The sequence below is a fragment of the Kogia breviceps genome, chromosome 4, assembly GCF_026419965.1.
Source record: "Kogia breviceps isolate mKogBre1 chromosome 4, mKogBre1 haplotype 1, whole genome shotgun sequence".
NCBI lineage: Eukaryota > Metazoa > Chordata > Mammalia > Artiodactyla > Physeteridae > Kogia > Kogia breviceps.
In genome coordinates, this window is record NC_081313.1 from 124,463,415 (window position 1) to 124,535,503 (window position 72,089).

A 72,089-nucleotide genomic window follows, 5' to 3' on the forward strand; every position below is an offset into this window, starting at 1 on the left:
TTGCAGATAACATGATACTATAAATAGAGAATCCTAAAGATACTACCAGAAAACTACTAGAGCTAATCAATGAATTTGGTAAAGTAGCAGGATACAAAGTTAATGCACAGAAATCTTTTGCATTCTTATACATTAATGATGAAAAATCTGAAAGAGAAATTAAGGAAGCATGGACCTGAAGATATGAGGAGGGAGAAGGGTAAGCTGTGACTAAGTGAGAGAGTGGCATGGACATATATACACTACCAACTGTAAAATAGATAGCTAGTGGGAAGCAGCCGCATAGCACAGGGAGATCAGCTTAGTGCTCTGTGACCACCTAGAGGGGTGGGATAGGGAGGGTGGGAGGGAGGGAGATGCAAGAGGGAAGAGATATGGGAACATATGTATATGTATAACTGATTCACTTTGTTGTAAAGCAGAAACTAACACAGCATTGTAAAACAGTTATACTCCAATAAAGATGTTAAAAAAAAAAGAAATTAAGGAAACACTCCCATTTACCATTGCCAGAAAAAGAATAAAATACCTAGGAATAAACCTACTTAAGGAGACAAAACAATTTTATGCAGAAAACCATAAGACACTGATGAAAGAAATTAAAGATGATACAAACAGATGGAGAGATACACCATGTTCTTGGATTGGAAGAAGTAACATTGTGAAAATGACTATAGTACCCAAAGCAATCTACAGATTCAATGTAATCCCTATGAAACTACCAATCGCATTTTTCAGAGAACTAGAACAAAAAATTTCACAATTTGTATGGAAACACAAAAGACCCCCAATAGCCAAAGCAATCTTGAGAAAGAAAAACGGAGCTGGAGGAATCAGGTTCCTGGACTTCAGACTATACTACAAACCTACAGTAATCAAGACAGTATGGTACTAGCACCAAAACAGAAATATAGATCAATGGAACAGGATAGAAAGCCCAGACATAAACCCATGTACATATGGTCACCTTAACTTTGATAAAGGAGGCAAGAATATACAATGGAAAAAAGACAACCTCTTAATAAATGGTGCTGGGAACACTGGACAGCTACATGTAAAAGAATGAGGTGCTGGGAACACTGGACAGCTACATGTAAAAGAACGAAATTAGAACAGTCCCTAACACCATACACAAAAATAAACTCAAAATGTATTAAAGACCTAAATGTAAGGCCAGACACTATAAAACTCTTAGGGGAAAACATAGGCAGAACATCTATGACATAAATCACAGCAAGATCCTTTTTGCCCCACCTCTTGGAGAAATGGAAATAAAAACAAAAATAAACAAATGGGACCTAATGAAACTTAAAAGCTTTTGCAGACCAGAGGAAACCATAACCAAGACAAAAAGACAGCCCTCAGAATGGGAGAATATAGTTGCAAATGAAGCAACTGACAAAGGATTAAGCTCCAAAATATACAAGCAGCTCATGCAGCTCAATATCAAAAAGACAAATAACCCAATCCAAATATGGGCAGAAGACCTAAACAGACATTTCTCCAAAGAAGATATACAGATTACCAACAAACACATGAAAGAATGCTCAACATCACTAATCATCAGAGAAATGCAAATCAAAACTACAATGAGCTATCACCTCACACCAGTCAGAATGGCCATCATCAAAAAATCTGCAAACAATAAAGGTGTGGAGAAAAGGGAACCCTCTTGCACTGTAGGTGGAATGTAAATTTATACAGCCACTATGGAGAACAGTATGGAGGTTCCTTAAAAAAATAAAAGTAGAACTACCATACGACTCAGCAATTGCACTATTGGGCATATACCCTGAGAAAACCATAATTCAAAAAGAGTCATGTACCACAATGTTCATTGCACCTCTATTTACAATAGCCAGGACGTGGAAGCAACCTATGTGTCCATCAACAGATGAATGGGTAAAGAAGATGTGGCACATATATACAATGGAATATTACTCAGCCATAAAAAGAAATGAAACTGAGTTATTTGTCGTGAGGTGGATGGACCTAGAGTCTGTCACACAGAGTGAAGTAAGTCAGAAAGAGAAAAACAAATACCGTATGCTAACACATATATATGGGATCTAAAAAAAAAAAGGTTTTGAATAACCTAGGGTCAGGACAAGAATAAAGTCTAAAGATGAAGACGTAGAGAATGGACTTGAGGACACCGGGAAGGGGAAAGGTAAGCTGGGATGAAGTGAGAAAGTGGCATGGACATATATACACTACCAAATGTAAAATAGATAGCTAGTGGGAAGCAGCCACATAGCACAGGGAGATCAGATCGGTGCTTTGTGACCACTTAGAGGGGTGGGACAGGGTGGGGGCTAGGGAGATGCAAGAGGGAGGAGATATGGGGATATATGTATATGTACAGCTGATTCACTTTGTTATAAAGCAGAAACTAACACACCACTGTACAGCAATTATACTCTGATAAACATGTTTAAAAAAGAAAGGTTTAATGAAAATACACTGGAATTGCTTTCAGAGTCAAAGTGCTTGGTAAGAACAGGAATCCAGGACAGAAGCACATAGATTTTTTAAAAAAATATCTTTATTTTAGTGTAATTACTTTACAATGTTGTGTTAGTTTCTGTGTACAACAAAGTGAATCAGCTCTAAGTATACATATTCCCCATATCCCTCCCTCTTGAGCTTCCCTCCTATCTAGACTAGAGTGCTGCCATAATTGTCCTTGTGCTTTATGATTTCAGTCTTGTCTTACTGTCCACATTAAATAATTCTGGGAGAATCTTCTTGGCTCAGTTGGGTCAGGTTTGACAATGGTTCAATCCTTTATGACCAAGTGGGCAAGAACCACACCAATTGCCACTGAGGATGCACATCTGTGTAACAAGTGGTAGAAGAAATGAAAGAACTGCATTAGACTTGTCAAGGACTCTTCCATCCACAATTTTCATATGTCTTCAAGGGCACTCTGCTATTCTATGAGAATAATAAAAACTGTGGAACAGCATTAACCTTGTTAATTCTTTTTTAAGGGTCAGTTTTTAGTTTACTAGCCCAGGAGTGTAATCTCAGATTTTATGAAAGACTTTTCTGAAAAGGATTTATGAAACTTTTAAGTTTGAAACCTCATGCATTTTTAGGGGTTAAGGGTTTTTTCTTTGGAGTCAGGTTCAAATCTTCTTTCTGTTGTTTACTGGTTCTGTGACTTTGGCCTTATGTTATCTGAAATTTAGTTTACTTAATTTGAAGTGTTCTTCAGTTATTCTGGATAATAATAATTTTTATATATTTCATATTTTTTGTATCATTAAAAACTTTAAACATGCTTCAGGAAAAATTACTTCCACCAACAAAAATCTTAATGAAGTAGGATATGTGTTCCCAAAGAGGACACATTTATTTTGACTTCTAGAGGAAAAAAATGCAAAGTCAGGATGTTCAAAAGAAGCTGCCTTTGGTTAAAACCAGGACCTGAGTCCTGAAAACTTGCTGGGAGCTGTTTTGAGGCCTATGTCCTTAGAAACATAAACCAGAGACAGGGAAACAATTATCAGCTAAAGAGGGCTTAAAGACTTAAGAAAAATACAAAGATATTTTAATTTTTTCTTTAACATTTTTATGTCTCTGCCCTTTAGCACTTGAGATGATTTATAATGAAATCAACTATAATATATATTTGAAGAAACAAGCAACAACAACAAAAATGAAAAGGCAAGAATCAACAACAGGGATGAAAGGAGAATGCACATATGTTTACTGGGGTAAATTGAGTCATCAGTTTCTCTTTGAGTTTCTGGATAGACAGGAAAAGTAAATAAATGAAATAAACCAAGCTATATAAATCTTTTTTTTTTTTTTTTGTGGTACGCGGGCCTCTCACTGTTGTGGCTTCTCCCGTTGCGGAGCACAGGCTCCGGACGCACAGGCTCAGCGGCCATGGCTCACGGGCCCAGCCACTCCGCGGCACGTGGGATCTTCACGGACCGGGGCATGAACCCTTATCCCCTGCATTGGCAGGCGGACTCTCAACCACTGTGCCACCCGGGAAGCCCTATATAAATCTTATAACCAGAAATGAGGAAGCAGTAGTGAGTGAAGGAAATTTTTTTTTCTTGCTCTAAATTCTAAAAGAAATATTTCCCATCAAACTTCATGAGGTGGATATTGAGTGATGTCATGCCCATCTGCAATTTGACTCATTAGTTACTTGAGGATTTCCTATTAAATTTATTTATTCCTAGCTCCCTCCCTAGGAAGTTCTGACTCAGCAGGTCGAAACATGTCATCTAGTGTGTCCAAGTATATTATGTTCTTAATTTTAAAAATGTACATAGATATTAAGAATTCACAAAGTGCTTTCCCATCTTTTACTTCTTTCATAATCTTGGTGAGGTTCATTGGATTCCTATTTTAACACAAGAAAGGTAATTTATACTTTAAGATGTCAAATGACTTAAGACACTGGGAGACTTGAATCCCCATGATTTCAAGTTATGCAGGACATTAGGAGTTAAGATTGTAGTTTATTAACATAAGGAAATCATGTCAATGTGATTGAGCTGAGGTTGGGAGAATCTCAGATTAATTAGGTGTCCAATTATTAGATGATTAATTTTTGAGAACTTGCCCTTTTCTGCTCATCATCTGAGATTGCATGCGGAAATTCACCTTCTTTGTAAAGCCCTCTTAATGCCCACCCTTTCCTCCAGGGCTTCCTTTTTATATTCTTTCTCCAAGGCATGTCCACGGCACTTGTACATAGAACTTCATTGTTTTCCTGCACAATCCTGGGGTGCACTGTGCTATATGATAGTCCAAACCATAAACTTGTTAATGATGAGACAGTGTTATTCATCTTGGTAGCATTGGCAGAATCTGACACATAGTAGGCGTGGGTTAAATAAGCATTAAAGGACTATGTAAGAAAGAGGCATATGTCATAGGAGAAAAATGGGATATCTATATATGTATCTATTTATCTACCTATCTTAATTTAGGAAATACCTAAAACTTTGGCCAAATTTTCTATACTGGAGAAATAGGCATTGCTGTGAATCACTAATTCTAAAGTCATGATTTGCTTTTGATTTGATGAGGCACTTATCATACAAATGCAACTTTTAAAACTATTTATTAAATGAACAGTCACTGGAGTTTGGAGAGACAGCCTTGATCAAACCATCCAAAATTTAATCTCTGCCTTAGAGGCTTCTTTCTCTCTAGTCCATTTGGTTTATATCCCTAGACAGAGCCATTCCTCTCTGCCCATTAGGGCATCTACAGTTGGTTCGTGAATCCACTCAAAGTTTTTTTATATGCAGTTAAAAAATTTCCAACATTAAGGTCTGAAACAATTAAGTTCCAAACATTTTAAATATTAATAAGGAGTGAAGTGAGACTCAAGGAGACCAACTGACCTCCCCATGGTCACACAACCAATAAGAGGCCAAGATAGAAGCTGAACTTACATCTTCTCTATGGCTTTTGCTCTTTCTAAAATTTCATGTTGCCTTGCTTATTGGACTGTCTCATACATTGAGCCTCTAGGGTGGCACTCCAGAGATTCAGGGTGTGAGCACCAATGAGCCTGAATGAAGGCAAAGGGTTAGGAAACCTGCAACAAGAGGTAGGCTGTTCCATGAGAAGATGGGAATGGGAAGATGCAAACATAAGTGAGTGTTTTTAGAAGCTTAGCTGTCTTTGGGGTGAGATTCAGGCATGTCTGCATTGGGCACATCTTGATTCCAATGTGCAAGTCTGATTTCCATCCTTAGAAGCTTAAGGAAAAGGGTGGGCTAAGTTCCAGGGTAATATGATAGTAGCTTTCTAAGCTCATGCCAATCACTCCCTTGTTATGAAATGAAGCCAGTAGGGAAAAAGTTGGGAAAGACCATGATTCCTGGAGATGCATATAAGGTAATTCAACTAACCAAAGGGTTAGGGTTTTATTTCTATGGGCACCTCGAGGTATGTCTAAGATCACACAGCTTAATCACTATTCTCTACTGCCTTTTCCTATACTATTCGCTGTTCAGTAGCTCTATTACTGAGTGACAGAGCACAGACTGGAATCAGGCTGTTTGAATTCAGATCCACCCCTCCTCCCTTATTAACTTGGCCACATTAATTAAGCTCCCTGATACTTGGTTTCATTATTTATAAAATTTAAGAATAACAATACATATTTTTCATAGGGAATGTTAGATAGAATTAAATTAGGTACTACATATACAGCATTTAGCTTACTGCCTAAAACAAAAGTACTAAGTTCATGCTAGTTACTTACAGAATTACTTTCTCAAGTCTATCATTTCTGTATTTATATTTCTATATCCATTCTCAGGAGAGAACTGGATAAGGAAACAGCAGGTATCTCTGAGGACTCAAACCAGACTATTTGCACATAAATCTAACTGCAGGATTAAAGAGTTTACTAGTCCTTTCTCCTGGAATTAGGTTCAGTAAATCTCACTCTTCTCATGAGTAACTAATTGTCTGTTTACCTGGGTCTTCAGATTTTAATGCATATAAGCCCCTCCTTTCATAGGCGGAACTTGCACAAGTCAAGTTCCAAGCAGAGTTGTGACAGGACCAGATCTCCTCACTTCCAGTGCTTACTTGTTTCACCCCACAACTGTGCTTCTTCTCTTAAGAGAATCTTATTAAGTCAGTGACTTTGAGATGATAAAAATACATCTACTTAAAATAAATTTTAAAAAAACAACTGCAAGAATAAAGCAAAAACACACACATAAAATACCCCTTTTCTGCTTATGGGTAAATATGGGTGCCCAAATTTATTAAGTAAATCAGACACACCCTTTTTCCTTTGTTCAATATACTATTTTTTGGTTGTAAGTTTTTAGGTTAAAATCACCTGGTTGAAGTCACTTTGATGAATGTTCTTCTTGTTTATCATCACATTCCATATATCCTCTTAAAAAAAAGAGAAAAAAATGAATTATGATTTAGACTGATTAGGAATGTTAGAATCATCACTAAGGTATCTTATAATATTTGAGCAATACTTCTCTTCTCCAAGTTTTCCTGTCATAAAGTAGTAAGGTCTAAGATTTCCATAATAGTTCAAATTTGACAAGCCATTATGCATAATTATCTCTTTAAATCTGCCTACAAATCTATCAGTTTGGTGTCTATTCCTATATAAACTCTATAAAGACAGATATTTTGATATATTTGTTTCATAATATATCCCCAGCACCTAGAACAGTGCCTAACATATAGTAAGAATTAATAAATATTTGTTGAACGGATAAGTGAATGAATTATAATCCTTTTACATATGAAAAAAAACCTCTGAAGCTCAAAGAGATTAAAAACCTGTCCAAGTCACATGGCTGGTAAATTGCAAAGCAAAGTCTAAAACTTAGGTCTCCAGAAGCATGAATTAATGCCAGAGGCCATTCCACTGTTTAAGGATTGGGTGTGGGGTAGCTGCTGAGAAGGTAAGAGATGAGTAAATTATGGTCCAGCATTTATTATGTGCTTGACACAGTATTTAGGCATTGGATGCATAGGACTAAATAAAGCAAATTTTCTATCTTTATGAAGTTCCATATTTTTGTAATTCTCTCTTTCTAATGAAATCTCATTGAGTCCTTTACAACCCAAATTTCTTCTCACCTTTGCCATAAACTCTCCCCTAAGCATCCTGGCCCCAGTGACAGCTCCTTTCCTTAGACATTAACTGTGATGTTTGGCTGACATTTACCTTATTCAGCATTTTAGTTATCATTGTATTTGCTCATGCCATCTTATACAATAAGAATGGCAAATTCTTTGAGGAGAAGGGGCCTACAGTCTAGACTTTTTTCCTTCACAATTCCTGCCCCTACTTTCCTAAGCATGTATTAAGTTCTTAGGAATACTTCTTGCTGGTCTCTTCCTATTTCCCATCCCCTGTTATATTTATGGTCTTTTCTTGGACAGAGTGAGGACAGTTAGATTTGTTCCTTTGAGCAAGGACTGCTGTATCTTTCAACAAAGATCCTTCAAAATGTCTCAGTCAAATTGGGGTATGTGGGCTTTAGATCTGATCTCTAAGATTCCTTTCCTTATTTAATTAATTCAACAATTATTTACTAAGTGCCCAATATGACTTATAGGGTACTGTGCTATAGCAATGAGCTGGAGAGATCTGATCTCTACTTTCATATAGTTACATGATTAAAAATAAATGAATCATTTGAGATGGTGATATGCTATAATGACATAATGACAAGGTAAAGTGATAGAGAATAACCAGGGAATAAAAGAAGTTGTATTAATAAGAGTGGTTATAGAATCGTTTTTGGAGGAGGTGACTTTTAGATGAGAGGCAGGACAAAGCACTAGCTAGGAGGGAAAAAAGAGCATTTTAGGCAGAAATTAAAGCAAGAGCAGAGAGCCTGAGACAGTTGTAAGTTCCAAGAACAGAAAGAATATCATATACCCAGAATAAAATGAGGGAAAAAGAAAATGGTAGAAGAGGTGCCATTTCTGAACCCAGAGCTAACAATTCTTTAGTATTTCAGATAGTCAACTTTCAGAGTTAACAGAGAAAACAAGTGCTATTTTATATCTAGGGAATTCCCCAGGGAAGGAATAAAAAGAATTATTATTCTAATTCTTTTCCTTGCTATTGTGATTTATAACAATATGAATTCAACTGGAGTCTAAGCTCTACTTTGTACATAATAGGTGTTATTCAGTTTTTTCCTTGTTTACACTAACAGTCATGGGAACTCAACAGTTGCAAAGCAACCACAATATGAAAAATAAAAACAAAATAAACATCTGTGTTTTAACATTTTGTTCATGATGATTGTATGCAGAATCATGCCCATTCACATGATAGTAATATATGGATTTAAGTGGATCAAGGGATACAAAATGGCCCCTGATCACTTCTATATAGAAGTGGCTCTTAATCTGTTACTGGTAATAGACCTTTTTGAGAATTTTATAAAGTCAGAAGCACTTTCCCTAGAAAAATACAAAGATTCACATCTACACAAAAGATTAATACAAATTTAAAGGCTGTGTGGACCTTTAAGGCTCAGCCATGTAGCCCAGAGCATCCAATCAAGGGCTCTCAAAATTTGTTGTATATAAGAATCACCTGAAAGCTTGTTATAAAGCTTGTTATAAAGGCTTGTTATATAGCCTTGCCCCAGGAAGGTGCAAGATGGGATGAAGGGACCTGCATTTTGGATAAGATCTCCAGGCAATTCTGAAGCAGGTAATAGACTGCACTTTGTTAAACTCTGCTTAGGGGGCTGTGAAGGAGAGAATTAGAGAGCAGAGCCTCAGAGGGGTGGAGATTGAAAGCACCTAGAAATTCAAAAGAACAAAATAGACCCTGGAGAGCTGAACTTGGGGAGATTAATGTCGGAAGAATGAAGAAAGGGTAAAGTAGATGTAAAAATCAGAGCTATGTGAACTTGGGTAGGATGTATTAGGAGTTAGGCACAGGAGCTTGGAAGCAGGTTGAAAATAATGGGAAGATTCTGGGTTGTGGAATTTGCCATCAAGGCAATATCTTGTGATCAAAACCAACTCTCATAAGAGAGGTTCTTCAGATTGCCTCTGAGGAGAGATTAGCTACTGTGTCTGCTAACGCTCTTGAATTACTCAAACCAGAAAATAAAGACGGGACTCATCATACCTCTCACTCATGAGCACACCTCTACCTACCACCTTCATCAGCAAATTACTGTGTCTGCACTGGGTGGGTCCTCTATTCCTTTAACTTTATAGATTAGCAAACTGAGGCACTCAGGGAGGGAAAGCCTAACTCCAGATCACCCAGTAAATAACACCTGTGTCAAGACCAGAACCTGGCTTTCCGTCCCTTGGTCCGTTGCTCTTCTTCTCCCTACTTGGTCCTGAAATAAGAAATATTTTATGGAACCCCTTGTTCCATAAATTCCTTGGGAATGTGTTCACCTCAAAAGAGTTCAGGGAAATTCACGCAGATGCAAATATATCTTAAGGTAGGAAACAAGTTTCAATTAAAACAATATATTGGCATGCATGCAATTTTGTTTCTCGTTCATTTTAGTGCAATGCAGTCATTACCAACGGCGAACTGGACAAGAGCAAGGTTTGTCTCATTGCTTACTTGCTCCTCATCATGGAGCAGATGATGAACTCCACTGCATTCTCAATGATATCCGAGCCCAAGAGGTTTAGGAATTTTGGAAAGGCTGATTCTAGGCTTTTGCTTGAGACGTCTGGCTTGTCATCTGGCTTGCTATCTGGTTTGTCATCTGAAAAACAGAATGAAATCTCGGGGTGATTCTCAGCAAGAAGAAAGGGAAGTCTCTTTCATTGTAAGGAACCCTAGAGCTCTTTATACTCCCTCTCACTAATTATATAGCCTCATATAGTTATATTTATTGCATATCTAGTGCCTGCCTGGTTATTGTCTTCACGTGCATTATGTCATTTATTCCTGAAACCAAACAGAGCACAGATATTGATGCTTAGGCAGACATTGGTTCTCTTCCAGATGAGAAAACTGAAGCTCATGGAGGTTAAGTAACTTGTTCAGAATTAAAGCAGCTAGTAAATGCCGGGGCTGGGACTGAAATACAGATTGCTTGGTTTTAATGTATTTTTCTCAGTAATCCCTGGACCTATGGAAATGATAATAAGGAGGATGATAAAATAATAGGTAGCGTTTTCTGAGCACATACCTATGACAGGCAATCTACATGCATTATCTCATTTTATTCTCACAGCAACACTATGAGGGAGGCAAAGTTATTATCTGAAGTTAAAGGTAAAGAAGTGGAAGCTGAGAGAGGTTTAGAAGGGGGTCAAGGTCACAGAGATGGTAAGTGGCAGGATCAGAATTCAATCCCATGTTTTCCTGGTATTAAAATCCAGGTTCTTAAGCACTCTGTGATGAACTGCATAGTCTTTGACAGAAAAGGTATGATCTAACTACAAGTGTGTTATAAGGTTGAAAGTAGTATAATAATGATGACAAGGAGAAATTCTATCACTTGTACAGCATGTGATAGTTCTGTAAATAATGATTTTACATCTACTGTGTAAGTTTAAGCTTGACCAATCTTGTGGAGTATGCAGAGCTCACTGGACTCAGAAATTGAGAACATTAAGTGACTTGCAGAAGATCTTACAAATAGCAAGAAAAGATGGTACTGTAACTGCAGGTCTCTTACTTTTGATATTTAGTCAAGTGCCTTTTGGAATGAAGCCAAATGTCCAGAGTGAAGTTGGTGACATGCAAGGTCCCTTGGTGGTGGTGGGGGGGTTGGCTTTGCTTAGTGGTCTAAGTGGTTTGGGAGATTAAAAGCAATGCAAGAGGGCTTCCCTTCCCTGGTGGCGCAGTGGTTGAGATTCCGCCTGCCGATGCAGGGGACACAGGTTCGTGCCCTGGTCCGGGAGGATCCCACATGCCGCGCAGTGGCTGGGCCCGTGAGCCATGGCCGCTGAGCCTGCGAGTCCGGAGCCTGTGCTCCTCAACGGGAGAGGCCATAACGGTGAGAGGCACGCGTACTGCCGGAAAAAAAAAAAAAAAGCAATGCAAGAGCGGCAATTAAAGATACGAACAGCCTCCCCTTTGCACCCTGGTGCCAGGAAGAAGTAGGACCTTTATCTTTTAGTTTTACTGTAGCCTCACAAGTAGTGTTGGCAGATTTGGTAAATAAAATTACAGGATGCCCAGTTAAAGTTGAATTTCAGATAAATAACAATACTTTTTTTAGTGTAAGAATGACCCATGAAATATTTACTACATAATTAAACGAAAAAATTATTGTTTATCTGAAATTCAACTTTAACTGGGTGCCCTGTATTTTTTTTTTTTTTTTTTTTTTTTCGGTACGCGGGCCTCTCACAGTTGTGGCCTCTCCCGTTGCGGAGCACAGGCTCCGCACGCGCAGGCTCGGCGGCCATGGCTCACGGACCCATCCGCTCCGCGGCATGTGGGATCTTCCCGGACCGGGGCACGAACCCGCGTCCCCTGCATCAGCAGGCGGACTCTCAACCACTGGGCCACCAGGGAAGCCCAAAGGTGCCCTGTGTTTTATCTGTCAGTCCCACCACAAATTTTGACTCAAGAAGTCCCAACTTCTATACAATGTATCCCATTACTCTGAATGAAGGAGATGTAACTAGATTTTGGTGTGGAGGCTGTCAAATTAGTAAGAAGAGTTGCATTTATATTATATCCTAAAATAGAAAGTCTTAGTAAAAAAATATGGCTTTCAATTCTGCAAACATTTATTGTTTACTATGATTCAATAGGAGCATTTACTAAGATTCAATAGGAGCATTACCAGTCTGGGACCTATAACCAAGATCAATATACTAACCACCAAGTATTCATTTATTCAGCTGTTGGTGTTTTTTATTCAACAAGTGTTTTTGAGCCTACTATTATGTACATAGCATATGCTGCTAAGAGTTAAGGCAAAAATGGACATATATGGACATGAACCTTAAATAAAGTACAGGGCAACCACGGTGACCAGAACTGCTTTGTTTTCATTACATGAAGGGGAAGGAAAGAGAAGGTATATTTGTGATGCTCAGGTACTAGGATGTGCTTTCATCACATGCCTAATCCCTATTCAGTTCAGTGATAGGATTACAGGAGAGAAAACAGATGCTCAGAGAAATTCTTAAAGTCACATATATAGAAAGTGGCTGAGCCAGGGTTTGAACTTTTATTATTTTTTAATTTCACAGAGCATGTTTCTTATATGATATAATACTGCCTTCAAGTAACTGTCCCCTGGAGACATTTACCAGCTGCAAACCAGATATTCCTTGCATGAAAAGTGAGTTCCTTTTTTCTGTGTTCCTATCTGCCTACTTGCATAACAATTTAATTTTATTATTTTTACTTTAACTTTTTATTTTAATATGATGCTAAATGCTAACTTTTCAAAATGCAAGGAGCCCTGGATTGCAGTGTGTGTGAAGATCAAATCCTTGGCTCCAGCCTTTGGATCGCATATATAATGAGAGGTATGAGACTATGGTGGGTGATGTTTTGGAGTCCTATATACCTGAGTTTGATTCTGTCTTCAGCAAAACGTTCACTGTGTAACCGTGTAAACAGTATTTAATTACTCTCTCAGTTTCTTATTGTCAAGATGGAAAGATACTTTATTTATTTGTGATGTATATCATATATATGTATGTATATATATATATATGCATATCTATGTATCTCTATACCTATATTATATAAATCACTTATTGCAGTACCAGGTCTAAGGTGAGCCCACCATAAATGCTCACTGTATTATTATTACTATTGTTAATAATAGTAGCAACAGAATGATTCATAGTAGCTTTCACCACTAGTGCTTAAAGATACAAAAATTTTAAAATGCTGCTAAAATATTAAGAACTTTGAAAATGTTGAAAAATAATAAAAATTAAGAAATTTGACATACCAGAAACAAATTGTTAAAGCCAATAGTTGACTATTTTCTCCTTTCAGTTATAATATGGGGTAGCCTTTATTTACATTAACTACCTGATTGAGTTTCTTAGTCAATATAATCATAAAGTTCTGAAAAAATACAGTAATGCTGATATTTATACAGTTTTTATAGTTTACAAAGTGATTACAAAAGCATGCTCATTTCACCTGGTGCAGTTGGTAATTATTCCCATGTTACAGATGAGGAAACTGAGGTTCAAAGCAGTGAACTGATTTAACCAGTTTCAGAGTTCATGAGAGACAGACCTGGGACTGGTCTCTAGGATATAAATCTCACTTTTTTCTTTCCTACGGTGATTACTATAGGGGTAGATGGGCACAGTAGTCTCTGAGCCCATCCCTGCTGTAGCTTTGTTGGAGTGTCTGCCTGTGGGCTGTGCCAGTGAACAGTGGGTGACGGAGGGTGGGAGTTCTGCCAAGTTACATTTAGAAGAGCTCAGAAAGCTCTGTTACTATTTGTACTGTCTGTGTTTTCTGACCTATCATTTTGATTGGAGACAAGTTAAAAGCTCACTCTCTTCTGTAGACCAAAAATTAATTAGTGAGAATTCTGCATGCTGCCTTTTGGTTTTCTATGTGCTTGGAATAGACATGAAGGAAGTAGATGCTTTATAATAGAAAGAATCAAAAGACTTGGGTTTCACTCCCAGGTGTGCCCCTTCTACCTGTGTCTATGTTCAAGTAACTTTCCCTCTGCAAACTCTGTTTATTTACCCACAAAAAGGGAAATGATAAAACTGTGCATGTTTACTTAAAAAGATTATGAGAATCAAATGAGATGATACATGATAACAATAACAGTTAATATTTATTGGGTGCTTATGATGGACTGGATACTTTTCCAATATGTTTTGTCTCTTTTATTTAATTTTCATGACAACTAAATGAGAAAGTTAACTATTCTTATTCCCTTTTAAGTGTGAAGCCCTTAGAGGTTAAAGAGCATGCCTGAAGTTACATTTCTGACTAGTGGTAGAGTGAGGCCTAGGAGTCTTATTCCAGACTCTTTGCCTTTGAATATTATTAGTTATAATCATTAAAAAATAAACACCCCCAGCTCTCAAGGAAATTATAATAGTGTCACTATATCACATGAAGAAGTAAGAAAAAAAAATCATTCTAAACTTCGTACATTCACTGAGGATAGAAACTGTAACCTAAGCACATTTGAATAAAAGTCCTACTTTCTTTTTGTTAGAAGATCTGTCTCTTGTCTCCCAGTCCAGTGCTCTTTCTGCAGTGTCCAAAGTTCCCCTCTCTCCCCTTTATGTTCTGGATCTGCGCCAATGACTTCCTCCAGTCATGGCTAAATACTGCACAATGCATGAGCTGCGATTGCAGGTACTTACAGGTTTGGCAAGTCAGGATTAAGACAAGCAGTCCCCAAACAGTTGTCAGCCGTAGCACTGAGACAGCCATGTTTGTAGCAGTGGGTATCGATGCAGTTAAATTGTTCAGGTGCACCTGAAGCCTTGCTCCATTTATAGGGCATTTATAGGTGACATCATCTGCTATGGAATTTAGGTTGTTGCATAAGATATAGACACAACTTGCTTTTGGATCTCTACTAATGAGCCCTGCCCAATCTTTCAAACTAAGAGTTTTACATATAGGGAAAGAAAAACCTTCTTGGTTTTTCTAATGTGTGTTTATAAATGGCACTGGCATCATTCTTTTGGAGTTAGTTCCACTGCCAGCAATGACAATTAGATGGGGATCAGGCAGAATTGCTTTTCAGTGCTAAGGAGTAAGCAACAACAGTTGGTGAGGTGTGCCTACTTGCCTCCCTGTGTGCTCTGCTTCCTTCCCATGCTCTGGGCTATGTCTTGTCTCCACCTGGGCATGCCCATTCACACTCCCATGCCGTTACTCATGCCCTTTATTTTTCCTGGGATAGCTTCCCTATTATCTCTCCTTGACACATTCCTACTTATTCCTCAGGCTCAGGTTCAAATGCCCCCTTCTCTGCAAAATCTCCTATCGTGGCCATTCCACCCTACTCCAGATAGTTGCTCCATCATCTGCCATATCACTCTTGACCAGCTGTCTGGGAACTAAGTACTTTAATAGCTCTCTTCTCCTTTAGCCTATAGATATGTTAAGGAAAGAGTATTTTATTCACTTTTGAATTCTCAAGGAGGCTAATATAATGCTTGGCACTGGTCTCAGCTTTGACTTTACTTCCTTGGAAAGGTTGTTCTGGTTCTCTGAGGCAGAGCTAACTGTTCTTCTTCTGTACCTGATAGATATCTGTTTAAATATCTCCACCAGTTGCCTGTAGGCTCCTTGAGGGCAAGACTATCTTTTCTGGAGTCGAATGTGTATTACTCAAGGACTATTGCAAACATTAAAAAAGAGAAAAAAATAATTAAATTACTGCACTCTGTGTAAAGGAATATTGGGTTTGAGATGTTGTCATATAGCTCAGGTATAAAATACCCTTCCTTTTGGATACAAACATTCAAGGGGATAAAATTTGGTTCAAGTCTGGATGATACTGGTTATCTTGAGGAATGCTATAATAAAACAGTTACCTGTGATAAGGACTTGGGGTGGTCCCTAAACTTACAGATTGACCAAAACTTATACATTGTGAGTGTCAGAGGGTCATTTTAATAAATGGAGAAATTAACTGAAGTACAGAAAACGGAGGCTTGTCTGGTGTCACACGGCCAAGGCTAGGCCCTCTTTCTCCTGATTTAGCACTCGAAAGCCATCAGGCAGCTCTGCTTGAACCCTTCAAGGCCTCTCCAACATATCCTCTCAAGAAGACGCTGGGGCTTCCCTGGTGGTGCAGTGGTTAAGAATCCGCCTGCCAATGCAGGGGACACGGGTTCGAGCCCTGGTCCGGGAAGATCCCACATGCCACAGAGCAACTAAGCCCGGGTGTCAGAACTACTGAACCTGAGCTCTAGAGCCCGTGAGCCACAACTACTGAGCCCATGTGCCACAACTACTGAAGCCTGCGCACCTAGAGCCCATGCTCCACAGCAAGAGAAACCACCGCAGTGAGAAGCCTGCACTCTGCACAGAAGAGTAAACCCCGCTCACGGCAACTAGAAAAAGCCCATGTGCAGCAAGGAAGACCCAACGCAGCCAAAAATAAATAAATAAATTTATTAAAAAAAAAAAAAAGAAGAAGAAGACTGGTCCTGTTTCTCCTATACAAAGCATTGTGATTTGGAGATAGTGTTCGCAGTAGGGAGATTTCAGCAAGTTAGATTTGTGCCATCAGGGTCACTGCTTAGGACCGGGCACTGTGCTGTCCAAGGGGAAATAACATTCAAGTTAGCCCTGCCATGGACCCTGACATGTGGCTGTATTTGCCCGAGAAAGGCCAAAAATACCTTTTACTTTGCACAAGCTTCGAGTCCTCAGGGCTTAATCGGCCCAGAAGGGGGTATATTTTTCTAATTCACCACAAAAACACTATACAGGCAAGCAAAGGTTCTGGATGTTACAACCTATGAGAGAGGCCTGCTGGCTTCTCAAGGATATCAGCTAAATGGGGTATGCAGACAAGTCCTGAATCAGCTTTTTTCAGTGGTCTGGTGTCAAGGAAATAGCATCATCCTGAGGGGCAGGATAGCTGGCTTCTATTCCTGTCAGTACCCCTGATTAAATACCCTGATTAAATACTCTCCAGACCTGACATTGTTTTCTCTGCTGTGTTCTTATCATTTCCCTTCTTTTGGTTGATTCCTTTTAGCTTCAGGTTTCAGCTAAAATGTCTCTCTCTCTCTTTCTTTTTTTTTTGATGAAAACTTCTGTGACCCTCTAATCCAACTCAGATCCCTCTATTATAATCTTTTATACAATTTGTATTCTTCCTTCTTAGCACTTAAATATTATATTTTTGTTTGATTATTTAATGTCTCTCTTCCCAAGAAATGTTAAAATCTGGTCTATATTGTTCACTGAGATGGCTCTGGTTTCTAGGATAGTGCCTTACGTATAAAAGATACCCATCAATATGTACTGAATAAATGAGTTAATAAATAATTTTCAGAAGAGAAGCATGGACTCATGTAATAGTTCTATCAGTTATTATCTTTGTAACTCTGGCAAATGGTTGACACCACTCTTAAGTCTCAGATTCCTCATCTGTAAAACTGAAACATAATTTCCTGCCTAGTTATCTGCACTATCTTAAGGACATAGGAGATAGCAGATAAAATGCCTGATAAAATGTAGAGAACCTTTAATGTGTGCCATATCAAAAGCAGTCAAGAACTTGTGACTTACCCTCCATTGGCATAAGCAAATGAATTTGACTTTAGGTAGAGGAGAAACTGGGATTATAAAAGACAGTTTTACCCAAGCTAGGAAGAGGAAATGAGTACCTTATTTCAGAATGCCATTCTAGTTTGGCAAGAGGATATGAAAATAAAAGGATTATGGCATGCTGTAATTCCAATGAACATTTCCATGTGTAACTGAAAGTCATCAGAGTTCTTTCTTCAGGTAGGAAATACTTGTAGTCTGATTTGGAAATCTCATAGCCAGATCTTGATGTGTGTGTTAGTGGTTGAGCTTTGGGATCAGACAACTGAGTTCAAGTTTCAGATTGCCACTTACAAGTTGTGTATCTATGTGATCTTAGAAATAGTTCCTAATTTCTTTATGCCTTGGATCCAATGTCTACAAAATAGGAATAATGCTATCTCTCAGGATTGTTATGAGGGCTGGATGAAAAACACATGCAAACAACATAGTATCTTGTATATACTAAGCAAAAATTAAATGGTAAACTTGCTTTTCTATTCTATTCTATCCTATCCTATCCTGTTCTACCCTGTTCTACCTTGGGTTTTCCCAGAGGAGGGAGTGAGAGTTAGTCATGCAAGCAGCATTAGGGATGATGATGATAATAATAATAATATTAGTAATAGTAGTAGGCTAATGTTGTTAACTCTGACCAGGAATCAAACTAGATGAAATACATCAACAAAGCTATTGAGAGGCTGCCATTATTATCCTAATTTTATATAAGGAAATTCAAGCTTGGAGAAGTTAAATAATTTGCCTAGCATTACAAATCATGTATGAGCCAGAACAAGGAATTGAACTCAAGGACATGTGACTTCAAGAGTTTGTGCTCTTTTTTTTAAAATTAATTTTTATTGGAGTATAGTTGATTTACAATGTTGTATTAGTTTCTGCTGTACGGGAAAGTGAATCAGTTATACATAATACATATATCAACTCTTTTTTAGATTCTTTTCCCATATAGGTCATTACAGAGTATAGAGTAAGGTTCCCTGTCAAAGTCTGTGCTCTTAACTATTAAATTATTTGCACCGGCACATGCTCAGTGCTGTAACTGGCGGAAAGCATGGGTCACACAATGAACCCTGCAGTCACCGGCCTGTTTGTGCACAGATCCATCTGTATCTGCTCTGTTTTCCCCATTCGTCTCTAGATTTCCCATTGACCTGCATCATTCACCTGTGTTTGAGCTCAGCTTGATCTATCAAAGGTGCAGGGTACAGAGCGCCTTCTTGATCCTTGGCAGAAAGTGAACTGGAGCTAAGCCTACAGAATTAAATATAGGATGCATCATGAAATTTGAATTTCAGATCATCAGTGAGTAATTTTTTAAGTATAAGTATGTCCCAAACATTTCACATGACATACTTTACTAAAAGAAATTTTGTTGGTTAGCTGAAATTTAAATTTAACTGGGCATCCTGTAGGGTTTTTTTTGTTTGTTTGTTTGTTTGTTTTTTTGCGGTACATGGGTCTCTCACTGTTATGGCCTCTCCCGTTGCGGAGCACAGGCTCCGGACGCGCAGGCTCAGCGACCATGGCTCGTGGGCCCAGCCACTCTGCGGCATGTGGGATCTTCCCGGACCGGGGCAAGAACCTGTGTCCCCTGCATCGGCAGGCGTACTCTCAACCACTGCACCACCAGGGAAGCCCCATCCTGTAGTTTTGTTTGCTGAATCTGGCAACCCTTCCTGGAGAGACCCTTATCAGTGTTTTCTTACTCTGAACCTCAGAACAGAGAGTAAAGGAGAGGACTGAGGGGGGGAATCAAAGAAATGATTAAAAGGTAGTATGTGAGAAGTTAACATTGTATATGGAAAGTGGAAGTTACTGAAAAGCCTCAGTTCCTCTTTAATATCACATCTGGGGCATATTTCACACCTATATTTCTCATAAGAAAATCATTAGCCCCTCTCTTGTCCTTGGTTCACTCTACCGAAAGTTTCAGACCAGCCCTGGAAGGGATGCACGTGGCTGCAGGAAGAGCTCCCGTTCCCATGGTATCCATATGCTGAGGAGTAGCTATAGTCTTTGTCACCCTAATCACCTTTCTACACATATGTTATAACTTATTCAATCCTCATGCCACCCATCAATTCATTAATTTCTTATTCAGTGGACACATCTTGACCTTTCACTGTTTGACAGGTGCTCTGCTAGGCACCAGGGACAAAATAAATGCAAAACACCAGCCCCTGACCTTGCCTTTGTAGAGGAGGTGAACAAGTAACCAAACAATTGCAATATAAATATGAGAAACGCTGATGGAGGTATGAACAGATTCCTATGGAAGACTATCAGGGAGTAGTAACATTGCCTGGAGAGGAAATCATGGGGGTAACATTTGTTTGGAGCCTGGAAAAGTGGGTTTGTAGGTGATCACTATGCAAGTAAGGTATGGAGAATCCTTGGTGGGAGGAATGGCATTTGCAAAGGCACAGAGGCATGGAAGAGTGACCATATTTCTAAGAATGACCCCTCAAATTCCTGAGTTTTGATATTAGAAGTGAAAATTAAAGTGAGCTAACTGAATCTTGAAATTCATTTTAATTAATGAACATGCTAGGAAGAGATAATAGAGAGAGAGAAAGGGAGAAGAGGAAACAGAGAACACTGGGGGGAGTAAGAAATCACAAATCACTAAGTATTAGAGCTCAGAGTCAGCTTCTGCCCTGCTCTTGTTTCCCTGTTCCAATCTTAGATAAGCATATTGCCATCCATCCAATTACCTGAAGTACAAATTTTCTTTAACTCTTTTTTCACCACAGAACCTATTTGCTCACAAAGTCCTATCAATTCTCCACTCAAATAGCCTTCAGCTTTATCAAATTCTCTTCATTTCCACAGTAAGTGTCATAGTTTGGGCCATTGTCTTGACTATTGCAATAGTAGTCTAGTCTTCCTGATGTATGTCTCCCCCATCTCCTAAACATTGCTGTCATTTAATCTTTCTCAAACATAATTATGTTTACATCTTCATTTCCCATCTCTAATAATTTCCATGCCTCCTTACTGTGTATACCTAAAGCCCTTCATGTTTTACTCTCAATCAGTAGTTCCAGTTTTATCTTAGTTGTAGTATAGAATAAGTCTTAGAGCACAGGGTCTGCAGTTTGATGGCCTGGATTCCATTTCTGATTTCATCAGGGTTAGTATTTGCCTGGCATGTACTGGAATGCTCACACTGTTTGTTTATATCCGGTCCACTATGAAGGGTCAGTATTTGTATTCTCATTGTTATATAGTACAATATCCTCCCAGTCCTTTACAGTGTGATTTGGCAAGTTGGTGATGCTCTTCTAACTTCATTTCTCCTTCTTCATTATGAAAATAACAAGAGCGGCAGCCTCATAAAATTTTTATAGCATAAATGAGATCATGCTACAAAAAACTCAGCACAGTGTGGGTCTAATACATGTTACTATTTGCATTATAACTTCCCACCACTCTCTGAGCACATGACTTCCCCTCCTACTTTACTAGGCATACCTCCAGACTGTTTCTTATTCTATCACCCTGTTAGTTTTGCATGGATTATCCAACCCACACCAACTCAACTTCAAATATTACATCCTTCAGAAAAACATCATGGTCACATCCCTGACCTAATCCATGGCAGAATTCACCACTTCTGGTGTGGGCCCACACTGCACAGACCTCTATTGTAGTATGTATTGCATTGAATCATAAGTTACTGTTTTATTTCTGACACCTTCATTAAGCTACAAGTTCCTCAAGTGTGGGCCATGCCTATTTGTCCTCAAAAACCATTTGCCAACAACCATGACTACCAAGTAGACAGTGATGAATAAATGCAGTGAGTGTTCAATGGATGCTCATTAAATGTGTAAATGAACATTTGGAGTCAGTGGCAGAGGTGATTCATGAGCCCCACTGGAATGAGAGCCAAAACTCAGACTAACAGACCAGGTCTAAACAAGGAAGGTTAGTTAAGAGTCTAGTGGCTTTTGTTTTTCTAGCAGCTAGAGCTACTGGCGAGGGTGGAGGCAGCATTCCAGAAGAGGTACTTGGTCATGCCTTTGGCACACGGGATGGAATGATGGGGAGTTAACAAAAAAATTAAGCATAAATTAATCACATGGAAATAGTGACTTTCCCCAAAATTATGAAGACCCTAGCACTAAATTCACAGTGTAAAAATTTCTATGCCAGTCATGTGTAATTTATCTTTGCCAGATCAGGGTATAATAATACTTAAATCACAAGGTTTTTCTGGTATCAAATGAAGTAGTGGATACAGAATTGATTTGAAAACTATAAATTGTCAAACTATAAATTGAGAACTATAAATAGAAGAAAAACTGTGATTAATTAAAGGAGGCATGTCTACTGAGTCAACAATGAAGATGGGGACTTCCCTGGTGGTCCAGTGAGTAAGACTCCACTCTCCCAATGCAGGGGGCCCAGGTTCAATCCCTGGTCAGGGAACTGAGATCCCACATGCTGCGGGGCAACTAAGCCTGCGTACCACAACTCCTGAGCCCACGCGCCTCAACTAGAGAGCCCGTGTGCCACAAAATACAGAGCCCATGCGCTCTGGAGCTTGTACGCCACAGCTACAGAGCCCACACACTCTGGAGCCCACACACCACAATTAGAAAGAGAAAACCATTACACCACAACTAGAGAGAAGCCCATGGGCTGCAATGAAGAGCCTGCGCACTGCAACAAAAGATCCCACATGTCACAACAGAGATCCCACATGCTGCAATGAAGACCCAATGTAGCCAAAATAATAATAATGATAATAATGAAGATAAAAATTGATCCATAGGGAGCCATCCGAGCGAGCGGTTGTAAAGCGCGGGGACCTGAGTTTGTAAAAATGGAATTTCAAGCAGTAGTAATGGCAGTTGGAGGGGGATCTTGGATGACAGACCTGACTTCCAGTATTCCTAAACCTCTGCTTCCAGTTGGGAACAAACCTTTAACTTGGTACCCATTGAATCTGCTTGAACGTGTTGGATTTGAAGAAGTCATTGTCATTACAACCAGGGATGACCAAAAGGCTCTATGTGCAGACTTCAAGATGAAAATGAAGCCAGATATTGTGTGTATTCCTGATGAAGCTGACATGGGAACTGCAGATTCTCTGCGCCACATATATCAGAAACTTAAGGTGATAACAAGTGCTAAGAAGATAAAGTCAGCGGACTTCCCTGGTGGTCCAGTGGCTAAGACTCTGCACTCCCAATGCAGGGGGCCCAGGTTTGATCCCTGGTCAGGGAAGTAGATCCCAAATGCCGCAACTAAGAGTTCTCATGCTACAACTGAAGGTCCCACATGCCGCAACTAAAATGAACCTGCGTGCTGCAACTGAAGATCCCACATGCTGCAACTAAAAGATCCTGCACATGGCAATGAAGATCTCCCATGCCACAATTAAGACCCACCACAGCCAAATAAATAAATAAATATTAAAAAAATATAGATCCATAAAAAAATACTCATTTAATCTAAAAGTAGGCAAAAAATAGGGGAAAAGAATGAATAAATGGGATCAAAAGAAAACATCTCACAACATTGTAGATTTTAACACAGCCATATTAATAATTATATTAAATGTAAACAATATAAATCCATAAAAATAAGACAGAGATTGTCAGACTACACTGTATACAGAAACTCACTTTAAATATAAAGACATAGATGAGAATAAGTGAATGCAAAAACATATATCATCAAATGCTAATCAAAAGAAACCTGGAGTGGTTATATTAATATCAGAAAATGTAGTATTCAGATCAAGGAATATTACCAGAGACAGAGTCATTACATAATCATAAAGGAATCAATTCCTTAAGAATATATAATAATCGTGTATGTGTATGCAGCTAACAATTGAGCCTCAAAATCTATGTAGCAAAAGCTGACAGACAAGAAAGGATAAATAAACAAGTCCACAATTACAGATAAAGGCTTCTAAACTACTCTCTCAGTGGTCGATAGAACAAGATAGAAAATCAGGAAAGATGCAAAAAACCTGAATACCACTATTAACCATATTGACCTAAATTACATTATAAAATATGCTATCTCATACAGTGGAATACACATTTTTTTGTTTGCAAGGGAAACATTGTTCAAGATAGACTTTATTGGATCATTAAATAAGCCTCACACATTTAAGATAATTGAAATAATACAAAGTATATTTTTGATTATAATGGAATCAAACTAGAAATCAAAAAATCGGCTATGTCAAAAGTTCTTAAATATTTGGAAATTAAATTTTAAAAGTCTTAAATAATCCATGGATCAAAGAGGATGCCCCAAGAGATACTGAAACATATTTTAAATTGGATTAAAAAACTATTTACAATAGCCAGGACATGGAAGCAAGCTAAATGTCCATCAGTGGAGGAATGGATAAAGAAGATGTGGTACATATATACAATGGAATATTACTCAGCCATAAAAAAGAACAAAATAATGCCATTTGCAGCAACATGGATGGACTTAGAGATTGTCATACTGAGTGAAGTAAGTCAGACAGAGAAAGACAAATATGATATTGCTTATATGTGGAATCTTAAAAAAATAGGATACAAATGAACTTACTTATAGAATAGCAGTCACGGATGTGGAAAACAAACATATGGTTACCAGGGGATAAAGGGGGAGGGATAAATTGGGAGAGCGGGACTGACATATATACACTACTATATATAAAATAGATAACTGATAAGAACCTGCTGTATAGCAAAGGAATCTCTACTCAATACTCTGTAATGGATTATATGGGAAAAGAATCTAAAAGAAAAAAGGGTGGATTATATGTATATGTATAACTGATTCACTTTGCTGTACACCTGAAACTAAACATTGTAAATCAACTATGTTCCAATGAAAATTTTTAAAAAATATATAAAAATTTATGAGAGTAGCTAATGCAGAGCTTAGCAGTGAATTTATAGCGTTAAAGACCTATATTAAAAGAGAAGAAAATCAATGACTTCACCTTCTACCTTAAGAAACTAGAAAAAGATCAATATAAACTCAAATGGAAGAAATAACTATAATGATAAGAACATGAATCAATTAAATTGAGAAAGAGAAAAATCATTAAAACCAGAATCTGGCCCTTTGAAAAATACAATAAAATTGATAAATATCTGGGCACACTTGCCAATCAGAGAGACAGAGAGAGAAATTAAAGACACAAATTACCAATATCAGGATTGGAGAGGGGATATCATTATAGACTGTACAGTTATTAAAAATAATAAGAAATAATATGAATGACTCCAGGCCCATAGATATAACTTAGATGAAATGGATACAGTCCTTGACACAAATCATTCACGAATAAATTGCTAATTTGAATAGTTTCATATCTATTAAATAATGAAATTCATAATTTAAAACTTTCCAATAGAAGAAACTCCAGGATAAGATAATTTCACTAGTAAATTCTATCAGGGAACAAATAATAATGGATCTACAGAACACTCATTCAGCATGTAGAAGAGGAGGGAACTGTTCCCCACTAATTGTTTTAAGAGATTTATTGAGATATATTTCACATACCATACAAATCAACCATTTAAAGTGCACAGTTCAATCTTTTTTAGTGTATTAATGGAGTTGTCATACCAATTTTATCATTTTTTCATTGCCCACCCAAAGAAACATGTACCTGTTAGTAGCCACTCCTCATCTCTCCCTAATCCTTCCCCCTCCAGCCCTAGGCAGTCATTAATCTGCTTTTGGTCTCTATAGATTTGCCTGTAATGGACATTTCATGTAAATGTAACCAGACAACATGTGGCCTTTTGTGCCAAGCTTCTTTCATTAGCATAATGTTTTCAAGGTTCAGTTATGTTGTAGCCTGTATCACACTGCATTCATTTTTATTACCAAATAATATTCAAAGTATGGATCTACTGAATTTTATTTATCCATTCATCAGTTGATAGAAATATGGATTGTTTCCACTATTTGGCTATTATGGATAACGCTGCTATGAATATTCTTGTACAAGTGCTTAAATGGATGTATGTTTTTATTTCTCATAAGTATATACATAGGTAGGAGTAGAACTGCTGGGTCATATGCTAACTGTGTGTTTAATCTTTTGAGGAATCGCCATACTCTTCCAAAACAGCTACGCTATTTTACATTCTCACTAGCAGTGTATGAGTTTTTCCATTTCATAACCAACCTTTGTCTTTTTGATTCTAGCCATCCTAGTAGGTGCAAAGTAGTATATAATTTTGATTTTGATATGCATTTCCTTAACAGCTTAATACTCAGCATCTTTTATTGTGCTTATTGGCCCTCTCATTTTATGAGACCAATATTGCCCTACTACCAAAATCAGAAAATGAAACTACAAGACAAGAAAATTACAGATCAATATCCCTCAGAAACATAAACATAAAAACCCCAAAGAAAGTACTAGCAGATCAAGTAAGTTAGACTTATAACTGGAATGCAACTTGAAAATCAATAAATGCAATTTATCATGTGGCTAGATTAAAGAAGAAAACCCATGTAATCATCTCGATAGATATAAAAATCATTTAACAAAATTCCATACTCATTATATGCATATACATCTCAACAAACCAAGAATAAAAGGGAAATTCCTCAACTTGATAAAGAGTATCTATAAAATATCCACAGCTAACTTCATGTTTAATATTGAAAGATGAATGATTTCCCCCTTAGATCAGGAACAAAATACAGGTGTACTCTGTCATTACTTCTTTTTGATACTGCACTGGAAGTCCTTACCAGTGCAGTACAGCAAGAAAAAGAGTTAAAAGGCATACTGATTGGAAAGGAAGAAATAAAATTGTTTCTATTCGAAGACATGACTGTCTATGTAGAGAATCCTAAATAAACTACAAAAATGCTATTAGAACTGATAAGTGAATTTAATAAGATTGCAGGACACAAGACTAAGGTACAAAAGTCAATAGGATGTTTCTGTGCTTGCAAAGAACAAATAGAAGTTGAAATTAAAATATATAATATCTAATAGCACTATAAATGGGCATGAGGGAATTTTCACGGTGATGGACATTTTATGCCATGAAGAAGGTTTTAGTTATAATTTTTTTTGTTTGGTACAACTCACAGAACTTCATGTTAAAAAGGGTAAATTTAAACCGTGTGTCAATTATACCTTAATATTTTACTGTAAGTAAATTATATCCAAATCAAGAAAAAGAAACAAATATTATAATAGCCTTGTGGATAGTGGAGGTAGTCGGAGAGGCTGGGGTGTATAGTGGGGTGGTGGCTTACGTTTGTACTCCAGCTATGCAGCTAACTTGTTTTTCCCCTTTCTGGGCCCAAGTTTCTCCGTTTTTCCAGTGAAAATGTTGAATGGGATAATGACTAGAATAAACTGCCTTCTAGTCTTGGCATTCTATGATGACTGAAGAGACGATTTCTCTAGTTGCTTTGTATTCCCTCAGTCTTTGAGACCAGGCACTTTGGTTGAGGTTTGGGCTGGGCTCACGTTCTGAGCCATTACCATACATTACAGGTAGTTGTGTGTTGGGGATGTCTAGGGCTGGAGTTAATCTGGCCACCACTATGTATCCTTCATAGCCTTCCTTTACCAAGCTGTTAATGGCTGAGCTGTGAACAGGTACCATCAATATTTCCCCAGAACCTTGGGATAAACAAAACAAAGCCAAACATCTGTCTTGCACACTGCTAGGCATCCTGCTATCTACCTTTCTTGATAGAAGAGTTCAATATAGTTTACTAAGATTAATTCCTATTCCTAAGGCCCTCTCCCATGTGAGAACTCATGCATTCCTCATAATTACCCTACCTGAAATGTAGGTCAGAGTCGGTATAATTCTCCTCATTTTGTAAATTATTAAAAAGAAAATATTAACAGCGACAATGACAAAGTAAAACAAACTAAGGTGTAGGCCTTTCAATTCACTAATCCAGTGTCATGCTACTAGTAAGGGAGAGCTTAGACTTGAGCAAAACCAGTGATAAGAATGCATTTTACTTGTTTCTAGTCTGAAATGTGGGAACCTGGTTACTTCTCATAAACTTATTTATTAATTCCTGCATTTACTCATTTATCAACAAATATTTTCTGACCTATACTCAGAAGAGAGGACTTCACATAAGATAGAGTCATCAATGAAAAATAAAGCCATGGGAATAGATGAGACTATTCAAGGATAGTGGATAGAATTAGATGAGCACTTACACAGGAACTTGAGAAATATCATCACGTAAGGACCCCACAAAGCAAGAAGGCCCTGTAGGAGAAATTTAGAAAAAGCTGTCAGAAATAAAGAAGGAAAAAAGAGGATATTTAGATACTACAGAAGCTAAAGGAAGAGAGGCTTAACGGAGGGGGCACTGTTCTGCTGTGTTGGATGTGGCTCAGAGATCAAGGAAGACAAGGATTGTTATATTTTATAAATATAGCAGCCAGGTCTTTGGTCACTTGTAGGAGTGCCAGTGGAGTGGTGGTGATAAGCCTCATTACACGCTGTGAGAGAATCAAGGAAGTAGATTCCATGAGAACAAGCATGTCTCAGAGCTGGTTTCCTTATCTGTGAAACACAGGTATTGACAGCCCCGCTCCATTTCAGAAGTACATGAAATATAAAGAACATCAATATAAAGCAGAATGTGATGAAGTCATAATCTTGGCATAGAGAGTAGACAGAGAGAAATCATATTCTGCTCTTGCTAATTCTGCTGCTTGCATCTTAAATGTCCTGTCGAATTTATCATATTATAGAACTATTTAAAATTTAAAGGTTCATGTGATTTGGAAGGCTAAAGTCAGGGTTGGAATTATTCTCAAAGGTTGCATTCAGCTCCTCAGCTGCTTAGAGCCTCATGCTGTTGTTCCCCCATGTGTGCATCCAGACTGCATCCAGAATGCCCATCTAGAGATGGGCATTCACTACCTCTTCAGACAGCATAGTGGTGGCTCCATGGCATTGGCTTGTTACTGAACTCAGGTCCGGCTGCTAGAAGCTCGAAAATCAATACCCGAGAGGCAAGTGTTAGTAGAAATGGAAAACATTGCTTTTAATAAGAAAGCCAGAAATCTGGGGAGAAGGCAGACTCAAGTGTTCCCCAAAACCAACTCCCAAGATTCTGTCCAGCCATGAAAGTTTTTAAAGGGAAAAAGGGAAGTAATCTCAGTTAATCATTGAGGTAGGGCATGAGAGTTGTCACCATCTCTCACTGCGTGCAGGCTCGTCAACTTCTTGTGATCTTTATTTAGATGCTATCTCATTCACAGTTTGGTCACTTCTCAGAACATCATTCCATTTCTATGGAATTAGGAATGAAAGTCCGTCTTCTGTACTTCTTCATGCTGACATAGGGTGCTGTATTCTTAGTGTGGAAGATGTGGACATGGGTCTGTCACATCTCTTTGCTGACAGTGTGAGTTGTCCATTTACATATACGGGCGGAACAAGCTACAATTATTTTGATGCCCACAAAAATATGGATTATTCTGAGCAATAGTGTTAATCCCATTCTCTTAAGGCTAGTTCTTGGAATTGTGCTAGCCACAGATTTAGTACTGCACAAGATGGAGCAGCTTATGTCACCGCTGCAGTCTGGTCATCATGCAGTTAACTTTTTCCCTCTGGTGGCAGCTATAGTATCTGTCAAATGACTCAAGAATGTGGATCAGATGTTGAATCTGTGACTCTGTTGTCCTAATCATTAACTGCTTGATCCTGCTCTTTTGTGACTCAGGGAGGCCTGGGAGAGTTCAGCTTTTCTACAAACGAGAGGCAGGGGACATGGAGGAACCTTGGAACTTGGGGGATGGGGGGTGTGCTGCAGGCTTCTGCTCTGTTCCAGGCTCTGAAGTGAGACAGAACTAGGTTTGGTTGCTGCTCTACCAATGATATTTTGGGCAAGTTACTTAAGCTCTCTAAACCTCAGTTTTCCTGTCTGTAAAGTGGAGATTATAATACTTAGCTCTCGGACTTGTTAAGAAACTTAAGTGTGATCAAACAGCACAGTCTCCAGCACAGAGAATATATTAAAAAATGATAGATATTTTCTTTTTCACAACTTTGACTCGTGGAATATTTCCTAATTGTTTTGGCCTAAAATGTTTCCTTCTAATTCCCAAACATTGGCCCTAGTTTTTGTTCTTGGGTCTGGGCAGCAACAGCAGCAGTGAGTTTAATCTACTTTCCCACAACAGCCCCTCATCATTAAATATTCTCTCCTCTGTGGTAAATAGCCCAGTTTCTTCAAACTATCCTCAAAAGCCATGTTTTTAAAGCCCCTCTCCATATTTGTTGCTATTTTTTTCAATTCATTCCAAGGTGTTCCTAATCCTTCAGAGTGGAGATAGTGGCATTTGGTCTGATAGTTGAGAGATTATTAACAGTAAAAGGCATAATTTAGATGTGGGATTGGGAGTGGGGCGGAGCAAGCAGGTGAAGGGTGTTGCTGGCTGAGGAACCAGCAAGCAAAGTACCAGGTGGAACCTTATGGGGTACGTTCAGAGATGGTGAAGGGTTAAGTTGTGGTGAGGCTGTGGGATGGGAAGTATTTGAAATTAAGCTTGAGAATATAAGTTAAGGGATCAGATCACGAAAGGCTTAAATGCCTTTCTAAGGAATTAATTCTATTCAGTTGACAGCAGAGATCCCTCAATGTTTCTGGAGTGAGTGGGACCCATGGCCCATTATTCTGGAAGTGGTATGAGATGCGGCACAAGCAGTGCTGAGAGTTTATAGTGATAAGACATCTACATTAAAAAAAGAGAAAGATCTCAAATAAACAACCTAACTTCAACCTCAAGGAACCAGAAAAAAAGAAGAACAAACTGAAACCAAAATTTAGCAAAAGGAAAAAATTGAGCAGTAATAAATTTATATAGAATAAAAAAATAGAAAAAAAATCAGCAAACTAAGAGTTTCTTTTTTTAAAGAAACAAAATGGACAAATCCTTAGCTAGACTAAGACAAAAAAAGAGAGAAGACTCAAATAAAATCAAGAATGAAAGAAGACCCTCAGTAAAAATAAAAAGGATCTTAAGAGACTATTATGAACAAATATAAGCCAACAAACTGGATAACCTAGAAGAAATGGATAAATTCCTAGAAACATACAATGTATCAAAACTCAACCAAGAAGAAATGGAAAGCCTGAACAGACCAATAACAAATATGGTGATTTTATCAGTAATCTAAAACCTTCCAACACTGAAAAACCCAGGATCAAATGGCTTCATGGGTGAATTCTACCAAACATTCAAAGAGAATTAATACCAATCCTTCTTAAATTCTTCCAAGAAATTGAAGAAGAGGGAATACTTCCAAACTAATTTTATGAGACTATCATCCTTATACCAAAACCAGACAAAGACACTAAAAGGAAACAGAACTACAGGCTATTATCCTTAATGAACATAGAAGAGAATAAAATGGTGGTTTCCAGGGGTTGTTGGTAAGGAGAAATGGGGAGACATTGGTCAAGGTGTACAGAGTTTCAGCTGTGCAAGATGAGTAAGTTCTGGAGATCTAATGTACAACACTGTGCCTGTGGTTAACAATACTGTATTGTACACTTGACATTTGCTGAGAGGGTAGGTCTTAAGTGTTCTCACCACACACAAAAACGATGACAATTATGTGACATGATGGGTATGTTATTTAGCTTGATTGTGGTGATTATTTCACAATGTGTCTGTATATCAAATCATTAAGTTGTACACCTTACATATACATGAGCTTGAATTGTCAATTATACCCCAATAAAGCTGAAAAGAACATAGTTGCACAAAAAGTAATAACTTCAAAGTCTTAAGAAGAGATTCATGAGGATTTTAACTCTGTGTGTGTGTGTATGCATATATCTATGTATCTGTGTGTGTATATAATATGCATATATATGTGTGTGTATGTATATATATATGTGTGTGACTGTGTACAGTCATATGAGTATTAAAATCCATGTACTATGTGGCTGAATAGAATCTTTGTTTCTTTACTTCTACTCTCCAAACTTACTCATGTGACAAAACAGTTAAACACAAACAAATTAAAAAAAAATTAAAAACTCTTACAAAAAAAGCAAACAAAAACCTAAGAGCTTTCAATCTAGAGATCTCTGGGTCAGTTTTGAAAATAATCAACATTCCATTCAAAAGGAAAATCTGTTGCCTTTTCATAGTTTAGCAACTTCTGTTATTTTAAAAATAAGTTTAAAACATTATGAAAAAATGTACCATGTTAAACCTGGTAAAATAAGTCATGTTTTAATTGATGGCTAATAATAACCAACAAGAAAAAGATAATGAGAAAAATTAAGACAATATATTTCTAGGGAATTTGACAATGAGATCAATGAAAATTTTTCTCTACTTATAAGGACAGATTAATAAAGCTTATTTTTAAATTTAAAAATTTTTTTATTTTTAAAATTTTTATTGGAGTAGAGTTGATTTAAAATGTTGTGTTAGTTTCTGGTGTACAGCAAAGTGAATCTGTTATACATATACATACAGCCACTCTTTTTTAGATTCTTTTCCCATATAGGCCATTACAAGAGTATTGAGTAGAGTTCCCTGTGCTATACCGTAGGTCCTTATTAGTTATCTATTTTACAATATATACAGTAGTGTATATATGTCAGTCCCAATCTTCCAATTTATCCCTACCCCCCTCCTTAACCCCTTGTAACCATAATTTTATTTTCTACATCTGTTAACTCTGTTCTGTAGATAAGTTCTATGTATCCTTTTTAAAGATTCCACATATAAGCAATATCATATGATATTTGTCTTTCTCTGTCTGACTTACTTCACTGAGTATGACAATCTCTAGGTCCATCCATGTTGCTGCAAATGGCATTATTTCATTCGTTTTTACAGCTGAGTAATAATCCACTGTATATATGTACCACATCTTCTTGATCCATTCCTCTGTTGATGGACATTTAGGTTGTTTCCATGTCCTGGCTATTGTAAATAGTGCTGCCATGAACATTGGGGTGCATGTATCTCTCCAAATTATGGTTTTCTCCAGATATATGACCAGGAGTGGGATTACTGGATCATATGGTAGCTCTATTTTTATTTTTTTAAGGAGGCTTCATACTGTTCTCCATAATGGCTGCAGCAATTTACATTCCCACCAACACTGTAGGAGGGTTGCCTTCTCTCAAGGCCCTCTCCAGATTTTTTGATGATGGCCATTCTGACTGGTGTGAGGTGATACCTCATTGTAGTTTTGATTTGCATCTCTCTAATTAGTGATGTGAGCATCTTTTCATGTGTTTGTTGTCCATCCATATATCTTTGGAGAAATGTCTGCTTAGGTCTTCCACCCATTTTTTGATTGGGTTGTTTCTTTCTTTGATATTGAGCTGCATGAGCTGTTAGTATATTTTGGGAGATTAATCCTTTGTCAGTTGCTTCATTTGCAAATATTTTCTCCCATTCTGAGGATTGTCTTTTCATTTTGTTTATGGCTTCCTTTTATCTGCAAAAGCTTTTAAGTTTAATTAGGTCCCATTTGTTTATTTTTGTTTCTATTTTCATTACTCTAGGAGGTGGATCAAAAAAGAGCTTGCTGCAATTTATGTCAGAGAGTGTTCTGCCTATGTTTTCCTCTAAGAGTTTTATAGTATCTAGCCTTGCATTTTAGGTCTTTAATCCATTTTATTTTTGTGTATGGTGTTAGGGAGTGTTCTAATTTCATTCTTTTATGTGTAGGTCTCCAGTTTCCACAGCACCACTTTTTGAAGAAACTGTCTTTTCTCCATTGTATATTCTTGCCAACTTTGTCATAGATTAGGTGACTGTAGGTGTGTGGGTTTATCCCTGGACTTTCTATCCTGGTCCACTGATCTATATTTCTGTTTTTGTGCCAGTACCATACTGTTTTGATTACTGTAGATAAAGCTTATTTTGAATGAAGACAATGAGAAAATAGTAAAATACATTCTTCCTATGAAATGTAGCATGTTACTTACTTTCCACAGAAATAACTAATGACCACTGTATTGCATTAAGGGATATGGTTTTAAAATGATGTAGCCGTCTTTTTCTCTTTTTCTTCCTTCAAATTTTTTTTTTCTCTTTCCCTTGAAGACCTTCCTCTTTGTCTTCTCCTCTCTCCCTGTCAACATAGTCATCATAATATGCATCCTGAAATTCTTCTTTCTTTGTGTATGAGAGATCTGTTTCATCTGCTTCCCTTCCCAGTTCTGAGTTTGCTTCATCTTGCCATCATTCTCCTTATTCTCCTCCTCCTCCTTCTCTTCCTCTTATTCTTTGGGTGGACCAGCTCCATCCTCCACATTATCTTCATTATCTTTGTTTTCATCCTCATCCTCTTCCTCTTCAGAGCTGATGTTCATTGTCTTTCCTACCAACTCCCTCTAAGAATGTTCTGCTGCAGCAGTTAATAAGTACTTTTTCAACTTTTAGGACTGTGATCTCATAGGTAAACAAACCATGATTTTTCTATTTTTTAACATTTCATGGATCATCATGCCTCCTTCTTTTAAATGCACGCTGCAAGGCACTAAGTCATTTCAGCTTTCTGAACATTGCAAATGGGCTCTTAAGAATACTGGCCTACGTTAGTATATCCTGAAGTATGCTTCATAGAACATCAAACATGTGTGCTTCTCAATGGAGATAATAAAAAGGATATGTGTTATAAATTAAGTTGGCAAACTTATTTCTCTATCAGGAGATCACGGTACTTTTACCATATTAAAGGCTTCAAGAAGTTCTAAGTAAAACACCTGTTTAACTTGGAATAATCCAGCATTTCTGGCACTTGCTGACAAAGATTTCTTTCCTCCCTTCCTCCTTCCTTTCTTTTTTCCTTCTTTCCTTTCTTTCCCTTTCTTCTTCCCTCCCTCCATCCCTCATTTTCTCTCTTTCTTTCTTTCTCTCTCTCTCTCTTTCTTTCTCTCTCTCTCTCTTTCTGTCACAGTAATTTGCGGGAGATGTTAGAGTGGCTCTTTAAGGCCATTTGTGAATATTAAAGTTTGTGGATCTGTCTTAGAAAAGTCAGGAAGGAAGGAGGATTTTGCCAAGAGTAGTCTTCCATAGTTGCTGCTCAGGATAACTCCCGGTGGATATTGGGTTTTCCAAGAGGAAGCATCAAGTTTTCATAAAAGGGTGGGGATTAGGAGTCATCTGACATTGAGTAAGTCTCTGACCCTCAGTTTCTGCCTCTGTCAGAGGGCGTGGGATCAGCCTGGTGACTCTGTCATGGTCTAGAATGCTAGGGTTATGTCTGGGCTGAGTAGGAAATGCCTACTTGCCTGTGGACGAGGAGAGCACCGTGGGTTGTTGTCCATGAAGTTCAGAGGTGAGTTCTGGTGAGCTTCTTATTTGACATGGAGATGGTGTTTTCCCCAGTGAAGGCTTGACTTCCTCTCCCAGTGTAAGGATTTGGAGAGTCCTACATTTGGCTTGAAAAGGGCCTTCTGCCATAGATTAAGTGCCCAAACCTGTCCAACTTGCTTAGGCTGTGGGTTTCAAAAATATAGCCACAATCCAGAATGAAGCCAAAAGCTTGTATGAACAGGTATTTTGACCTTGTCTACTCTACCACATAAAGTTCCCAAGCCTTTAATGGGAAGAAAAGAAGGATTTCTTATCAAGTTCCTAAAGTTCACCTTCCTGTATACTGATAAATAGAAATTGTATAAGCTAGTAGATCCTGGTTAAGTGCAGTGGAAAGGAAGGTAGATGGTAATACACCAGCAATTCTGGACAGGGGATTCAACCAACAAGAGGGAGTAGGCATGGAGAAAAGGGTACTGAGGTCATGGAGGAGAGGCTTCTAGTCACACTCAAAGAAGTTCTTCTGTACATCTAGATTCAAAACAGAGGCCCAGGTATAAGAACCATACACAAGTCCCACTTATCTGGGCATTGCAATGTAGTTTTTAAGAACATAGATTCAGAGGAAAGCAAACCCAGATCCAAACCTGGGGAGGAGGTTATCGAGAGGACATGACTGCTGGTTAACTGAAGAGTCAAACCCAGGCAGATGGAGGCACCTCACCCTCCCCCCTGCCCTTGGAATGTCTGTCCCACCCACCAGTCCCATAGCTGGAGCCGCTTTCAAGCCACAGCCTTGAAAGTGTAATGTGTTGTTGAGACCATCTGGACTTGATACATGACTGAACCCTCTTCAAGGCTTCCATATAAACTTTTAAGATTCTGGCAGGCAGATGCAGAGATCTACTCATCTTGTGGCATCGAAGACAAACCTCAAATGTATGTTCCCTTACTTAGTAAGCCTGCCACCTACCAATTTAGAGTGGTCTGCCTCTTTCATAATCATTCACATGTTTTGATAATTCAACAAGAGATTTTGAAGCTATATCTTACTGGGAAAAATAATCTGTCAGACCTCTCTGTTCAAATCCTGATTTTGCTACTTACCAGTTAGGGAAAGTTATTTTAACCTCTCTGAAACCTTGCAAGGTTATGAAGATTAAATGGATGATGAATCCATGTACCTGTCATTAGGGTCTGTCTGCTGTAACTGTCAGTAATAATAGCCATGTTCATCACTAATGTAGAATATTGAAGTTCTAAAATACAAATGGGGCTTCCCTGGTGGTGCAGTGGTTGAGAATCCGCCTGCCGATGCAGGGGACACGAGTTCGTGCCCCGGTCCGGGAAGATCCCACATGCCGTGGAGCGCTGTGAGCCATGGCCGCTGAGCCTGCGCGTCCGGAGCCTGTGCTCTGCAACGGGAGAGGCCACAACAGTGAGAGGCCCGCCTAGCACACACACACACACACACACACAAATAATAAATAAATAAATAAATAAATAAATAAATAAATAAATAAATAAATAAATAAAAATACAAATGGATGAAGAAGTTGATAAACATAGGTCCAGAGCTGAAAAATGACTTATCCAAAGTTATAGAATGTAGGGACTGGAACCAAGATCTCCAAACTCTAAGCCAAGTGATTTTGCCTCTACATACACAGCAGTCTCCATTACATAGTATTTGAAGCACATTTGAACAGTGGAGAAGTATGCTGACAAGTCCCATGGAACCCAGTAGACTTGTAGTCAGAAATCGAAGTTAAAATCCAGTTCTGTCACATACAGACTGTGACCTTGTGAAAGCCATGCAACTTCTATGACCCTCCTTTCCCTCATCTTGTAAAATAGTGGTAATGCCCCTTGCTTGCTTGCTTTCAGGAATGTTGTGAAGTTCAAATGAGATGAAAAAGGAAACTGTAAAGACCAGCATGTGTGTATGGGATTTGTGTTTATATTATATACTTTAAAATGGCCAGGGAGCATAATTTGCTTCATATCAGTTTATCCGTATTTTGAAAATGATTTATGTGACCAGTTCTGAGTTGGGGCAGGGAATAGCAAATGGGATAAGAATTGTACATTCCATCTTGTTTATGGTTTTCTTTGCTGTGCAAAAGCTTTTAAGTTTAATTAAGTCCCATCTGTTTATTTTTGTTTTTATTTTCATTACTCTAGGAAGTGGGTCAAAAAAGATTTTGCTGTGATTTATATCAAAGAGTGTTCTGCCTATGTTTTCGTCTAAGACTTTTATAGTGTCTGGCCTTACATTTAGGTCTTTAACCTATTTTGAATTTATTTTTGTGTATGGTGTTAAGGAGTGTTCTAATTTTATTCTTTTACATGTAGCTGTACAGTTTTCCCAGCACCACTTATTGAAGAGACTGTCTTTTCTCCATTGTATATTCTTACCTCCTTTGTTATAGATTAGGTGACCATAGGTGCATGGGTTTATCTTTGGGCTTTCTGTCCTGTTACATTGATCTCTGAATGGGAGAAAATATTTACAAACGAAGCAACTGACAAGGGATTAATCTCCAAAATATACAAATAGCTGGTGCAGCTCAATATCAAAAAAAACCCAAACAACCCAATCAAAAAATGGTGGAGCACCTAAATAGACTTTCTCCAAAGAAGACATACAAATGGCCAAGAGGCACATGAAAAGATGCTCAGCATCACTAATTATTAGGGAAATGCAAATCAAAACTACAATGAGGGGGCTACCCTGGTGGCTCAGTGGTTGAGAATCTGCTTGCCAATGCAGGGGACACGGGTTCGAGCCCTGGTCTGGGAGGATCCCACATGCCGCGGAGCAACTGGGCCCGTAAGCCACAACTACTGAGCCTGCACGTCTGGAGCTTGTGCTCCGCAACTAGAGAGGCCGCAACAGTGAGAGGCCCACGCACCGCGATGAGGAGTGGCCCCCGCTTGCCGCAACTAGAGAAAGCCCTCACACAGAAACGAAGACCCAACACAGCCAAAAATAATAAATAAATAAATTAATTAATTAATTTAAAAAAAACTACAATGAGGTACCACCTCACACTGGTCAGAATGGCTGTCATCACAAAAATCTACAAACAATAAATGCTGGAGAGGATGTGGAGGAAAGAGAACCCTCTTACACTGTTGGTGGGGATGTAAATTGATACAGCCACTCTGGAGAACAGCATGGAGGTTCCTTAAAAAACCTAAAATGGAACTACCGTATGACCCAGCAATCCCACTTGGGGGCATATACCCGGAGAAAAACATAATTTGAAAAGATACATGCACCCCCATGTTCACTGCAGCACTATTTACAATAGCCAGGACATGGAAGCAACCTAAATGTCCATCAACAGAGGAATGGATCAAGAAGATGTGGTACATATATACAATAGAATATTACTCAGCCATAAAAAGGAATGAAATTGTGCCATTTACAGAGATGTGGATGGGCCTAGAGGCTGTCATACAGAGTGAAGTTAAGTCAGAAAGAGAAAAATGAATATCATATATTAGCATATATATGTGGAATTTAGAAAAATGGTACAGATGAACTCATCTGCAAAGCAAAAATATAGACACAGAAGTAGAGAACAAATGTACAGACACCAAGGGGGGTGCAGTGGGATGGATTGGGAGATTGGGATTGACTACTATGTATGAAGTAGATGGCTGGTGAGGGCCTACTGTATAGCACAGGGGGAAACAAAAAAGAAGGTGCAATCTCTTTGCGGGACATATATTAAGTTAACTTTAGAAATGCATTCCAATATACATGAGGTGCAGACAAATACTGTTTGATTCCACTTATACAAGGTATCTAAAATAGTCAAATTCATAGAGTCAGAAAGTACATTGGCAGATGCGGGGGGCTGGGGGTGGGGGTGATGAGGAGTTAGTGTTTAATGGGGACACAGTTTCAGTTTAGGAAGGTGAAAAATTCAGGAGATGGATGATGGTGAGAGTTGCACAACAGTGTGATTGTACTTAGTGCCACTGAACTGTACAGTTAAATACGGTTAAAATAGTATGTTTCATATTATGTAACTTTTACCACAATTAAAAAAGAAAAAGAATTGTGCATTCCAGCAAGGTGGGTGCATGTGTGGATATCTCTGACAAGTGTTGTTCTAGCCAGAATAAACCGGAGGATTCCAGCTGGCTGAGGTTCTCCATGCATTCATCTTCAACGGAACAAAGTTCAATATCCAAAAGTAATTAAAGTGATTCAATCTTTTTTTTTAAAGATTTTATTTATTTATTTATTTAGGCTGCGCAGGTCTTAGTTGCAGCATGCAGGATCTTTTAGTTGCGGCACATGGGATCTTTTAGCTGCAGTATGTGAACTCTTAGTTGTGGCATGTGGGATCTAGTTCCCTGACCAGGGATCGACCCTGGCCCCCTGCATTGGGAGCATGGAATCTCAACCACTGGACCTCCAGGGAAGTCCTGAAAGTGATTCGATCTTTACTTGAATCTCCTGGCAAACATCAACAGGAATGTAATTCATACTTAGTCCATCTACAGTCCTGCTCTGTCCCTGTTCCTCCCAATCTTCACATCTCTCACACTCTGCAGGTACCTCAATCCTCCACGAAACTCATCTTGATAAAAATATAAAACAAAACAAAACTAAGCCTTAGTAACTCTTTGTTTTTCTTCTCTTATTCTTTAGCCTCTATATTTTATGCTCTTAAGTATTTGCCTTTCTCTCTCTTCACTTGTCCATTTGTCTCTCTTCTCATTTGCCAATTCTATGTCAAAAATGGGCCAGAAGCAGAACTGGAGCACGCTGAATCTGTCTTTTGAAGTTGAGGAGGGTTGAGGTGTAGTGAAAAACCCAGAATAAGGCAGAATTTTCTTTAATACAGTGGGAAAGGGTGAAAGATAATGAACACATGAATTAATACATACATAGTTTAAATGTATTATAGTTTGTTTTCATCTCTCCAAGGGAATGACTGAATTCATAGTGTGGATATGGGGATGTGAAATTTGTCATATGAGACTCAGACGTAGGGTAGTTAGTTGCAAGAAGTTGCTTATTTTTTGGTTAACATTCATAAAAGTTTTTCCTTCATATTTTCTTCAAGCATTTAATTGCCTCTCTTGTGCCTAAATTTGTGCTACTGACCAAACAACCTATCTAATCTTTTTATTTTTTATTTTACTTTTACTCTCTTAGTAACTTTCAAATATGCTATACAATATTATTATTTATAGTCACCTTGTACATTACATCCCCACGACTTATTTACTCTCCTTAAAAACTAACTTAAAGTCTTGCCCTTGGAGGAAAAATGCCTTTGTTGAAAATACTGACTCACCACCGGGGGCCTCATTTTGAGTTGCTTGTACTTTTTTTTTTTTTTTTTTTTTGCGGTACGCGGGTCTCTCACTGTTGTGGTCTCTCCCGTTGCGGAGCACAGGCTTCGGACGCACAGGCCCAGAGGCCATGGCTCACGGGCCCAGCCGCTCAATGTCACGTGGGATCCTCCCGGACCGGGGCATGAACCCCTGTCTCCGGCATCGGCAGGCGGACTCTCAACCACTGCACCACCAGGGAAGCCCTGTACTTTTCATGAGAGGGCTTAGCGAACAAGCCATGATGTATTGCTGAGCATCACCTTGTGGATAAATAATGAACTATGCTGGTGTAGCTGGCATGTTACAACAGCGTTTGGGCCATAATTCTTGGATTCAAATTCTTACTCTGCCATGAATTAGCTGGGTGATGTAGGCAAGCTACTTAACCTTTGTCTCAGTTTCCTCTGTAAAAGGGGATTTTCTACTAATCCTATGGTACCTGGTATTACAGTAATCACAGAGAGCTGCAAAAAGGATGTCTTTGTATATCACGGTTTGAAGAAATTATCAAATAAAACTAGATTGCTAGATAAGAGCAATCATAATAACAAGTATTAATAATATTATTAATAAGATAATAATAGCATTTACTGAACGCCTGCTTGTGGCAGATGCTGAACTAATTTATTTACTCTTCTCAACAGTCCTTTGTATTGAATACTCTTAGTATGCTCAATTCACAGATGAGGGAACTGAGACTGAGTAACTGATGTGTCCAGAGTTACACATCTAAGGAAAGGCAGAGTTGAAATCAAATCCAAGTCTGATGTTACAACACGTCATCTTAGCCATTCTAAGATATTGTGACAGGGGTAGGAAAGGAAATAATATTTACAGGGAGAAGTCTGTGTGTGTGTGTGTGTGTGTGTGTGTGTGTGTGTGTGTGTGTGTGTGTGTGTGTGTGTTACACACAAAGGAAGAAAGAGGAAGGGGTATGGTGGAGGTATGGTCTTTGTCTTCAAATTGCTAAATAGTTGTCATAGGGGAAGGAATCCCATGGTTTTTTTCCAAATGACTCCAAATGTTATAATATTTTAGATGAACAAATTTCTGCCCATTTATACAAAATAATTGTCTAATAGCCAGAGTTGCCCAAATATGGAATCATCTGCACTTGGAAATAATGTCTTCATTAGTTGGCTTTCTTAAGCAGAGTCTGCTGATAATCGGAAGAGCTTGTGTAGGGATTGTGTCTCACTAAGAGGAACCATTAAGATATTTTCAAATCTTAAGAGTCAACATTTCTATAGTACATTTCAAAATGCAATAATTTCTCTGGACCGCAGTAGACTTCATGGCAGAAGTAATCCTTCAGCTGGATTTGTGCAAAGGACACTTGATTACAAGTACTAGATTAATAACTGAAGAAAAAAAAGTGTATTATAAGAATCAGGAGGTGTCTCAAGAAGTCCATAGGCAGAAGAAAGAATTGAAACTAGAGTCTGGAATGTCATCTGTCTTCTCTCTCCATCCAGAATTTATGCTCCTGCCTATAGATTATATATCTTTCTTCTTTACTTTTTTCTAGAACAGCTTTCTCTCAGTTCCTCTGTCCACTTGGCAGGTGGTAGATATCCACTTGATTGTTTCTGAGCCAACATGTCACAGATGCTGCAATCTTGAAAAAAAGAAAAATCTTTCTTTTGGTTTCAATTTCAACTTTTTTGGTTATACACTTTTTTTATTGAGGTAAAGTTCATGTAATATAAAGTTAACTATTTTAAACTATATAATTCAATAGCACTTAGTACTTACAGAGTAAAACCATCACCTCTATTTAGTTCCAAAATTTTTTCATCACCCCCAAAGAAACTTTTTACCCATTAAGTAGTCACTCCTCATCTCCCTGACTCCACGCCCTGGCAGTCACTAATCTGCTGTCTGTCTCTATGGATGTACCCATTCTATATCATATAAATGGAATAATACAACATGTGAACTTTTGTATCTAGCTTCTTTCGCTTAGCAAAGGTTTTCAAGGTTCATTCATGTTGTAGCATGTATTCCTTTTTTTTGGCTGAATAATTTCCATTGTATAGATATATCACTTTGGTTTCTCTACTCATCTGGTGATGGGCATTGGTCTTGTTTCCACACTTTGGCTGTTGTGAATAGTGCTGTAGTTTTTGTTTGAATACCTATTTTTAATTCTTTTGAGTATATCCTAGGAGTAGAATTGCTGGGCCATATGGTAATTTTATGTTTAACTTTTTGAGCAACTGCCAAACTGTTTTCCACAATGGCTGCACCATTTTACACTACTATCCGCAATGTGTGAGGGTTCCGATTTTCTACATCGTTGCCCAAACTTATTTTCTTTCTTCTTTAGAAACTATAGCCATTCAAGTTGGTGTAAAAAGATATCTCCTTGAAGTTTTGATTCTTATTTCCGTATAATTAGTGATATGGATCTCCTTTTTAATGTACTTTTTGGCCATTTGTATATCTTCTTTGGAGAAATATCTTTCTAAGTCCATTGCCCATTAAAAAAAATTGTGTGTTTATCTTTTTCTTGTTGAGTTATAACAGTTCTTTACATATTCTAATAGTCCCTTATAGTTCAATCCCAACTCTGGCATTTGCCTCAGGCAAGTCACTAAACTCTTGTGAACTTTGTTTTCTCTTTTAAAAAATATAGAGAAAGGCTACACATACATTATACGTGTGTGTGTATATATACATGTATATGGAGAGAGAGAGAGAGAGAGCGCAAGCGAGCGATATGAGGGATCTCTTCTCTCTGTATATATCTCTTCTCTATATATACCACTCATGTATATATATCTTACTCTCTATCTCGAGCTCTGTTTATCTATCTATACCTAGGAGCAATGTTTCAGTTTTTGCTAATTCATTGTTTGCAGTGACTTTTAGAATGTAAGTACCACAAATAACAAGAATAGACTGTATGATTTGCAAATATTTTCTCCCATTTGTTATGTTGTCTTTTCACTTTCTTAATAGTATCATTTGTTGACCTAAAATAAATAGACTGTCAGATATTTCTCCAGCAAAAATGGGTTTATTTGGGATCAGAAAGCATTGCAATTTGGGGTCTGCAACCAGAGCCACTGCAAGTCCCTACAGAGCAAAGGAAAAAGAATTCTTTTAAAGAAGGAAGTTGGGAGGGCTATAGTAAACAAAAAGTCCATAGCTTTTCATTGGCTGAGTCCTTGCCAGGAAAAAAGTCCTTCCAGCTGGGCTCTTGTTGCAGGGCATGAGAGCTCCCCCTTCTGGTTTCCTGACTATTTAATTGATTTTTTTGTTTATTAATTTTTTTTTTTTACATTTCCCGTTTTGATCAAGATCTTTCTCTGAAGCATCACTGATCAAGAGACAGGTTTTACATTTTTAGTCGCTTTTTCTCTCTCATGCCAAGAAGGACCTTTCTTAGGCATAGTATCTCATGTTGGTGCACAGATTGGAAACCTATTGAGGTCACATATGAGTAACTAGGAAGGGTAGGAGGGAGAACTCTCAGTAAAAACTCTCTACTTTTTATCTAAAGTCCATATGTTATCAAGGTCATAGATATTGGAGATCATCTAAAGCATTAGGTCATCATCAAAGGTTTGGTGACAAATTTCCAACAGGCCTGGTCTGGATATCTTGGGAAAGTGGTCTCATCAAATGTCTGCTTCAATTCAAGGAAATCTTTACTTTCATGTTGCCGGATGACATGCAAGTCTAGTCATGCTTCAGTGCTTTCTTAAGGTGTGAATCCAAGAGTCTATTCCCTGGAATTTGGAGGCGTGAGGGTTGTTAGCAGGACCTGATAAGGGCCTTTCCAGTGAGGTTGAAGAGAGTCTTTCTGGAGATGTTTTTTCTAATAGATGAAATCTCCAGGTTGCAAGGTGTGATACTTAAGGTCTTTATCTCCTGAGAGTGCACTCTGAAAAGACTGCTCTACTAGAACATGATTATTTTTAATAGAAGCAATTAGACGTTTGCAGTCGTGGAGTATCTCTCCATTTATCAGTTGTAGGTCACAAGAGGTAGGGACCAAGTGCATTGGATGTCCTGTGACTATCTCAAAGGGCGAGAGCTTATGAGTTCCAAAAGGGGTGGATCTAAGATTTAGAAGGACCAATGGCAATGCTTTTGGTCAAGGTATTTGGAGGCCTTTACAAATTTTGCCCACTGAGTCTTAGTAAAGACATTATTGTGTTCAGCTAAACCAGAGGATTGAGGGCACAGTGGAAGTGTAAAACCAGTCAAATAATGTTGACTTGTTGAATACATGACCAGTAAAATAGGTTCCTTGAACACTATAGAGTTTAAGAGGAGTTCTTCAGGTAAGGATAATCTTTTCCAAAAGGACTTCAACCACAGAAGAGACAGTAGTCTATTTGCAAGGGAAGGCTTCAGTCCAGTGTGAAAGCATACAGACCATGACTAAAACATATTTATATCCGTGAGACAGAGGAAGTTGTATGAAATCCATTTGCCAGACCATGAATGGTCCATTAGGCAGTTTAGCATGTCAGGGAGCAGTACCAACATGCTTTCCTGGGTTGTACTTTGGACAAGTGGGACAAGTAAGAAGGCACTTTTTGCGACTTTGTTCATGTTTCCCTACCAATATTGATTCATGAATGCTATTATTTTGTCAGTAGACCAATGGTTTAATGCATGTAGAGTGGTTAGAAGTGGTAATTTTAGAGTCTTCAGCAGGACTGAATTGTTATTTGGCCCAAACCAGAGCTTTTTCTTTGTATCAAACCGAAAGTTGCTGAATTTCCAATCTTGGTTTTTTCTTTTCTGAGGCCAATTGTTGGGCTTCTCTAGTCAATTTTTCTAAGTTATCATTTGGGGAAACATCCCCCTGGACCATTTCAGAGTTTTGGCTGCTGTTGGTCCCTTTATGGTTAGGATTCTTTGCAGAAACATCAGCTAGGTGATTTCCTTTAGCTTCCAGCGATCCAAATTTAGAATGCCTTTGAATCTTCATAATAGCAAAAGTGGCAGGTAAAAGTATTGTATCTAAAAATTCTTGAACATAGGGGCCATTTAAAATTTTATTTCTGTTGGAAGTAAGGAAGCCATATTGTTCTCACAACATTCCAAAACCATGAGCTGCTCCAAAAGCATATCTACTGGGCTTCCCTGGTGGCGCAGTGGTTGAGAGTCCGCCTGCCAATGCAGGGGATGCGGGTTCGTGCCCCGGTCTGGGAAGATCCCACATGTCGCAGAGCGGCTGGGCCCGTGAGCCATGGCCACTGAGCCTGCACATCCAGAGCCTGTGCTCCACAGCGGGAGAGGCCACAGCAGTGAGAGGCCCACGTATCGCAAAAAAAAAAAAAAAAAAAAAAAAGCATATCTGCTGTAAGTAAAATATTGGCAGTTTTGTCCTTAACTAAAGTGAAAGCCCATGTAAAAAAGCATATAATTCAACCTGTTGGGCTGAAGTAGCCATAGGTAAAGATGCTGTCTCAACAATATCAAAAGGAGTGGCAATAGCATATTAATTATCATTGTCATATTTTTAAATAACAACCATCAGTAAATCATGAGAAGTCAGTGTTACCAAAAGGTATTTCCTGCAGATCATCATTAGGAGTAAGGAAGTGACTCATCAGCATTAAGCAGTTGTGAGGGACTTTGTTGGTGACAGAGGGGAGAAGAGTAGCAGGGTTAATGTTATTACAATGTTATTATTAAAAGAGTTATGTGAGCATCAGTTTGAAAAAAGGACTTCATAGGAGGTGAGGTGACTGGTTGAGAAATATTGAGTGTGATGGGAGTTCAGGAGCCTTCTACTGCATGAGGTACAAAAATGGTTAAAGGAGATCACACAAAGATTTTCTCAGTGGTCTTAACCAAAAGGGCAGTGGCAGTGATGGCTCTAGGGCAAGGGGGTTATCCCCATGCCACAGGGTCCAGATGTTTGTTATGGGTCGATAGTGGTCCCCATGTTTTTGATGAGTATCCCAAGGGCATTCCAATTCTTTTTATTTATTTACAAAAAGGAAAAAGGTAATCTGGTCATTGGCATGCTCAAGGGCAGGTGGGTTCACCAAACTCTTCTTTAAAGCCTTAAAGGTGATGTCAATGGTTCTTTCCATAAAATTGTGTTGGTATTATTATTCTTTAGGAAAATACACAGAGGTTTGGCTATAAGAGAGAAATTTGGAATCCAGTTCCAGCAATAACGAACAAGCCTGAGAAAACTTCACAGTTGGTGCTTAGTTTGGGGGTTTGGGAAACTTAGGACACCATGCTATCTGGATCTAGGTGAAGTCCTTGTTCTGACAGCAGATGCCATAAATATAAAACCTAGGTTTGGGCAAACTGCAACTATTCCTTGGTGATCTTATGTCCTTTTAAGGCTAAAAGCTTTACAAAGCGTATACTGTCTCTGTAAGAAGGCTTGAGAATGAGAGTGAAGAAGTAAATCATCCACATATTACAAAAAGTAGAACCTCTAGGGAACTTTATTTCATCCAGATCAGCCTTCGGGATTTGTGAGAAATAAGGACTCTCAGTAAAACCCTGAGGTGTTACTGTCCAGGTGAATTGTTTTTCTTCCCAAGTGAAGGCAAAAAGGTTTTGGCTACCTTTATCAACTGGAATACTGAAGAATGCACTGCATACACCAATTATAGTAAGGAATTTTCTTCCAGTGGGAATGGATGTTAATAACATATGAAGGTTAGGAACAACAGGGTATCGAGGGATAACAATGATGTTTATAGCTCAGAGGTCCTGAACAAACCTGCACCCCTGGCCCTTAGGTTTTCTCACTGTTGTGGGAGTATTACAGGGACTAGTACCAAGGATAATGAGGTCTTGAGCCTTATAATCTTCTACTATGGGCTTTATGCTTTGAAGGGCTTCATAACTCATAGGGCATTGATTCATTCTGGGGAGAGCTTTTGAGGGATCTATCTGAATCTTGATGGGAGATGTGCTATGAATTTTGAATCTCAGTTGGAGATTTTGCCCATAAGAAAGGTAGTTGTTGATTCAATAGAGACACGTGGTCAGTGTTTCCAGAATGAGCTCTAGTATAGTCAGAAATGGAGAAAATAAAGATATAAAAGCATCATTTAATTCATCTGGTTGGCTGCTTTGATTTTTTACTGTCAAATTCTAGACTTATTTTCCCTATTTGGGAGAAAGAAATTCCAGCATGATATTTCTCTAAGAAGTCTTTGCCTATAAATGGATAAGGGCAGCAGAACTAAAGAGAGAAGGGTATGTACCTGTCAAGGGGCCTAAACTAAACAAAAGACAACAGGTTCATGGACAGGAACCTCTTAAGTTTCATTAGAGATCCTCTATATTTGAGTTATTTTAGTACTCCAAGGCAGGGGCTGCTTTATTATAGTGGGGTTGAGCACCAAGAGTGTGGCTTTGGTGTCAATTAGAACTGGAAGAGATTCATCCCTACTCTGGAAAAATGTTTCTCCAAGCTGATGAATAGATGGGAATGGGGAAAGCCCTGTCATTTAAAACTGGGAGGATGTTAGAAAGGCTGAAGGCACCTGAAGTGCTTAAACTTGTAACAATCTTTTTTTCCATTGTTCTGGCTTTTTGCAATAATAGCAGAAACCAAGAGGGTTTTGATATTTTTTAGGGACCTTCATTTGCTGAAGTTGAAGATTAAGAATTTTATCTGTCCTGATGGATGCATAAAGAAGGTGTATTATATATACACACACACATGCATATATAATATATATACATATAAAATATGTATATATAATTTATATATAATATATGTAATAATACATATAATATGTATAATATATGATGGAATACTACTCAGGCATAAAAAGAATGAAATACTGTCATTTGTAACAACATGGATGAACCTAGAGATTATCATACTATGTGAAGTAAGTCAGACAGAGAAAGACAAATACCATATGATATCACTTATATGTGGAACCCAAAATATGATACAAACAACTTATTTACAAAACAGAAACAGACTCACAAACATAGAAAACAAACTTATGGTTACCAAAGGGGAAAAGGGGGGATAAATTAGGAGTTTGGGATTAGTAGATATAAACTACTCTATATAAAATAGATAAACAACAAGGTCCTACTGTATAGCACAGGGAACTATGTTTGATAACTTATAATAACCTATAATGAAAAAGTATATATATATACATATATATATAACTTAATCACTTTGCTCTACGCTAGAAACTGACACAACATTGTAAATCAGCTATACTTCAATTAAAAAAAAAAATCCTAAAAATAAGAATAGAGAATTTTAGCTGTCTTCCTTTGAGGTGATTCATCCACAGTGAGAGAGAGAGCTGTTTGTCAGATTAGCTAAATCTGGAGTGGACATAGTTTCCCATTCCATCTTTGTTCTTTTTACTAGAAGGGCAAGGTCCTGGTTCAGCCCATGAATAACCCATTTTGACATAAAGTTAAAAGCTACCTGGGTGGAATCAACACCTGAAGGAAGACCAGAATTTTCTTTAAAAATAATCTGAAGATGGGCTTCCCTGGTGGTGCAGTGGTTGAGAGTCCGCCTGCCGATTCAGGGGACACGGCTTCATGCCCTGGTCCGGGAAGATCCCACATGCCGCGGAGCGGCTGGGCCCGTGAGCCATGGCCGCTGAGCCTGCGCGTCCGGAGCCTGTGCTCCGCAACGGGTGAGGCCACAGCAGTGAGAGGCCCGCGTACCACAAAAAAAAAAAAAAAAAAAATCTGAAGTTGATTGTAATAGTCACGACAAGATTCATCAGAATTTATGTGCAAGCCTGAATTTTGTTCCAATCAGTAGGCTTTGGAAACGCCCTAAAAATTACTGGATGAATTCTCCCACCAATTGCCTGAGCCTAATCGTAGAATAAGTTAGCAGACTGGTCTTCCAGTTGTAATTTTAGAGACTTTTCAGAATGTTCCCAATTAGTGATTTTCATCCAATGCTGGGCTGGCCTTCATTGACAAGCATATGAACTAGCTGACATAAGTCAGAGAAACTAGGTTGATAGGTCTGAATGACTGCATTAAATTCCTCAGCAAATCAGCGAGGATCTTCAGTTGCTTTGGGAAAATCTTTGACTGTGGCTCACAGTTTAGCTTTAGTCCAGGAAATATAAGAAATTAAGGGTTAGTCTCTGGATCCTCAGAAAGCTTAATTTTAAAGGGACACATTCTGATAAGGTCAGAGGCAAAGGGGTGAGGTCAGTTTCTGAGAAAAAAGGAAGTTCAGTGAGAGAATTCGATGGGGGAACTGAGGGTATAGGGCTATAGGTGGCCTAGAAAGAAAGGAGGAGGATGGCGCCAGAGGCAGGGCTTGGGTACAAGGAATGGAGGGGGAGACACGATGGCCCTGGAGGAAGAACCAGGGGGTAAGGAGCCAAGGAGGAAGGGCCTGTGGCTTTTGGGGCCATTTTCACTTTCTTTAATCCTTTCTTTGCATCAGTTAATCTTAAAATCTTATTTTGCAGAGAAGCAATTTTAGGCTCCTGATAAAGTTTGCAATCCTCAAAATACAAATTGAAATAGACATTCTATTTAGTTTGAGACATTTTAGAGCTATGGTAGTCCAGTTTATTTTTAAGAAGAGTAAGTTTGGGGATTTCAAAATGCCTCTTAATGGCCACTGATATTCTAAATTGCCTTTGGTTATGTTGGCTTCTTTAGTTGGAAATGCACTTGCGGAAAGACTGTGGTTTTTAAACATAAAATCAGCTCAAATCCCTGTAGGGGAGTGCCCTCAAAATACTTAGATAACTGCAGTCCCATTCTCATAAGTTTTTCTCTAGAGTAACAGAATAATTTTCAAACCACCTAAACAGTTTTCAGCTCAAACAGCTTATAGCTCAAACAGTTCAAATATCTCTAACAACCTGTAGGCCTAATACCAGCCATTTCAAAGAGAACAGTCTGGTCCTAGAGGAACCTAGCTGAAGCCTTCTCAGCTCAGTTCCCATAGAACAGCCCACATTCAAAAAAAAAAAAAAAAAAAAAAATGGCCAAAGGCTGAACCAGTCCCAACTAGAACAATCTGATTTCAAATCAGATCGAAGTGCTAAATGAGCACTCGCATATAGAACAAGGCCTTAACTGGAAAAGCTGAAACCTTAATACAGATCTCAAACAAACCCTAGAGAACTTCAAGATGCAAAGAGGGGGGAAGCTTGGATCCAGGAGAAAGACATACCTTTAAACTCCACGGCTATCTAAGCTAATAAAGGAACTGAATGTGAAAAAATAAATAAAACCAGTAATCTTCACTTCTCTAATTATGCAGAGAAGAAATTATTATGGCGAACTCAAGATGATCAACTTTCTCTCAAAGAGTGGGTAGCATTTAGATAAAGAGGAGAAAGGAAGAACTTCTCTTTGTAAGGGAATCTTGTTTGTAGAAGACTTATTCGAATAGAGCAGATCAGTATGAAAAAGGAATGACAAACCCTATCACTACCTCAACTTCTTTGTTCCATGCATTTCACCCTGATGCCTTAGGCCTTATTAGATGTCCCCAATACTTAGCAGGGTTGCTGTTATCACTAATTATGGACACAAGAGGGTACTAAAAGATCTCTCTTCTGTTTCTTTAGGCCCAGGTGTAGAACGTTCTCTTTCCTTTAATGATCGTTCCATTTTCAGAAAAGAACTTTGATTACAAAACTCAGGAAAAACTTAATAGAAATAATGAAAATACAGCATAATATCAAATGTTTAGATTTGAAGGTTAACTGAAGTATAGTTCCAGTGTCGCTGATGATTTTGTACAATTTTAGATGAATGTAATAGAATTTCAAAGCTAGAAAGAATATTTGAGATTATCTTTCCTTTTTTCCATCCTGCTCCCCTCCCTCCCCTCCCTTCCTTCCTTCCTTCTTCCTTCCAGGGAAACTTTGTTAAACAGAATCTTTTCAGTTTGGAAAAAATAAGCAAAATATAAGCAGAACTGTTCTTCTTGAAATGGAGGTAGGATGCTGAAGCCCAGTCTCTGATCTTACCTTTGCCACCATGGCAGACCCGGAGACATGTCTGTTAACCCCAAGGTGCCACATAATAGAGTTTGGGAAATCATTGCTGAAAGTCAGGTGGTTGGCAAACTGCATTCTTGAATCAAATCCTGCCCCCGGCCTGTTTTTGCACAGCTTGTGAGCTAGTTTTTACATTTTTTAATAACAGGGGAAAAGTCAAAAGAAGAATATTTTATAATGCATGAAAATTATATGAAATTCAGTTTCAGTGTCCATAAATAAAGTTTTATTGGAACACAGTGATGTTCATTCATACATATATTGCCCAAGGCTGTTTTTAATGCAATAATTGCAGAGTTGAGTAGTTGCAATGGACACTGTATCTCAGTTTCTTTAATAGATGTAAAATGATTTAAGGTAATAATTATAATAAAGCATTGTTAGATTTGTAACAGATATGATATAATATGTATAACATATAGCACAAAAAAGGGGAAAGAGGCAATAGAGCTATATAGGAGTAACATTTCTATCTCACTTTGATTACATTAGTATAAACCTGAAGTAAGTTGTAATAAATTAAAATTATATAGTAAGCCCTAGAGCAACCACTAAACAAACAACAAAAGAAACCCTAAAAATGGTTAAAAAAAATCAGTAAAGGAACTAAAATGTTACACTACCAAATATTTACTTAATGCAAAAGAAAGCAGTAAGGTAAGAATATAGGAACAAAATGATATGAACAAATAGGAAAAAAAATAATTCATATAAATTCAACTATATCAATAATAACATTAAATGTAAATGGATTAAACAATCCAGTCAAAAGGCAGAGATGTCAGACTGGATTAGAAAACAAGATCCAACTACATTCTGTCTACAGGAGACACCTTTAGATTCAAAGATATGAATAGGTTAAAAGTAAAAGGATGGAAAAAGATGTAATATGCAAACAGCAACCATAAAAGCTGTAGTGGCTATACTAATATCAGACAAAATAGTCTTTAGGACAGAGTATATATGGACTTCAAAACCTGAAATGTTTACTATCTGGTCCTTTACAGAATAAAATTGCTAACTCCTGTTCTAAATGCTTATGTTGACTCACTGGGATACAAGAAAATATATTAAAGTTTTGACTACATTTTAGAAGTCTAATTATTTAGAAACTTTTTGTGTTAGGTTTTATACTATATATTATATATTGGGGTTGAATGTATATTCTTTCTAGATAAATAAAATAGACATAATTTCACGTGCATGTGCAGAAATGTTTTTCTGATTGAAGTGTGTAATCAAGTACTTTTGGAAACCACTCTAGTCTAACTGTATTGTTTTACTTGTGGGAAAAATAAAATCCAGAGTGATGAAATGATTGTTCAAGATCCCAGAGCAAGTTATTGGCAGATAAGCTACAGGCTCCTTGCCCCTTTCACTGCCAACCCCATCTTTTGCTGTCCTCCAGCTTGGGGTTTCTGAAGTAAGCCTCACCTGTGGTGACTTCAGATTCTCTCTAGCACTAGACCTACTACTATGTAATACATTCACAAGCCTTTTTCCTAGTCTTTTTATGAACCTTGGTATGTGCTGGCCATGTGAGTGCTCCTTGGGCTCAAGCAAGAGGTTGAGGCATACCCTAAATTCATCCCATATGTCTTCCCTGAGCTTGTACATATCTCGTAGACAGATGAAGTAGAAATCTGCACACATACTTCATGGTACAAATATCCTTTGCTTTAGAAATGTGGTGTCAGGAACAAGATCAGAAAAGTTTCTGTAGTTGACTTTGGACTTCACTAGTTGGGATGACACAGCTTATTTAGGAGTCACAAGTCAAGAGGGACACACAAAAAAATTGTGCACATTCAAAAGGAGGTCCAGGATAATGAAAAATAAGAAACACCATGTCTGTGAAGAAGAGTAGAAGGAACTGGGTGGTAACTTAGCTCAAAGATGACTCAGGTGCCCAAATAATTATCTTCAAGTATCTTAATGACTGTCCTGGAAAAGGAGGAACTTAGCTGTTTCATAAGCCCAGATCTAGGACCTATGGTAGAATTTGCTGGGATTTAGGCTTGAGTTCACTAGCTAGAGATGTCCAATGATGAACTGTGTGTTGTATAGACTTTGACATCAGAGAGAAGTGAGAATAATTCCTGACTTCATCTCTAATTGCCTGTTTGACCCTGGGGATTATGGTTATGGAGAAGAATAATATATTGCAATATTGTATGTGTAGCCCTCTTTTTTCCCTCTCGTACATGTCTTTGAACCTCATGCAGCCAACTGCCAGTTTATACTGTCAGGATTTTGAAATTCAAGGCTGAGAGAATAGTTTGAAAAAAGGGATTTTGATTCTGCCTTTTAGAATCTAAGGCCAGAATGTCTGGAAGGAAGTAGAACACAAAGTATATACTGAAATAGTAGGTTCGGAAATATAAAGTAGGAGTCACACGGCACTGCCCACTAAGACCAAATAGAAATTCCATGGGCTGGAAGTTAATGTGTGGAGGAAAGACAATGTTGAGGGAGGAGATTGGTGGAGCCTAGCCTGCCTGGGACTCAACATACCTAAGGGAACCAGGGGGAGAGCTGTGGAACTGGCACTAAGACTCATCAACTACCAATAGAGAGACACCATCTATCACAAGGTGGGAGTCAGATCATTAATGGATATCATGGGATCACATCAGGCATTTGGACCAGTGTCGTAAATCATCGATGCCATACAGCTGTCCTCATTACATCTTATAAAGACCTCCTAAAGAAACACTAGCAGAGAGCTTGTCATTGTCCTAGGAAGGTTGCAGCTCTTTGAGACCAAAACTTTGCTCAGCTCTATCCTACTTTCCCTGTGTGGAAACAACTCTTATTCACTAGGTATATTCTAAGGTGTTGCTTTGATGACAGGATGTCTCCTGAATACCTGTAGGAGGAGAGATCATGTGGAAGGGAATCCTCACATCGGTACCTTGGTAGGAATGAATAGAGCTGGTTTGAGATCCTGGCTACTCCAACCCAGTTGCATTAAAAACAGCAATTCCAGTTACATGTTAACCATACTTTTGACTTTCCATGTGGTTACAGTTAACTTTGCTAGACTTTTTTTGCTGTTGTTGTAAATTATAACATTAATAATTATTTTATAAGGTTGCTCTGAAGTTAAATGAGATAATGCATAAAAATATTCGCACACTGTCTTAGGATACGTTCAATAAATGGAAGCTGTATTATTCAAGAGGTGATGAGATCATAATCCCTTTAAGTGTTCTTATGAAACTGAGTGACCACTTGGTGTTTATGTGGTTAGGACATTAACATTTCTGAATATGATAGTGGTCTCAGATGCCCATTTGTCAGTTTAGATCCAGTGTTTTTCTACCTGCTGTGCATGGGCTAGTACAGACTGGCTATATAGCATAGCCTTGGGTAGTATTAAAATATACATAAGTCTGCGCCCAAATCCAGATAGTCTGATTTAGTAGATTTAGAGAAAGGCTCAAGATTCTGTGTTATTAACAAGCTGTTTCCTTCTGGAGGCTCTAGGAGAGAATCCATTTCCTTGCCTTCTTCAGGTTTTAGAGGCTACCCACATTCTTTGGTTCACTGCCCTGCATCACTCCAACTTCTCCATGCATTGACAAAGCTCCCTTTCTGACTCTGACCCTCCTACCTCCTTGTTATAAGGACCCTTATAATTACATTGGATCATCCAGGATATTCCAGGGTTATCTTTCCATCTCAAGATTCTAAACTTAATCACATCTGCAAAGTCTCTTTTGCCGGGTAAAGCAACATATTCACAGATTCTAGAGATTAGGATATAGATACCTTTGGGGGAGTCATTATTCTGAAAATCATACAGAATAACTTTGTTTTGGACTGTCAGCTACACGAGAAATCCCTAGATGACTTCATTCATTCCCACCTAGTAAGTCCATGTGTTGGGGGATTTTTCTTCTACACTACCACCCCTCTAAGTATCTATTTCTTTGGTATACAAGGGTCCCAGAAGGCTGGTTTCGACTTGACAATTCTTTATTTAAATACACCATAAAGGTATGCAAAATTCCAATATAAATGTGGAAACTACTCTGGAGCAGCTGAATATCTCTACTTCGTTAGAGTGTTGGTTCCCACAATGGACAGAAATGCTTTGAGTTCACTCTGGGGAAAACTGGTCTCTGAAATCTTAATGCAGAATTGGAATGCAGCCATGAAAGACCTTACGTGGCTAAAAGAGACCATAGATAATAATTCTGTGAGTTTGCCACTCTAGTCTCTTCAGCAGCAAACATGCTCATTCATTGGTCTCTGTATGTTTTCTTCAATCACCCCAAAGGACGTGATAACATTATTGATCTCTTCCTCTACCAGCCACAGTACCTTAATGCAATTCAGATGATGTGTCCACATATTCTCCGCTATTTGACCACAGCAGTCATAACAAACAAAGATGTTTGAAAATGCCGGCAGGTGCTGAATGATCTGCTCAAAGTTATTCAACAGGAGTCTTACACATATAAAAATCCCGTTGCAGAGTTTTTTGAGTGCTTATATGTTAACTTTGACTTTTATGGGGCTCAGAAAAAGCTGAAGGACTATGAATCAGTGCTAGTGAATGATTTCTTCTCAGTGGCTTGTCCAGAGGAGTCCATTAAAAATACCCGTCTCTTTGTATTTGAGACTTTTTGTTGCATTCATCAGTGTATCAGCATTAACATGTTGGCAGATAAACTGATCATGACTCCAGAAGAAGCTGAAAGGTGGATTGTAAATTTGATTAGAAATTGCCAGACTGGATGCCAAGATTGATTCTAAATTAGGTCATGTGGTTATGGGTGACAGTGTAGTCTCATCCTATCAGCAAGTGATTGAAAAGGCCAGAAGCCTTTCATTTAGAAGCCAGATGTTGGTCATGAATATTGAGAAGAAACATAATCAGAATAGTAGGTCAGAGGCTCCTAACTGGGTACCTCAGGACTTTGGCTTCTACTGAAGAACTGTACAGAAAAACTATAAAAACTATAAAAGAAAGGTGAAATAATAAAACCATTATATAAACGTGAAACATTTTGGAAACAACATAATGAGTATAAATTTTGGAGAATTTGAATAAAACTGGCTGTTTTTCATTAAAACAAAATACTTGACAATTCTAGGGTATGCTGGATGGGAACAGAACAATCTTAATGGTCAAGGTATAAATGGCAGTCACTCCTGCTTGATGATCAGTGTGCCAGATGCTAACTTCTGTCAAAGGAAGGAACTCATCATAGCTCCTCAGTCCAGGCAGCATATAAGACTTCATGTTTGAAGGCAGTAGCTTCTGTCCCTGGGCCCTAGCTACATAGGACCATGCTCAGATGGACACTGGCCATTCTCTGGATATTGACTCAATACTGTTCTTAATGGCCCCTCTGGCAACGTCTCCTCATTCTTTGTCCAACTGTCTTCTAAATCTCTTATCTTTTTTCTTCTCAGCCTTGGGAACCCATCCTTTGCCTTAAGGTATTTTTTCTCTTATCATTTATATCATCATCATATCATATATTCTCTCAAAATCTCATGTGTCTATAGCTGAGTCATAATATGTAGGTTGCTAAACTCAAAACCAGCAGCCAACTCTCTTTGCTTTCTTCTGTCAGTTCACCTCCAAGGCAATTATGGAGAATGCTTAGCTGATTGAATGTGGGAAGGAACAAGGAATGAAGCAAATTCTGGAAACAAACAATTAATAGTTCAAAATATTATCCATCTTCATAATTTTAAATATTTGTCCCAACATTGAAATTCAAAGATACAATTCCTAAGTCCAAGGCTAGTGCTCGTTTCTACTAAACCACACCCCATTGTGTTGCCTTTAGCTCATTCATTTCAATAACGTTTTCAACAACTCCAAGACCTTGGATTTCCAAATTGGCATATTTCCCCTTCACCAGGACACCTCCCACTCTTTCTAAATCCCCATTCTCACTGTGGTAAGAGCATCCTGCTCTCTAGCTCCTGGGAAAGGCTGAATAACAAGAGATCTGCACCACCCTCTCTTAAGCTGCTGGTCTGCCTTTTCACAATTTCAGCCAACTGTCTCTGACTCAGCTCTCTGCCTGCCAGGCAAAGCACTTGTAGAAAACATCTCCTACTCCTTCTCTTCTTCCAAGGAGTACAGGATTAGCAGATTAGCATGTAGTACACCTCAGCACAGGGCAGCTCCTTTTCAGTTTGTTTGTCTGGTATTAAAAGGGGATGGCAACTAGCTTAAGGTCTGAATGAGTTCCTTCCCACAGATACCTGCCCACACTCTAATACCCAGGTACACAGCAAGAATGTGGACTCTGCTGGCCGTTCGACTGGTCCAGCTTCCTTAATGCAAGTGGCTGCTTGTCTAAGTCTGTCTCACCGTTCCAGCTCTTTTCTTTCAATATTATAATGAAATAATCAGTACAGAGAGGCAGCCAAGATTAGTGTGTAAGTTACTCTGTGTTTGCACCAGAAAAAATGTGGATAGAGTCCCAGTTCTACTACTTACTAATTATGTGACCTTGGGCAAGTTATTTAACTTCCTTAATCTTCTATCTGCTCCTCTGTAAAATGAGACTGAAGACACCCACATCACTGGATTGCTAAAAGGATTAGATAAAATAAAAATAGGTAAAACACTTAATGTCATACCTGGTATATTTTGCTCCATAAATGCAGTCATAGTTATATTTTATTTTATTTAATAAAGATGTACTGAAAAATACCATGCTTGGTACTATGGAAGTAGGAAAAGAAGGAGATATGGTCCCTGTCCGCAAAGAACATTGCAGACTAATGGGAGAGAGAAAATATCAAAGTAAGTAAAGGGAATGGGTGAAGGAGTGGTAAAGTTATGGAAAAAGAACTGAATGAAGATGAAGTTAGACCTACGCAGCATGGAGGAGGGTCCAGAGGGAAACTTCATTGCCAAGGTGTGGGAAAGGCCGCCTTGACATAAAGTTCCATCCTGTGGGCAACAGGCTTTCCCCATGTTTCTGAGATTCTCTTATTCAGTAGTGCCATTATCATGACCATGAACATGTATGCCTCTATTATTCTGTACTTTTTGGACACCCATGGGTGAGTTAGGGGTCTCTAGGAAAATGAACAAAGAAGCATTTCTTTCTTCCTCATCCACCTGTCTTTCCCTTACACTGCTGTGATCGTCTGGGTCATCTTTAGAAAGCTTAGATTTTTTTTTTTTTTGACTGGATGGCAGTTCAATCACAGGTAATTTCCTGGGCAGATTTTAGCCATCCCTAAAATTTAAAATGAAAATGAACTGAAGTGTATGTATGCCAAACTGAATGCATGTATGCCTTCTCTACACTAGATAAAGCATGCAGATTGTCTGAATTCCTGACCAGATTGTCATCACATGTGTGGGCTGAAAAGTACATTAGGAATTGGCTGGGTCATTCTTCAACTGACTAGCCCAAAAGTTACAAAATTCTCCTGCTCCCCAAATGTCATAAGGAGGTAGTAGAGTACTATAAAGAGACTCAGAGCACCTGTATTCTAGTGTTAACCCAACGATGATAATTGTATGTAACATCAGGCATTTTCTTGACTTCTTTCTCAATAAGCAAAATAGGTGAAATAACCCCTTCTGATGGCTCTGTAGAGCACGAATGTAATTTTCTTTTCAGAATCTGATACTTATTATAAAATGATAAGAAATGATAACTTCTGCTTGAACCACTTTACCCTGTTGTTATGGAAATCAGACTATAGAAAGGAAAACATTGTATATATGTACATCTTCTTTATCCAGTCCTCTGTCAATGGGTATTTAGGTTGTTTCCATGTCTTGGCTATTGTGAATTGTGCTGCTATGAGTATAGGGGTGCATGTATCTTTTTTAATTATAGTTTTGTCCGGATATATGCCCAGGAGTAGGATTGCTGGATCATATGGTAGCTCTATTTTTACTTTTCTGAGGAACCTCCATACTGTTCTCCATAGTGGCTGCACCAATTTACATTCCCACCAAACTTATAGGCCAGTTCGCTTTCCTCCACACGCTCTCCAGCATTTGTTAGTTGTAGACTTTTTAATGATGGTCATCATTTGCTGTACAGCAGTAATTAACACAACATTGTAAATCATCTATACTTCAAGAAAAAAAAGAAAGGAAAACATTTTGGCAACTTTGTCTCTAAGGCTGGTTTTAAGTGTCTGAGAAGATTGACTATGTTCCCATTAAGATTTCTATAGGTTGGTCATTTCCTGTTCTTCCCGCCTTGCATGACAAGAACTCTGGGTGTCTGATTTCCCTCCTAAGTTGATTCCTTTAGGCTGGTGAATTGGTTGTTATCATCCCCCAAATATACATCTATCAGATCATTCATCAGCCTCAGGTTTGCAATTGTAGCTGAGAGAAAATAGGAAATGAACTCTCTTCCGAGATTTGAGTTTCTCAAAACAAGGCATTTTGTAAATACGATAACCACGTTTCAATGTTCTTAAGTCATTCTAATGACCTCTCCTTGCACTTGGAATAAAACCCAGCCTTGTTACTGAAGACTGCCAGCACTCGCATGATTTTCTGCTGGCCTGCTTTGGGCAATGCACATTATGATCTAGTCACATGGGCCTTCTTTCTCTTCTTCATACATGCCAAACGCACTCCTGCCCCAGGGCTTTGGCTCCTACTCTTTCCTCTGCCTGCAATGCTTTTCCCCTAGATCTTTGCATGGCTGGCTCTCATTCCTTCTTCCTTATTCCTGTCTCAACACACATCTCGCTTCCTCAGGGAAGCCTTTTTTGATCATGTGATCTGAGGTCCACCCCCTGCTCCACCCACACCACCATTTCATTCCTTTATAGCTCTTATCACAAGCTGCAATTGAATTATACATTGTTTCATTCACTTGTTTACTCTGTATCTTCTCAGTAGAATGGAACCCATTTTCCCAGGGTGATATTCCAAATATTTAACAACCAGTATCACATGGCACTAATCACTCAGAATTGACCATGGCCAAAGTCCTGGGACAGGGTCCAGGAAGTCCTCTAACCTGCCCTCCAACCTTTAAATTGTTGGTGTGTGGGGAGGCCCAGGAGTCCTGAGGGAGGGGTTGGAGTAGATAAGCAATGCATGTTAATTAGCAATACATATTAACTAAGCAATGCATGTGAACTATGTACCTATTATTGTGGAAATATTTCAGTATCTTAGCAATCAGTATGACCATTAGGTTGTACTGTTTGAATATCAACCCTACTTGTCTCCTATATTCAACACTATATCCCAGGCCTGGAACAGTGACTAGCATATAATCTCTTACATGGTGACTTACTTGACTATCAAGTGTTGTCCACATACGCTTTCTCTAACTTGATATTTTCTAAAAGAGCTATAAGGTGGCCTGGGTTCAAAGGTCACTCATAGGGTTAAGTAATGGTGTATTGAGGCCATGTGGTCTACTTTAATGATAACTAATGTCTGTAACTCTTCATAGTTTACAAAAATCTATATGTCACTTGTCCATTTTATCTCCACAACCATGCTGGGAGGCTGGCAAGACAAGACATATTCATTTCTCCGTTGAGTAAACTCAGACTCCTATAAATCAAGTGATTGCCAAAGGGTAGGCAGAGCTGTGAAATAGTTCATGTCTTCTGGGCTGGGACCATGTTCTTTCCAGCTCGTGTGTATTCCATCCCCAGCCCTGGGTAGATCTGAACCTGAGCACAGAAGCAGCTACTGGATATAGGTGTAAAGATTCTGGGCTCTACATCTAGGGTTGTATATGCACTTATATAATAACAACTATGGCTGTTTTACAAAATAGGGTAGTTCAAGCAAGAGTGACCAGCCTAAGAGGGTCTAAAGGAAGCTAGAAACCCTGTCCAAGAGTTGGAGGAACAGGAAATGACCAACCTGGAGAAGGCTTCAGGGAGATATAATCTTCTCAGATGCTTGAAAACCAGTCTTAAAGACAAGATTGCCAAGACTTTTTTCTCTGAAGCTCACAGGGCAGAGTTAATACCAACAGTGAAAAATAATTGCAAAAATCAAGTTTTTGATTCAAAAATACATATTTACAAAAAGAGAAGTAATATAGCCTAGAACAATGTTTACCAAAATACAGTGTATTTTCTTAGCACAAAATGGTGCTAAGAAAGATGTTTTTATTTAGGACATGATTGAACATTTTGAAAATTTTCATTAGTTCTGAGTTTATTTTAATACATACTAGGGAAAATATATAACTAGTAGACAAATTTTATGATTTCAGATATATAAGAAGTGGTTAAAGTAGATATTTTACTTTTTTAAAAAATGAAACAAAATCATTTAAAGAGAAATTTTTGGTGCATAACAGCAAAGATGATTTTTCAGACATGTACAAATGAAATGATAGATGAGTGATTGAAGTTTGTGAAAATCATATTCTTTGAAACTAGCTCTATCACTTTTTATGGACTTAGAAATATTCTTAACATTATGATTCTTAACATTATAATTTCCTCATCTGTTTAATAAGTTTGTGGCAAGGATTAATAGTTCAATGCATGGAAAGTATTCAGCATAGTTTGGCACATAGTGAGAACCGCAAAAATGTTAGCTATTGTTTTTATTTTTATCAACAACAATGAGAACTATTGAACCATGGGCAGGTACCTTGTGAAGCAGAAAGCTCCTCATCATGGAAGGTATGTAAACAGGACGCGGCAGGCATTTGTCAGGGATGCTGCAAGGGAGATTCCTATGTGGGTGGGAGCTCAGCTAGAACTTTGAGGTCATTCCATCTGGGAGATTTCTGTGAGTCTGCCTTTTAGTGAATTCCGGGATGCAAGAGAGACTTGCAACTAGAGTTTTTCTACTACATGTTGGGAGGACACAGGACTCAAAGAGCCATTGCTCAGTGAGCAGTATTGTTGGCCTTTTCACAACCCACGTCACTGTCAAGGAGAGCTGTCAGAGAACCACACAGCTATTGTCCCATAGTTCTTGCCCAACCAGGAAAAATACCCATTCTGTCCTCACAACCGTGGGAAAGGCTGTGAGCATTTCTCATGGGTACAGAGAGGACCCATCCTGTCTAACCCTCAGCTGGAACCTGGCCTTTACCCAGTAGTGACTGCTGACAGGCAATCAGGTCCACCTTGAGAGCTCGAACTATGGGAAACACTTCTTTAAACAAGCTGAAGCATGTTTCTCTGTAGCTTTCACCCACTTGTCCTAGTTTCATCTCCTTCAACCACAAAGAACAAGTCTCCCCATTGCCTGCAATGGGAATCCTTCAGAAGGCTGCAGGCTGATGGAGTGTTTGCCCTGTTGTTATTGATTTCCATGCCATTCTTCATTGTTCCCACAGATACACTGTTTCTGTCAAGCATAGTCATTGACATCATGTTCTAATATAATTTGTCTCTGTCCTTTTTTGAAGGCAAAAGATTGTGGAAACTGGGCCCCTTTTTCTTTATAAAGGGAGATGCTCTCAGTAGCAGTTCAGTTACACAGGATCCAGTAACTGTACTTATGTGATGCTGTTAATGACAGATCATGGTGTATCTGGTGCTCTTTAGAGGTCTGGCCCCCTTTTGAACTCTGCAAATGATCCTAAGAGATTTCCTCCAGGTCTGCTGTCCTAATTTGCATATGCAAATGCTGAGGATTCTAATGTCTAATTCAAATGGCATCGCTCTCCTGAGTTCCAGGATCACGTACAGCAGCCTGCTGGATATCTATGCATGAGTATCTTACAGGTGTTTTAATCTCACCAAGTTCAAAACTGAACCCATCCATTTTCTCTCTATGCCCCATCTCTGCAATAAGGATAGTAATAGTGTTTACCTCACAGTTCTAAGGATTAAATGAATGAATGTGCATAAAGCACTTAGGATAGTAACTGATGAATTTACTTATATGTATTATTATTATTGGAGGATATAAGAAAACAAATAAAATATAATATATTGAAGACTGAATGGTTATGTGGAAAAAAAAATGAAACAAGACAGATTGAGAAGTGTTGGTAGGAACAGGAAAATGCCACAGGGCAGTTTTGGAAAAATGATTATATGTTCCTCAATGATCTTCTTTGGGAAATAAATGTCTGAAGAAATTCTTGGTATGTCCTTTAACATCGGTCATTCTGAGTCTTTTTAAAAATCTATTTTATTTATTTATTTATGGCTGTGTTGGATCTTCGTTTCTGTGCGTGGGTTTTCTCCAGTTGCCACAATCGGGGGCCACTCTTCATCCCAGTGCGTGGGCCTCTCACTGTCGCGGCCTCTCCCGTTGCGGAGCACAGGCTCCAGACGCACAGGCTCAGTAGTTGTGACACACGGGCCTAGCTGCTCCGCAGCATGTGGGATCTTCCCAGACCAGGGCTCGAACCCATGTCCCCTGCATTGACAGGCAGATTCTTAACCACTGCGCCACCAGGGAAGGGAAGCCCATTCTGAGTCTTTTTTTTTTTTTTAACATCTTTATTGGAGTATAACTGTTTTACAGTGGTGTGTTAGTTTCTGCTTTACAACAAAGTGAATCAGCTATACATATACATATGTTCCCATATCTCTTCCCTCTTGCATCTCCCTCCGTCCCACCCTCCCTATCCTACCCCCATTCTGAGTCTTTTTGGTTTTTTTTGTTTGTTTTTTTGTTTTTTGCGGTACGTGGGCCCCTCACCGCTGTGGCCTCTCCCGTTGCGGAGTACAGGCTCCGGATGCGCAGGCTCAGTGGCCACGGCTCACGGGCCCAGCCGCTCCGCGGCACGTGGGATCCTCCCGGACCGGGGCACGAACCCGTGTACCCTGCATCGGCAGGCGGACTCTCAACCACTGCGCCACCAGGGAAGCCCCATTCAGAGTCTTTTTAAAGATGATCAAAATGCTCAGCATGAGGGGCCTTCTCTCCTATAGCTGAAGTCACTTCTAGGTTCAGGATTTCTCCTCAGAGGAAGTGAATTCATGATGAGATTAATTTCTAAGGAACAAGGATTGCATCTGGAGATGGCAACAGCCTGGTTTGTAATGGTTTATGCAAGTCAAGTGCCACCTTGCTACCGAGAGGGATCTTGTGAACCTGGAAAGGTGATTGCTTAGGCATGACACGTAGAACATCGCTACTCAAAGTGCAGTCTGCAGACTAGTGCTGGTCCTCAAACTTTTACTGATCTGCATGTGATCATTGTAGGATTGGGAATAAGCATTTAAACAGCTGTTTATCAGTCTTATAGAGTGGCTTTATGTCTGTTAAATCTACCAGTAGAGAAATGTAGAGTCATATTTGTCATATGCATGGTAAGGGACTTGATTTATCTGTGGATTTTCGTATTCATGAGGAGTCCTGGAACCAATCCACCACAGAAATGGAGGGTTGGCTGTTAAGTTTCATTTAATTTAAAGCATTGTGATGCATAGAAAACAAACAAGAAGAAAGAAAAGAAAGAAGAAAAAAAGAAGTTGGTTCTCTATAACTGATTATTTGAAAGTGCTGAGGCAGTGTGGAGTCATGGGTTCTAGCCCTGCTCTGACACCAACTCATATGAGATCCTCGGCAGCTCATTCTCCTTTGGGAATTACTTTCCTTATCCATGGATTAAAGGTCTTAGATTTAGTTGATTTAGTTTATTTATTTAGTTTATTTATTTATTTAGCTGATTTTTAGTTTCCATTTTAGCTTCACAGATGCCATAATCCCAAGAATCTTTAAAACATTTTTAAAAATAAAAATCGACTGAGTAAAGCTCCATTGCTTGATTTCAAGCCAAATAATCCTTTTTGGTAAAAACCTAACTACAGCATAGATTCTTTTTTTTTTTTTAAACGTCTTTATTGGAGTATAATTGCTTTACAGTGGTATGTTAGTTTCTGCTTTATAACAAAGTGAGTCAGCTATACATATACACATATCCCCATATCTCCTCCCTCTTGCATCTTCTTCCTTCCCACCCTCCCTATCCCACCCCTCTAGGTGGTCACAAAGCACCGAGCTGATCTCCCTGTGCTATGTGGCCGCTTCCCACTAGCTATCTATTTTACATTTAGTAGTGTGTATATGTCCATGCCATTCTCTCACTTCGTTCCAGCTTACCCTTCCCCCTCCGTGTGTCCTCAAGTCCATTCTCTACATCTGCGTCTTGATTCCTGTCCTGTCCCTAGGTTCTTCAGAACCTTTTTTTTTTTTTTAGATTCCATATACATGTGTTAGCATACAGTATTTGTTTTTCTCTTTCTGACTTACTTCACTTTGTATGACAGACTCTAGGTCCATCCACCTCACTACAAATAACTCAGTTTCATTTCTTTTTATGGCAGAGTAATATTCCATTGTATATATGTGCCACATCTTCTTTATCCATTCATCTGTCGATGGACACTTAGGTTGCTTCCATCTCCTGGCTATTGTAAATAGAGCTGCAGTAAACATTGTGGTACATGACTCTTTTTGAATTATGGTTTTCTCAGGGTACATGCCCAGTAGTGGGATTGTATAGCATAGATTCTTAATGCTTTTCTTCAGATCCGCATTAGAAACATATTTTTTTCTTTGCGTGGTTATTGCTCAATCTGTCACTTTTCATTGTAAAGATCTCTTTGTCTTGCAGCACTCAGGTTTTCCCATGAATTCAAATATTTTATAGGAAAAATTTTCTCTGCTGAGTGTTCATAGACTGATGATCTTCTTGAATTTGCCAAGAGTCCCTCTGAGGATGTTCTCTGAATAAAATCTAACCAGCATTGTAAGGAGTTTGGATTTTATTCTAAGACTGAGGAGAAACCATAAGATGGTGCTAAGAAGGGGAGTGACATAATATAATTTATGTTTTCAAATATCACATTGGCTGATCTTTGGTGATTAGATTGTAAGGGTACAAGACTATATACAAGAATAGTTTGGCGGCTATTGCAGTAGTGTAGACAGGCCATATGGTGGTTTGGCCTATGGGACGTAAAGAATAGCTCATGCTATCTAGCTTGTTTGCCAGCCTTGGCAGTGCCATGTTGTGGAATTGCTTATAAATCCTATAAGTGGCTTTTCTTAGCTGGATTGGGATCATAGGTTTTTTTATGGGGTTACAGGTAGTGGTTTGTAGGAGTTAACGTTAATTCACAAGAAGTCCTATCTTGGAATTATTGCTGAATGTCCTATTCATATGAGTGTGTGGAATCAGAAAATGTGCAGGCATTGAATAACTATAGACGCAGGGTTTCAGACGGGAGAGGGCTTTTATCTTTCCTACTCATCCACTTAGAAAACAGAGGTCACAAACAAAAGTGCTGTAGTGTAGAAGCCAGGTGCCATCCCTAACAAAGTGCTGGCTTGTTGGGTTCTTAGCCCTGGGACTACCCAGAAGGTAAAGAGGTCTGCCTTTGGAGATAGACTGTCTTCAGTCACGCAGACCCCACTTTAGCTGACTTAGTATTAGAGGACATGGGGCCATTTAACTAATTTTACTTTGGACTGTATGTGGGCCTTTCAGTGGGAAGTAAAATACTTAGAGGAAGAAATAAGGACTCCACCCAGGTAAAAGCATTCTGGTGTAATACAATTGATTGGAGATTTCCATCTGGGAAATATTTGACTCCACAAGATGACCAATATCAGCAACTACAGAGTGAAGAGAATAGTTTAGGATGAGGAAATAATCCATGAAACACAGGAAGAAAGGCAATGGGAAATGATACAAAAATTTGAGCTGAGATTAAATTCCCCACTCTTTCCTCTGCTAGCCTCTAATTTCAGGTTGTTGTCTAATTATCAGAAGCTGTACCTCCTTCTGCAAAGTGAGATAATTCCACATTTTATGACTGATTTGAACATCATGTGAGAACTAGATAAAATGTTTGTAAACTGTAAAAAGCCACAGACAGTTTTATTTTAATAGTAAGGCTTCCACTGAATTGCATCAGACTAGCAATACTATTTGTGGAATTCATATGGCTTGCTTGGTCACAGTGCTGCTAACTAAAACTTGAAAGACACTGTGAGAAAATATCTGTAGGTGTGGAATTGCATAATGTGTAAATATGGTGATTTTATGTGTATGCATGTGTGCATTTGTTTGTACTAATACATCAGTGTTATATTTATGCTCAAACATTAACTATATTTTGATGAGATGGGATCAGATATAATATGGGACAAGGGTTCAGAGCAAGGGCTTTGGAATCAGAAAGCTCAGTGTTCATACTCCAGCTTACAGGCTTTGTGACAAAATTACTTAATTTGCATGAACTTTAGTTTCATCAATTGTAAAATGGTTATAGTAATACCTACTTTAGGGTGTGGAAGTGAGAATGAAATAGGGTAAAGAATAAGAAACATTTAGCAAGTACTGAGAAAAATAGAAGACTCTAATAAATGCTAATTGTTGTCATTGTTCTTGTTCTTGTTATTAATAATAAAACTCACTCTGTGCATATGTGTGGATGGTTGGAGACTCTTGCCTGAGTGACAGTACCTATATGGGACAGTTTAGCAGAGATGATCACTTGTGTGAGGAAGGAACATCATTTCAGGAATTTGCACCTCCCTGGTCTGTGGAGGAAGTTTCCAGAATCAGAGTCAGGATTTGATTCTCTATTCCTTTTCTCTGCAGCTTCTAGAAATGGAAGAAGCTTGTGGGTTCTGGGAATTATGAATGAAAAAAACAAAGGAATAAAATTTTGTCTATAGCCTCTTCCAAAATCATTCAGTGAATTAAGCTAGATGAATAGGGAGAAAAACAAGGAAGGTTATGGTACTGATCCAGTAAAGAGGGTAGAGAAGAAATGACACATGGGCGTAGCTGGGACAGCTGGTGGAACCATCTATAAGATTGAGTGGAGAGAGTCAGTAAAACATAGTGGTTACAAGAGGTGACTTTAAGATCAGGCAAAGCTGGGTTCAAATTCCAGTTCTATCACTAACTGTGTGTAGTTGGGCAAATTGCTTAAATTCTCTGTGAAGTACAAACTGGAAATAAAAAAACAACACACTTTTCACTAAGATGAGGTAATACAGGTTAAGTGTTTAGCAAGCTGGTAATTTTGGGGCTACTTTTAATAGCTAAGAACCCGAAGTTTCTCCTTTGGAAACTTGTTATTCCCTAAAATGATTGCCTTATTTTTCTCTTTGGCATAGACTGATAAAGATGTTCATTTCAAAAATGAACATCTAGGGGCTTCCCTGGTGGCGCAGTGGTTGGGAGTCCGCCTGCCGATGCAGGGGACACGGGTTCGTGCCCCGGTCCGGGAGGATCCCACATGCCGCTGAGCGGCTGGGCCCGTGAGCCATGGCCGCTGAGCCTGGGCGTCCGGAGCCTGTGCTCCGCAATGGGAGAGGCCGCAACAGTGAGAGGCCCGCAAAAAAAAAAAAAAAAAAAAAAATGAACATCTAGTTTATGACCTTTGGCAAGCAACATAATGTTTTCATGCCTCAGTTTCTGCATCTGTAAAGTGAGATTATAATAATATTAATAACTGTTAGAGTGGTTGGAAGGATTAGGTTAGGTCATCAATGTGACCTTATTAGCACAGAGCCTGGAACATTGTAAGCCCTCACTAAGTATAAGTATTGTTAGTTATTATTATTAAATCATTCTGTATTATTCTTAAGGAAACAAAAGAGATTTTAAGTTCGTATTAAGATTTGTTTTAAGATACACACCAAGTTTCCTGAAACTTGGACTAAAATCTTTGCGCAGAAAATACGATGGATCCTTATAAGATATGACCTGAATCTCAGTTTTTCTTTGCATAAAGCACATGTAATATTGCTGCTTCTATATCTGTTGTATTCTGAACCCACAAAACATAATTATACCTCATTACATGATGTTAATGAGAAAGGGAATGGTAGCATCATGCAAATTTAAACTCAGCCAGTGGTCTACTCTCTTCTACCCTATTTGGGTCAACCTGTGGTTCTTCCAAGCCCATATCAGATGGTCCTTCTCTTGAATTCATTTCTGGTAAATTTTGTAACCATTTTTCTCTTTTAAATACATTTAATTAGCATACTTTGAATGTCTAAACAAGACATTCAAAATAAAATTATTTTAATATTTATAATCATTTATGGAGATACTAGCTAATATTGTTGCATTAGTGGTGTACTTTATAGTTAACCAAGTGGTAGAGCGTTATGTTTAAGAGCTTTTTTATTTATTGAAGTATAGCTGACATACAACATTATGTCAGTTTCAGGTATACAACATAGTGATTTGACATTTAGATACATTACAAAGTGCTCACCACAGTAAGTCTAGTAACCATCTGTCCCCATACTTAATCCTGGCTCTGGCACTCAGAGTATGTGATTCCAGGGATTGTCATACATATAGACTACAACATCAATGGTGCCAACTAGAGTTTTACACTATGACAGTTCTCACTGACATGTTATTTAATCTCTTGTGTCTTGGTTCCTTATTTATTCCTTTGAAATCTATCAATAAAATATGGTTTTTGTACAGTTTAGGTTATCTAGATAAAATATTTAATACAATACTTGGCACATGGTAAACCATAAATGGGAGCTATAATTATTGTTTTCATGATTACTAACTCCCTTAAACCATAAGGCAATTCTCTGAACTTGATGGCCATTATTATATCCATTTTACAAATGAGGAAACTGTGGCACTGTAAAAAATACATATTTTTTTCCAAAGCAGAAACAAAGTGTGCTTCTAGGCTGAGAGATTTTGCCATAAAATTAAATAGTATAATATTGTTTTTATATACTTATATATTTAATTTTTATTTAAATTGTGATTTTTTCTTTAATTAAATGGTGTTTTTTGCTGTTGTGTGAACATATGTGAAAAGTAGTGTTTAAAGCCTAAGCATGAAAAACAGAAAACAATACAAAAAAGGCCTAAGGAGGACTTCCCTGGTGGCGCAGTGGTTAAGAATCCTCCTGCCAATGCAGAGGACACGGATTTGAACCCTGGTCAGGGACGATTGGACGTGCCATGGAGCAACTAAGCCCATGTGCCACAACTACTGAGCCCGCATGCCACAGCTACTGAAGCCTGAGCGCCTAGAGCCTGTGCTCCGCAGCAAGAGGAGCCACTGCAATGAGAAGCCCGCGCACCACAACCAAGAGTAACCCCCGCTCACCGCAACTAGAGAAAGCCGGCGCACAGCAACAAAGACCCAACGCAGCCAAAAAAAGAAAGAAAAAAAGCCTAAGCATGAAAATAGCCAAGTGACTGTTTTAATGCTTTGGCCATGGAAATTTGGGTAGGAATATGCTACCATCTTCACATTCCTGAGGACTGAGAATCCTTAAGCAGGTTGACTCCCAGACACGTCACTTTGAATGTGGCTCTCTTCTGATGACACCAAATGTAACAAATATGAGCACTGACTATTAAATTTTTTCCCCCTTACAGAATAATGTGAAAGTACACATTGGGAAACTATTTTCTTAGTCATTAGATTTGTTAATGGCAGGTATTAGTACTTTATTGGTTAAATGATGCATTTATTGTTGACTGGTATTCTGAAAGTTTCTTTATAATGACAGTGAAAGAATTTGTAAAATTTATTCATGGTGGGAACAGAATGACTCATGAGTGAGAGATGTTAAGAGTCAAGAAAGAAAACAGCAATTTGTAAAAACTTGGTCAGGTCAACTTTGTATTAGAATGATTTCTTCACATAGTTTCAATTTTGTGTTTTCCATTAAATAAGAAGGCTACTTCTTAATTATATATTATTTTATCAAGTTTAATAGTCTTGTAATAGTGTTTTTTTGGAAAAGTTTTGTTAAACACCAACTATATGGGATGAACTTGTCTAGGAGTTGGGGACCCATTATGAGATGAAACAGACATAATTCTTTTTTTAAAAAAAATTTATTTTATTTATTTATTTTTGGCTGTGCTGGGTCTTCATTGCTGTGTGCGGGCTTTCTCTAGTTGTGGTGAGCGGGGGCTACTCTTTGTTTCAGTGTGCGGGTTTCTCATTGCGGTGGCTTCTCTTGTTGTGGAGCATGGCCTCTAGGCATGCAGGCTTCAGTAGTTGTGGCACGTGGGCTCAGCAGTTGTGGCTCGCGGGCTCTAGAGCACAGGCTCAGTAATTGTGGCGCATGGGCTTAGTTGCTCCGCGGCATGTGGGATCTTCCTGGACCAGGGCTCGAACCCATGTCCCCTGCATTGGCAGGCAGATTCTTAACCACTGTGCCACCAGAGAAGCCCCAGACATAATTCTTGACCTGACAATCAAGCAGGGAAGACAGATAATGAAATGAATGATTTTAGATAAATAAAGGGTACAGAAGGATCATGTAGCAGGGAGTGTTCATCCTGGGTAGTGGGTCATGGAGACCTTGCCTGAGGAAGTCATGTGCAAGTTGATATGTAAAAAAATGAACAAAAATTAGCTACACCCTAAGGAAGGTCTGTTCTGTGCATTCATTTATTCATTCATTCACTCATCCTTTTTTATGACAAATGTGTGTTGTTTTCCTACAGTGAGACATGCCGTTTTCTAGGTTCCAAGAACTCAGGAATGAACAAGCACTTCTTTTCTAAAACAAGGGAATAAATTGAACAAGTAAACAAATATATAAGATAATTTCAGGTGCTGGTAAAGAATAAAAAGGAGGAGGAGGGAGGAGAAGAAGATAATTGCATAGGAAAATGTGTTAGGGGAAAATAATCTGGGAAGGTCGTTCTGGGGAGATGACCCTTATAAATTAAGAGGAACCAGCCATGCAAAGAGCCTTTTAAAGTTATTCTCAGTATTTTACCTTCCTTTCATTATTCACAAAGCTTCAGTAAATTCCAGTCAAAAAGTAGAGCCT

The 72,089-nt window shown here is 38.5% G+C and overlaps 1 protein-coding gene, 1 long non-coding RNA gene and 1 pseudogene across 2 annotated transcripts in view; 1 reads left to right on the plus strand and 2 right to left on the minus strand.

The window, feature by feature from the left end:
• Positions 1-6,815: 6,815 nt before the first annotated feature.
• On the minus strand, positions 6,816-14,869 carry C4H5orf46 (chromosome 4 C5orf46 homolog). The gene is made up of 3 exons (XM_059063024.2): positions 14,800-14,869; positions 10,085-10,232; positions 6,816-6,897 (listed from the first exon to the last, which is right to left on the minus strand). Exons 1-3 carry the CDS (start codon positions 14,867-14,869, stop codon positions 6,849-6,851), a joined length of 267 nt encoding a protein of 88 aa, XP_058919007.1. The 3' UTR covers positions 6,816-6,848.
• Positions 14,870-19,983: 5,114 nt separating this feature from the next.
• Positions 19,984-56,309, plus strand: LOC131755742 (eukaryotic translation initiation factor 3 subunit E pseudogene; annotated as a pseudogene).
• Positions 56,310-71,874: 15,565 nt separating this feature from the next.
• Positions 71,875-72,089, minus strand: part of LOC136794059 (uncharacterized) — a 16,129-nt gene continuing 15,914 nt past the window's right edge. Inside the window, exon 3 of the long non-coding RNA XR_010840276.1 lies at positions 71,875-72,089. This exon is cut by the window's right edge and continues 100 nt beyond it. This is a non-coding gene — a long non-coding RNA (uncharacterized lncRNA).

Coding starts and splice junctions, on each gene's coding strand:
- C4H5orf46 (XM_059063024.2), bottom strand. CDS start 14,869: ATGGCTGTCTCAGTGCTACGGCTGACAACTGTTTGGGGACTGCTTGTC. Junction 10,233..14,799: donor AATCCTGACTTGCCAAACCT/GTAAGTACCTGC, acceptor TCTGTTTTTCAG/ATGACAAACCAGATAGCAAG. Junction 6,898..10,084: donor TGCTCCATGATGAGGAGCAA/GTAAGCAATGAG, acceptor CTTTTTTTTAAG/AGGATATATGGAATGTGATG.